We start from the raw sequence: 72,089 nt of genomic DNA on the forward strand, positions 1-72,089 counted from the left end.
TATACACTCCCGGACATAAAGTGCTACACCCCCACCAAGTTGATCCTCCCTACATTGCGATATAATTATACCCTGATATAGCACTGTTCCATTGGTTATCCTCCTTCCACCAGGTCTCTGTGATGCCAATTATGTCAATCTCATCTTTTGCTGCTATACACTCTAACTCTCCCATCTTACTTCTTAGACTTCTGGCATTGGCATACAGACATTTCAAAGTGTGTTTTTTGTTTGTATTAACAACCTGCTTTTCAGTTGTTAGGGATAATTTGGAAATCAATAGCTTCAGTGATTTTTTACATATAGGTACATGGACTATGTTTGCTTTTAATGGAACCTCTCTGTTGGGATGCCCTAACTCTCCTGTTTCATTAGTATCCTTCAAGGATACATTTCTCTGAACCATGCACTGCTGAGTGACTGTCGGCTTTCCCCCTTGTTCTAGTTTAAAAGCTGCTCTATCTTCTTTTTGAAAGTTAGTGCCAGCAGCTTGGTTCCACTCTGGTTTCTGGTTCAATAAGGTGTTATCTGGTGTTTCGAACAGACTCCATTCCATTCTGGCTGCTTTTCTCTGGACCACTTTCATTCTGTCTCTATCCTTTTTTAAGATGTGGACTCCAGAACTGAACACAGTACTGCAGGAACAGTGCAGGGGCATTATCACCTTTGTTTTGTGCTGATTATGCCAATCTGAATGCAGCCCAGCATCCCTCTGACCTTAGCCTCTGCCTTGTAACATTGCTTCACAGCCTTCAGATCATCAGACATTACCAACTTGAGGTCTCACCCCCACCCCCTAATCATGTACAATTCCTTTGGATTTCCATACCCCCGAATGCATGGCTCTGCACTTCTTGTCATTAAATCCTAACTGCCAAGCCTTTGACCACTCCTTGAGCTTTCTCAGGTTACTTCTCATTCTCTCTACTCTTTCAGCTGTGTCCACTCTATTGCAGATGTTAGTGTCATCTGCAAAATATATACATTTTACCTTCTAATTCTTTTGCAATATCACTCACAAAGATATTGGATAGAACTGCTCCCAAAAAGTGATCCTTGAGGGTCTCCTTTTATCACTCTTTTTTCTTCAGAGTAACTTCCATTTACTACTACTCGCTAATATAAGGCAGTCGGCCAAATTGAAATCCATTCCACCTCCTTGGGCCCGCTCGCAGGTTTCTCATTTTATTCATGAGCCTTCTGTGTGAGACCATATCAAAAGCCTTGATGAAATCCAAATTAACCAAATTAAGTGTTCTTTCCTGCTCCAGTTCTTTAGCCATCCAATCAAAAAAATCAATCAGATTTGTTTGACAGGACTTTCCTCTGTTAAAACTATGTTATCTCAGATCCTGCAATCCATTGGATGGTAGATAGTTCATTATCATTTCCTTTAGAAGTCTCTCCATTAATTTTCCTACCACTGAAATAAGGTAAACTGGTCTATGGTTTCCAGCCTCCTCCCTACCCATGTAGTGCAAGGCAGCAATATTATGGTACTATCACTGGATCTAAAACAAATTGACTACCCAGACCTCCTGCTTCCTGATACTGCTGTAGGGACCAAAGATAACCACTTTCAGGGCCACCTCAACTTTTGATATGACCACTAAGGCTGAAGAAATCAGTCCAAACCACCCCACCTCCTGATGCAGAGGAAGTGGGCATGAGAAGAAACTAGTGAGAGGACTAAGGGAGAGAAAATAGAAGGGGAAGAGGAGAATGAGGAGGAGCGTGAATAAGTGGGGTAAAGAGGCAATGAGAGAGTGGGTGGGGAGGAAAGTGGAGAGAAGGGGCATGGGTGGGAGTAAGAGGGGTGAGTGAAGAAGAGAAGATTGAGGGGGCAGTGGGACAGGAGAGAGGAAAGTGAGGGGAAGAGAAGGAGAGAGGGGAGATTGGATGAGAAGAGATGAAAATGAGAGAGTGGGTAGTATAAAGTATCTGTTATCACAGCAATTACATTTCCTTGACATTCAAATGATAATACCACAAAATCTACTTGAGATATTTTGATAACAAGTTGTCTTACCCTTCTCTTTCCAATCCAAGAAATGTCATTTTTCCCTGCTAGGTGAAGTTTTACTAAATTCACTCTAGTTGCTTAAATGGTTGAAGCAGTTAAATCAGGTTTTCAGTCTGGCCACTTTTACTTTAGTTTCTACAAGTTGTTTCTGGCAAGATGTTAGCTAAAACCTTTGGAATTAAATCAAAGTTTCCCCATCTAGTCTCATAAATAAGATTTGGTTTGATAGATGGTAATCATTGCTCAATGTGGATTTTTCAGAGATTTTATTGTGATCTAAAAGCCCAAAACATTTAGAAGTCATTTGCATTTTCTACTATGCTATAGGAAAGAGAAAAATGCTTATAAAGCATCTATACTTTGACTAGCAGGTGATACAAGACCTGTGCCATACTAGAACAGCAGATTTTACTTTCAATAAAGTAGAAAAGGATGGAGTAGTAATAAAACTCCACATTTTTTTCCAAGGCTGATGAAGAACAAGTTGCTGGAATACTTGAATGGCTATCTCTTTATTGCACTCTCTTTACACACCCTCTTGTCCCTCAGCTGTCCCATTGAATAACCAGGCTGTGCCCAGGGCCGCCATCAGGAATTTTGAGGCCCCATACAGCAAGCAGACAGCGACGGCCCGCGCGTTTTGCCGGCGCATACTGTCTGACGCGGCGGTGACGTCACAGCCGCGTCAGACAGTGAACGCTGGCAGGACAGAGCGCGCGGACGAGTCTCTGTCTGCGGTGCTCTGTAAATCAATGCTATGTGTGTCTAAAAGACACGCATAGCATTGATTCTCTCCCTTCTCTGGGGCCCGCACCCAGGGCCGGCTCCAGGTTTCAGTAGGCCCCTGGGCGACAGACTGTCGGAGAGAGCCTCAGTGGGCCTCTTTGCCATGAATAATACATCCCCCAAGCGCACCTGCCGCCTGGCGGCTGCGGGCCCCCATATGTGGCAGTAGATCCTGGGGCCCCATACTGCAGGCCCAAGAATACTGCCCTGATGGCGGCCCTGGCTGTGCCTTCCATATATGTCCATCTGTTTTGTTTTATCAGTTCACTAATTGTATTTCCTTTAGAGAATCTGCTTATAATTTGTATTCCATTTACATCATTTCTAATACAGCTTAGCTTTTCACTTTTACACTACCATAATTCACTGTTTATTATACTACTATAAGATACAGTGTGGCAAATATTATATGAAAGATTCTTCTTAAATTTTAGCCTGAAACAAATAAATCATTTTACAAAATGTCAAAGAGGATTTACATACTGTAAGGCAGTGGTCCCCAACCTTTTTTGCACCAGGGACCGGCTTCAAGCAAGACCATTTTTCCATGGCCAGGCACGGCGGGGTGGGGGTGGGGCGGGGGCGGTGCTTTGGTCATATGGGGGCGGGGTTATGGAGGGGATTGGATTTTAGTGCACACTTATCATTTAATTATGACATTTATAATGTGAATGTGACTTAACTCACCATAGGTTCTCACATGCATGACACACTGACCCATGATCATCACGGGGCTAGATGTAAAAGTACAGATTGCATCCACAAGAACCCCCCTGACCCACAATAATGGATGTAAAGCAGAATTATGACATTCCCCATACAACTCACCCTACAAAAAAGATATTCTGGTTCTGGTGACATCTCAGTAACAGCAACTCAAACTCCTTCTACTTCCAGGCTCAATAGCCCTACTTATGAAAAGACAGTTTAGTTTACCACCAATGCATGTCCTCTTGAGAAAACACAACAAATAAGACCGATACAAATGCTTACATGCTAGTAAAATATCTCATCTAGGTAACAGACACAGAACCGACCTAACATACTCCCAGGATCTGTAGTAATGCACATAAACTAATCCGCACACAGTTACACCTGTATTATGGAATACACTCAAACAGGAGCAACCCTATCTATGAAAAGGCAACACTACAAATATTAAATCAGGCCCTAAAAACCAATACACCTCTTATTAGGAAAACAGAACTAGCAAGCAGCTATAGATCCCCACACAGAAATAATTGTAAAACTATACTAATAAGCAGAATAAATGTTTCAAAACAGCTATGAACAGAATAACATCCAACAATTAAAAACTCATAAAAACTATTAAACATTCTCCAAACACGAATAAAATATTTCAAAAAAGCAGACATCACACAATTAAAATGGCAGTCAAGAAAAATAAACTTAAAAAGCCACCTTTACTTACCCCTTCCAGCAGCTCTCCTACTCCCCTTCCCTGCAGGCCGTGGCACACACCAGAAGCAGCAGTAGAAGCTAAGCTCTATACTTGTAGTCCTCTTCCTTAGTGCCCAAGTCTCTCACACACACACACACCATACCAGTCATGCTCCCATGACCAGTTTATGTCTCTCACACACCAATCATCTCCCAGACAGTCTTTGGCACACAGACACCAGTCACCTTCCTGAACAGTTTCTCTCATGCCATACACAAACACAGGCTTCCCACTCCCATGTTCTACTTACATGTATGGGCTTCTCACTCTCATAATCACTTTCTCTGTCTCTCTCACACACACACTCACCAGTCTCTCACTCCCATGCTTGTTCTCTCCACATGCACAGGCTTCTCATTCCCATAATCACTTTCTTTCTCTCTCTCACACACAGACACACACACACACACCAGTCACCTGATCTCGCTCATGCATTCACACACACACACACACACACACACACACACACAAGCTTCCCACTCCCATGTTCTCTTTCAGATATACAGGCTTCTCCCTCCCATGCTGTGTCTCACACACACCCAGGTTTCTCACTCCCATGCTCACTCTCTTCACATGCACAGGCTTCTCATTCCCATAATCACTTTCTCTCTGTTACACACACACCAGTCTCTTTCATTTCCATGCTCACTCTCCACGTGCACAGGCTTCTCATTCCCTGAATCACATTCTCTCACATTCACACACTCCAGTCTTTTTCTCTCACACACACCGTCACCTTACCAACCAGTCTCTCTCACTCTCATGCATGTACACTCACCCAGGTTTCTCACTCCCATGCTTTCTTTCACCCCCCCCCCCCCCCCAACACCAGGCTTCTTACGCCCATGCTTTCTCACATACCCAGACTTCTCATTTCAATGCTTTTTCTCTCTCTCTCACACACACACATACACATCAGTCACCTCCCTGACTAATGTCTCACACTCTCACATACACATCAGTCATCTCCCTGAGCAATCACTCACACACATACACACACACACACCAGCTCTCTGACCAGTCAATCACACACAGGCTGGCTGGCTGCTTATCTCTCTTTCTCTCACTCACTTCCTCTCCCCCCCACCCCCCGAGCACATATGGGAGCTGCAACAGCCCCTGTAGGCCAAGAAAGAAGAATCCCATCGGTCGCGGGAGGCTCATGCTGCTGACTCCTTTCTCGATTACTGGCTGCTTCAATTGCTCGGGGGCCGATGCTGCAGCTGCCGCTGCTACTTTATCACGCGGCACGGCTATTTCTCCTTCCCGCGCACCGCGTATCACTTCCTGTTCCAGATCACGGGGGGGGGGGGCAGGTGCGGGAAGAAGAAAAGGCCAGCCGCGGGTGCCACAGCTGCTTCTAGCACCGCTGCCGTTCCCACTGGGCTTGAACGTGCTGATAGCTCAGCGGCAACAGCAGCGGGAGAGACCGGGAGCGCGCAACACACCTGCCTGTGCTTGGCGGCGCCACGGACCGGCAAAAAACCCCCACGGCCCAGTCCCGGTCCGCGGACCGGTGGTTGGGGACCCCTGCTTTAAGGGATAGAAGCTTTTACCACTGTATGCAACCATATATGAATACAGACCCCATAAGGGAGACGCTGACTTCATAAGATAGATGCTGAAATGTTTGTTTCAATAGAAAAACAAGATGAGGAACTTATGACCAGAATGACAATATGTGTCCAGGTTATCTGATCTGACTGTTTAACTTAAGACTATAGCTTCTTTCCACATACAGCTAAGGCTGTCTGGAACAGGGACAGGTTACAGAAGAGAAAACAACCCAAATCTTCCCAGAGATTTAAAAAAAATAATAAACAGCCTATCCAAATGGCTGTTTATCAGGAAGGTAACTCACAGAAAAGCACTGACACTGCAAGACAGAACCTATATCATATCCAACCTGGAGGCCCTATACAGCAGGAGCACTTACCCCCCCCCCCCCCCATAGGAAAGTGGGGCCAGCAGTTGAAATGGAGAAACAATCATGTCTATCCCACTGCTTGACTATACAAAGCTCTTTAAATATTCATGCTTTACTTGTTAAAGCAGCTGGGGAGAGGGCTTAGGGGGAGCACAAAAGAAGAGCCATTGACACCTGAGGATGATATCTAAGCCAGCACTCCCTGCCCCTCTTCCCTGCAATGAAGCAGTTGTGCTCTGGTGTCCTGCACAGAAGCCCTGCTGTTACCTGGCTCTTCATCCCAAACCTGTCTATTTCTTCTCCAGGGCTCAGGCTAGTCTTATCCCAGCAAGCGACTAGGGCCAAGAATGCCTGCTCCCTTCAGCAAAGACCGCCTCCTCAGAGACTGTTTCAGAGTAAAATGAAAGGTAATCTCCTAAAGTTATAGGGTTAGTTAGCCAGTAACTTTATTAAAATACCCTTAAGCATGTCAAAGTCTCTGATATGTTACATTTACTAATAATGCAGAGCTTTACGCAGTATAAACCGATGCTGAACAGGAAGGACTGAAGAGTTATGTACTGTCTATTTTATTCTAACTGCTAAACCTGAAAAGTCTGATTCTGTGGAAAACCAAGTGGTCTTTTATGAGCTATTTAGATTACATAGGTATAGGAGATGATAGAGGTAATTATCTGCAGCACCGCCCATCCCAATAGCTGTGGGGGAGAAGGAAGGGGGTGCATTGTTTCAGATAAGTTATATTTCTTACCATAAAGTTAAAAATAAATAAATAAATTAACAAAACACTTTAGTGCTAGAGAAAACAAAAGTTCTCAGTTGGTTTCTGGTGAGAAAAAGAAATAATAATCTCTCCAGTTTCTACTGTGATCCAATAGCACTAAATTAAAATCACATGTACCCCCAAATAGTGAACAACAAGTCCTAGTGCAAATTTTCTGACCTGTGCAAATGATGTCATTTTGATTCAATAACATATTTATCAAAGTAATTTAAATATTTTAAATAGATGTATGAAATGATACTATGAAAGAGTTGATGTGGGCACGCACCCATCGCGATGTCCAGACGGGGCGGCGCTGGGAGGGTTGTGCACAGGCACGGCCCAGAACAGGGACTCGGCGATACGGGAGTGGGAGCAACATTATTGGGGGGGGGGCAATGCAAACGTGATATGCGTCACACCTCAGATAAAGCACCAGCCATCACTGCCATTCTTCCTTTCCCCCTGGCTACATCGACGCATTTCCCACCCACCCACCTTAAGCCGGGCGAAAAAAAATTGTTTTTTCATTTTGTTTTTCTTTTTTTTTTTTGAGATTTTATATTTTGTTGAATTTAGATGTTGTGGACCCTTGAGCCGGCTCGGACAGGTGATGCGTACTGTGTGAGGACCCACAGTGGAGGTCGAAGCCGGGAGGTGGTACGGGGCAGGAGACCGGTTGAATCTGCACCACTGGAAGCCGAGGCCCCCAAGGAGGAGCCCTTGAGGACCCAGGCCACTTAGACTTACGTGCGGTCTCCTGTGGGTGAGTCTTGAAGAGGAATCCAGGGATCCTGATGAGTACCGAAGCTGAAGCCAGGAGGCCAACTGGAACGTCACCACAGGAAGCCCGAGGTCCCCCTAGGAGGAGCCCGTGAGGAACCAAGCCGCTTGGACTTCGAGGCCTCCTGGACGTAGCAGAACAGGACACCGAGAGCAAGTTGAAGTCACGGACCAGGAACAGAAGCTGAAGTCAGAAGCCAGGGACGAAGCTGAAGTCAGAAGCCAGTGACGGAGCCAAAGTCAGAAGCCAGTGGACAAGCTGAAGTTAGGAACCAGGAACAGCAACTAGCAACCTCTGGAACAGAGAGAACCTCGTTGCAAGGCGAGGAACAGGACTGGCTGCAGGGCTTAAATCCCTGCCGGCATCTGACATCCTTCGGGGGTGGAGCAGCAGGTTCCCGCGCTGGTCCCTTTAAAAGCTGTGCCACAGCGCGCACACGCGCCTAGAGGGGCGGAGCCAGAGGATGACAGCGGCGTCTCCCTTGCGGAGGGAGCGCCACAAAGAGAAGCCAGCCAGGCCTGAGCAGGCCTGACGGATGCCGCTGCTGCCGTGAGCCAACCCGCGGTAAGTGGGGGGCTGGCCCGCAGGGGTCCACGGGTTGGAGGCGCAACAATTTAGCACATGCCTCATCGAATCACAGATACGCACATGCATTTGTTGGCAGCAGATAGGATTATGTTAGCTAGTTTCGCGTTTGATGAGGCAATTATGTTTACCATAACCAACTGTGTTGTACAAACATTTTAATAATAATATTTGTCACAGCTCTTAGGCAGGTGCACAAGCCGTAGGGGGCCAAATTGGTAGGCCTTGGATGTTCCCCCTTCTAGGAAGATCACGGTGAGCGGCATCTGGGACTCTTTTGTGTCAAAACACAAGACAGCTCGTGCTTCTTATGCTAGTTTACAGTTATAATTATTACTGTTATAATAAAGCTGTGTCTTCTTCAATCATCTTAAAGTCCTTGCTTCAAGTTTGTGTAAGGGTTCTGACTCAGGGGTCGGGGTGGGCTTTCGTGCCAGCAATTAGCGGATCTCTATGTTATTTTACATACAGCCCCCCAGATAGTTGTTATGCCCATAAAAATGGGGGTTGTGTGTGCAAATTCAGTTGAAAATTACCCCTTTATGTACACTGCAATCACCATCCTGCTACATCTACCTCCTGACTGTGATTCAAAAACTTAATTTGCCAAAATTCTGGAACCTCGTGTGTGCTGTGCAAGTGCTTTCAGTTTTCAGAAATATACTTATATCTAAGCAGAAGTAATCATTCTTGTATATTATCTAGAGACTCAAAGCTCCCTAATAGGAATGTGAAATCGTTTGAAAGAAACGGGTAATCCAAACCAAAGCTGTCCTTTTTTATTTTGGTTTGGATTGCCCAAAATGAATGCAGGGTCTCAAAAAAAAAAGAAAAAACAAAAACCTGAAAGTTTTTGGCTGTCTTTGTTTCAGAAAACAGTTCACATGATTGGCAAATAGCACATTTTTGCAAAAAAAAAAAAAAAAAGGCACCTACTGCTAGGGACCTACCCAGCCAGTGCCTTCCTAGGTCCCTCTGACCTCCGTCCTATTCCCTGAGAATTCTGCCAGTCTTAAGCTTAAGAAAAGTGCAGGGAAGATCCCAACTCATTCCTACCCTATCATGATCCTTATAAAAATTGGTTGCACACAGTCTTGACACCAGAGCTGTGTGATATCAAAATGTCATCTGTTTCAGGGCGAGTTGGCAACATTTTCTGGTATGGCCATACAAAAGAATGGCCCTATTCAGTCTTGAGATTGGTCCCATTTTGATGTCTCGTGGTTATGATCTCACAGCTGACCAGTGCCACTTTTTAAAGAATTGTAGTGGACAGGAGAGAACGGAGATTGTCCCTGCCCCTTTCATGAGCCTGAAACCCACATAAGGGGTAAAGGCCAAGGATGTTCCCAGCCCTAAGCCCCAGCAGAAATCTCAGAGAGTGGAAGGGGACTCAAAAGGGCCTTAGGGAGATTTTGGCTGGGCTTGGCTCAACCCAGCCAGGTAGAACCAGGTCTACAGATTTCTGGGGGTGTGAAGGGGTTGGAGGGACCTGGACAGGCTAAGGCTTGGCTCAGCGCATGCCCCAATGTCTTGGAGGAAATGGGAGTCATCAATAGCTCCAGGAAGCAATGGCGAGGACCAAGAGAGGCTCCAGTTCATTCAATTTTTTTCTTTTTTATATTTATTTTGGCAAACAAATCAAACTGAAATAAACATTAAAACAAATCAAAAAGAATGGAAAAGAAGCCTCAACAAGAAACTAAATAAAATGAAAAGTGTTGGCTGCATATCTCTACTTCCTAAGAATCAAGGGAATATACTTTGAAAGACCCCCAATCATTTCACCTTCTTTGCTCCTCTCCTTTTCATCCTCAGCTCCTACTTTTCTCCACTCTTACTGTTTCTTTACTTTTTCTACCTTCTATCTCAATGCATTGTCAATATATTTGTGACAAACTACCAACACTGTTATCTTCATATTCACATTCTCCCTCCACATATCTTCCATCTCTTTTCTCCTCTTGTCTAACTGTCCATTCCCAAGTCTTTCTAATGTCATATCTCCCATCTACTGAGTTCAAATATATTGTCAAGGCAGGAAGAGGTGGTTTTAGTAGAGCTACAAAGAAAATGCAGATGTCCTTTGACTCGGGGGCACAGTTCAGAGCTGATGTGCTATTAAGACAACCCACTAGGACTCTTGCAGTCTTTCTGAAGCGGGGTAGGAGGGATGATGAGATTCAGGGCCCTTAGGCTTTGGGTTTCTTCATTACCTCACCACACAAATCACTCAGTCACAATGGTCGGTGTTGTTCCAAAATAAAGTTTTCTATGCAACTTGGTAAATGTGGATAATGTGGCAGACAGCACACTTGCATCTACTATAATCCATACAGAGCTAAAAAATTCGACCATAGACAATAGTCACAATAATTGGTTCTGCAATACTATGTTTTTCCTCGTCTTCCAAATTTATAGCAAGGCACTCTTTAGAGATGCTCTCAACCCTGAGACATTCCCTGTATTGCTAACTGAATAATATTAACAGATTTTCTTCTCCAGATAGGAACTGGAAAATTATCCTGTAAGAAGATGAACTCTCCACTACTTCTCTAAAATATAGTACACATACTCTCAGTAACATCCTGGTGAAGAAACTCCTGTGACAAATTCCCAAGCTGACATCCTTCCTTTGCTCTAAACTGAAATTCTACTTCTTGGAGTATCCATGGAAATCTCCCTTGCAGACAATGAGTTTTGGCACTATTCTTGTCTATCAAGAGAGCACTATTTCTTTCTCCTGGGCACTAAGTTTTATCTTCCTCCTTTAAAGGCTGAAGGCTCTCAACCCTGAGCCTCAGCCTCCTTCCCTGAAGGAGAATTAAAAAGCAAAGAAGGAAGAGCAAGCGACTCACTGAGTGCCTTTGTTATACAGACTTCTCTCTCCAGATCCAGATACCTCCCACTGGGGAGTCTCACCAAAGCCATACACAACCTCACTCTGATATCACTATTAAGAGCCTGTAAAGACTTGCAGATAATTAGTAAGAGACACTTTTTGGGACAACTTTATAGAAGCATTAGGAGGACAGACAAGTTCTTCTTCCTCATGTCTGAGCATCTTGCCAACAGCATTCCCACAACCATGGCTGACTATAAGCACATTCACCAAAATGTTTACAAACATGAGTAATGGCAATAAACTGAGAATTCACAGTAGCAGACATATGAATAGGAACATGAGGTAAAATCATGGATGATGGCATAAGTAGAGTCTCAAGCACATGCATATGTTGACTTGAACAACTGTCCCTTAAAAATGTGTGCAGGTGTTATTAGGGATGTGCATTCGTTTTGAACGAATGCGCAATCTGCAACGTATAGGTCCCTATTCGTTGCATTCGTGGGGCTCTGAAACATATGGCGAACCTCCACGAATGCAACGTATCATTAATGAATAAAACCCCCACCCTCCTGACCCCCCCCCAAGACTTGCCAAAAGTCCCTGGTAGTCCAGCGGGGGCCCTGGAACGATCTCCTGTACTTGGGCCGTTGGCTGCCAGTATTCAAAATGGTGCCAATATCCTTTGCACTTAATATGTCACAGGAGCTACCGATGCCATTGGTTTGCCCCGTCACATGGTAGGAGCACAAGATGGCACCAGCCGTCCACCAGGGACTTTTGGCAAGGCTTGGGGGGGGGGGGGTCAGGAGGACGGGGGGTTGTAGTTAATTAAATTTAAAGGGTTGGGATGGGGTTTTTTTTAAACTTTAATGGGAAATGAATACCATATGTAACTAATGGATGAATCGGGGTCCCCTGAAAACGGATGCAACAGATATGGATACCAAATTGGATGAATCCGTCCCTGCTGCACATCCCTAGGTGTTATTGATGTCTGATGATAAGAATAGGTATAAACATGAGACACATTATTAGACTTGCATGAATGGCAGTCAACATATAGGGGCGGATTTTAAGAGCCCTGCTCGCCTAAATCCGCCCAAGTCCGGGCGGATTTAGGCGAGCAGGGCCCTGCGCGCCGGTGAGCCTATTTTACATAGGCTCACCGGCGCGCGCAGACCCCGGGACTCGCGTAAGTCCCGGGGTTCTCCGAGGGGGGCGTGTCAGGGGCGTGTCGGGGGCAGGCCCGAACCACGCGGCGTTTAGGGGGCGTGCCGGGAGCGTTTCGGGGGCGGACCTGGAGGCGTGGTTATGACCCGGGGCGGCCCGGGGGCGTGGCCGCGCCCTCCGGACCCGTCCCCAGGTCGCGTCCCGGTGCGCAGGAGGCCCGCTGACGCGCGGGGATTTACGCCAGAGGGAGGCGTAAATCCCCCGACAAAGGTAAGGGGGGGGCTTAGACAGGGCCGGGTGGGTGGGTTAGGTAGGGGAAGGGAGGGGAAGGTGAGGGGAGGGCAAAAGGAAGTTCCCTCCGAGGCCGCTCCGATTTCGGAGCGGCCTTGGAGGGAATGGGGGTAGGCTGCGCGGCTCGGCGCGCGCCGGCTATACAGAATTGATAGCCTTGCGCGCGCCGATCCAGGATTTTAGTGGATACGCGCGGCTCCGCGCGTATCTACTAAAATCCAGCGTACTTTTGCTTGCGCCTGATGCGCCAGCAAAAGTAGGCCTACTCGCATAGTTTGAAAATCTACCCCAGTCTGTCCAAACAATCTCACTTGTAAACATACGTTACATAAACAAAGACTCTCATTTAGACTATTCCAACTCCACAGTACTTATATCATCAACACAAAGAGCATACCAGCCTCACATGCCTTGTCCTTTTGACTATCTAAATCCATGATGCCACTCAAACTCTCAATGTTAGGTGAATTTTAAAAGCTCAGCACATGCCAAAACTAGGAGATAACATGCACACAAGTCGGGCTGGTGCACGCCGAGTGGATTTTAAAAGCCACCCGAGAACGTGTGTTTCTCCTGCTGCATGCACAAGTAAAAAGTTTGCAAAAAGGGGCAGGGTGGGGGCATGTTGGGCCAGGGCCATGTGTATGTAAATACGTAAACGCACAGGTGTGCATCAGGGTCCCCTGTGGCATAACTTTATTATTGTTATGGATGGTGTGTAAGTCTTAAAACAAAAAAATCTAGCTAGTCAATGGAGTTTTAAGGGTCAGGGCTAACAGGGGGGAAAAAAAGACTATTAACCTACGAGGGGTTGGAAATCCTATCCCTTAACTGGGCGAACTGGGAATAAACTGGGAGAACTACCTAGGGTACCGGTACGCGAGTCCCTTGTAACATTTCCCAACTTTTGTGGTAGACGTGGAAATTTCACGCACATGTGCATGCCCATTTAAAATTGTGCGCACATATTTATGCGCATCCAGGCTATTTTATAATATTTTATTTATTTATGTATTTGTTTGTTTATTTATTTATTCTTTCATTCATTCTTATAGACCACTCACGCAGAGAAACCCTGATCGGTGCAGTGTATAATGTATCAAAATCTGACAGTAAAATAAATCTTTCATCAAACACATTACTTGATTTTTACAGACAAGAAAAAACATCAATAAAATTGTTTAAAATAATAAAGCTTATTCCATCCTAATCTATAAATGGGAAAAAGCCAAGATGTCACCCTTTTCCAGAAGAGCAGATAATTTAACTCCATCCACAGCTCTTTTAGTGCTGTGTTCCATAGTCCTGGTCCTATAAGAGAGAAAAGCCGCTTCCTAATCGCCCTTCTTGATACCTCCTTCACTGTCGGGATGCTAAACAACATCTCTGAAGTGGAGCAAAGGCATCTCCTAGGCATAGACATTTTTATCACGTTCTGTAAATACTTTGTTCCTTGACCTTTAGACAATTTAAACATTAAATTCATAATCTTAAATTGCATTCTTTCCTGAACTGGGAGCCAGAGCAGCTGCTTCAGTAAGGGAGCAGCAGCACTAACCTTTCGAGGGCATCCGTAAATCAACCTCGCTGCCATGTTTTTGCATAACCTGCAACCTGTAAATACTCATCTATGCACGTATGCTATAAAATGACCTCATCCCAGGGCGTGGGCCAACGAGCGCATGCACACGTGAGCCCATGGGCCTGTTTAAAAAGTTAACATCCCTGTTTCCAGACTGTGGACAGGTAACAGACTGCTCAGTTTCTGCAACTGAAGAGGAAATAGTGTCTTTGGCTTGCTTCTTTTAAACTAAAGGCACAACAACACAGAAGGAATGCATTTTTTTAATTATTCAGTTCTCCCTGCACCAATCACCAGCTCATCCTTTCTTATGATTTTTTTACTTCCTTGATAATTGTATCCTTCTATATTAATTATGCCATACATGTGCAAGTTATAAATTGGCTACTTTGGACAAATAATCCCAATAATACTTGCAGGAGAGGGGAAACAAAATTCAAGGAGAACAAATTGAGGGTTCCAGTATATTTCCCACAGACACTTGCTGGAACAAAACTGAACAGGTACAACTACTGCTGCTATACTCATATTCAGCTGGGTAATAAAGATTTCCAAATGTGGCAGAATACAGTACAAGTTTCCAATAAAAAAGGAGGGCTCAAAAGTCCTGAAATGGCTTATGACCTATTGCACCAGTTTTTCACAAATGGCCATGACTACATATCTTCTATGTGTTCTAATTTAGGCTATGAAAAAGGAGGGTTTATAGTCAGTTTTCTTCAAAATAATGTATTAAATTGTAATTTAAGAGCGCTGTGCACAAGATATAAAGTCTAGACATATTCTGGTCTCCTGTTTTGTGAAACACGGCTCCGTGTCAGGGGACCAGAATTTGACTGAACTTTATATCTGTAATCAGATGCAAAGTTTGAGAAAGTGATCTGAGGGGGGAGTAGAAGGCAGACTCTTTTATGTCTGTCTTTCTGCAATGGCAATTATACCAGCATTTGTTCAACTGTGATCTGAATGTTGAGATTGTACAGAATGAGATATTGAGGGAACTAGGGAACTGTAAGTATGAAATGAAACCTATGAAAGACTGGGTCGGTTCTAGGAATTAAAACATTTTTATTATGGAAACTGAGCAAGAAAGTTGCTTTGCCATCAATTTTTCTGCACCAGAACCTGTAGCTACTGTGTTATGGAACACTAGCAGAAGACCCAAGGACTTGAAGGTATACATTCCTTGAGAAAAGGGCTCCTGAGTGTAATAGTAGTTGAAGATCCCTGAGTTCACTTCCTTTGGCTCTAACCTAAGTACATGGGCTTTAGTCATTATATTAGAAAATGTTCCTTGTTTTTGAGTGAATTACACATGTTAGAGTTCAAGAACTTCATGCCCAAATTCAATACTGGCATCAACAGTCAGGTATGATTAGCAGTTACTTTATCTTTGTACATTTTTCAGATGTAAATGTAGCCATACAGGGATGCATCTCTTAAGGATACTCACAGTGGGAGAAACTTTACTGAGGCAGAAAATGAATTTCACATCCAAAATCAAGGGCCTACTTCATCAGTCTATTGAATATTTGAATAAATTCCACATGGGACTGAAGCCAATTTGAATTTTTCCAAAAAGGTGCACATTTTGCAACTAAGTTTTCAATTGCTCACAATATTTGAATTGTCAGGAGGAAGAATGTTCTTTGTTGTTTCCAGTAATAGCTTTTTTAAGTTTTACAGTCAAGCTATTGGAAGAAAAACAAAGATAGTTTGTCTTTTATGGTATCTGCTAAGAATCTTGCTGGCAAAAACTCTGAAGACAATTTTACTGATGGACTGGTGGGTGCTTTTAATCAGCATTAAGTAAGAGAAAAGCTAATTGTGTGAAACTTAAAACAGTACTTTATAGTGGTATTGGTTTGAAGTCAATTACATGAGGTGAATTAGGGAAGTTGGGCTTTGATTTTTTTTTGTTGGAATATCATATATTTTCCTAGCTGCACTAAGGGCACATAATTTTGCACAGAGAGATAAGATGGGCAATCATGTGCAAACCTATCAGAATTTGGTCCCTTAATGCATCTGCAGAAATCCTACAAAAAATGTAGAAGACGTGGAACTATTTTTGTTAGTCTCTATATAATGCCATAAGATATATCACTCAACCCTGCAGGACATTTTCAACCAATCCCTAGCAGATTTTACTTCAACTGCAGCATTTGAAAGGAAAGAATACACAAGAGAGTGAACTTTTGGAATAAATTGCAACAGACCTGTAGAAGTAAATCAGGCCTCAATATACCTGGTTCCTTTTAGGTTCAAATTCAGTCATGCTTGCCTAAAGATGAAGCAATGTCACCTAGGTCATACTGAGTAACAGAATCATTTTATTGTTAGGAGTTTTGTATTTTTTATGTTGAACATTATACCAATGTACTTGGGATGGACCCTACAGTTATGTCACTAATAAGACCTGGCTGAGCCTTTAATTCAGCTAGAGAGAGTGCAAGCTAGTTTTGAAAGGGAGGTTACCATTAAAATGCAGCCTCACCCTTAATGTGTTTTGGTTTGTCCTATATGTTTCATTGCCTATTATGGAGGATTGGTAGCTTTAGGTCATCATGTGGTCAATTCTTTTACCTTGAGTCGATCATCTAGCAACAAGATGACCTGGCCAGTCAATGACCTGGAAGACCAGAAGACCAGTTAATAAAAGAAATGTTTGGGTCTTTAATTTCAGCCACTATTTACCTTATTTGCCATTCTAGTTGGATAGCTTTATTCTCATGTTTCTAATATATTTCCTGTAATTCATAACAGAAGAAAAATTGTATTTATTTGTCTGTCGGTTTGAATGAAAACATGACAAAACCTACCTCTTTAAAAATTGGAAAAAGTATCCTGGGATTCATTTCAACTGATTTTCATGTAAAGCTAACCTTTTTCTTTGTAGGTTGGGGCCACCTGCCCATCCAGTCCTTATGGATCTGTATTTCAAGAAGCTGCGACAAAGAGGTGTGATACCTGCAAATTAATATTGTTTTCTCTCCCCGGGAATTGGAGGAACCGCTTCCAGGTTCCTATCATTGGAGCTGATAGAGTCATCTGTTCTTCATTTTGGGGGACTGATAGAGGATTCACATTCCAATTGAAGATGGAAGGCAAGGTTACTGTGGAAGTCTATGTTACAGGATGTTGAGAGCAGCCACTACATTCAGGGTGGTGGCAGCACCTTCTGGAGGCCATCAGTGGCAGTGTTGGCCAATCAACACTTGAATTTTATTTTCCATCCACATTCTGGTGGAATGGTTTGGGAATGTTTTGTATTAGCTTTAACTTTGAAGGATGAAGCCTGCAGGTCTTGCCTACACCAGATGAAGAGACTGAGTCTGGGGCCTTAACCAAGCACTAATGGCTGAAATTGTTCTCCAGCAATTAGTTCTATTTATGTCACTGTTATTTCTTGAAATACGTGTTTTGCCATGCAATATTATATGTGAGTCTATTGTAAAATCTGTGCATGAGTTTCTCATGCTCAGGTTTTGAAAAGGTGGGAGGGGAGTGTAACGGACCCTATGATTACGTCACTATTAAGTCTTGGCTGAGCATTTAGTTCAATTAGAGAGAGTGCAGGTTATTTGTGAGGGGGAAGTTACCATTTAAATGCAGCTTTTCCCTTTGAGGGGAATAGAATGGACGTCCCCCTGAGAGTCTATATAGCATCTCCCTACAGAGAGTTCAAGGGACAGTCCCTTAGGTTTGCTGATAGTTAGGAAGTAGAGAGGAGTTTTGCTTAAGTTGTTTTTCAGGCCCAGTCAGAGGAGTCAGGCAAACCCTGCCAGGTGGTCCTGATCAGGGTCAGGAGGGGTTTCCTTATCCAGTCCACTCACTGACTGGTTAGGATTTTCCCTCTGTGTCTATTTTTTTGGGTTTCCAGATTAAGTAGTATGAGCTTTGTGAGAGCCTGTATACCACTTGGGCTCAGGGAATGAGGAGCCTTGTGTTTGGAGCTGTGCAGGTTAGAGAAGACCTTCTCTCTAAACCCTCCATGAGAAAAGGAGGTGTCAGTGATTTGCTGCAAGGAAGAACTCCATTGTTAAATTCAGTTGGGTATAAAAGACTTTCAGGCCGATGCAATACTGTGAGCTGAGGCCAGCGCACGGCTCAACATGAGATTGGATGTGAGTTTTCGATATGCGTCCTTAACCCCCAATGCAAAATGGGGATTAGTTCATCCAAAACGTGTGTCCAATTGAGCGTGTAGCTAATAGCACTCATCTCATGTAAAGTACATATACATGAGGCTATTAGCTAATCCCCGCAATGCAAAAGCTTTCCCACGTGGCCAATGCGCACTTACAATGCGGCAAATTTTAGGCAAGCCCGGGGCTGGTGTAAAGGTCTGCCATCCTCAAGGGCTCATTGTAAAAGAACAATGAGTGGCAATACTAGTAAGAGGGATATTTTTTCATGATTCCGAAAGCGGAATCATGAATAATAAAAGTTTGGAAAAAAACATTCTAGGCGTCCAATATACATCCACATTATACATGGTGCAGGTTATCTATAATGTGGATGTATATTGTACAGGTAGCGGGAGAAAATGAACGCTCGAATTGAGGGTCCATTTCCTAACCCGCACTGATAGCCACCTTTCCTGGGCGCCCAATGCTGAGGAAGCGCTAGGGATGCACAGTTTCCCCTAGCAGCTTCTTTTTACCATGGCAGCCAATTTAAATATTAAATAGGGTGCCCGGGAGAGGTGGATCAGCGCACATTTGGAGAGTGGGCGCTCAATCATGAGTGCCCTTTTTAAGCATGCCGATATTGCATCAACCTGTTTGATTTCGTGGTCCATTAGGAAGATTTGTCTGCCCGTCCTTTCTGTTTGAATCAAAGACAGCTGCCTGCTTCAAGGGAATCCCTTTCACCAGGGATCCAGAAAGAAGAAATAAAGAGACTGTGTAAGAACTAAAGATATCCTGAAGATCCACTAACAGTGAGTAAGGGAAATCAAACATCGCTGTGGAAACCCATCCAGTGTTTTCACTACCCGGGGGGGCGGGGGGAGAGAAGATTCTGTGTGCCATATAATCTTTACCATTTTTATCAGTTTAGAAGGGGTTTTTCGAACATATCTAAAGAGACCTTCTCCACCTGGGAGCTCCACTTTTATCCTGGCAAGTGAATATTTCCCTAGCTCTGATATATGAGTCCTGCACAGATAGAGGGAAAGAGACTGCAGCCACAGAAAACAAGAGGAATTCTGTAGTGCTGCAGTGACTTCTTTCACTCTACCCACTCAGAAGATAAGACCCCCTCTCCAAAAGGAACATAAAGGAAAAGGAAATGTGTAAAAAAGACCCCCCCCCTGTCATATTTGGCCCTGGAAGTAAATCTTACTCTTCCCCCCCCACCCCATAAAAGATCCGGCCCTGGAAGTAAGAGAGACTGTGAGAGAGCTTGCCGGTGAGAGTTTCCAGCCCCGGAGAGAAGCAAATTATTTTATGGCTCCACTCCTGCAGGATAGGCACACAGGAGTGGGGGGTTACGCACTTCCCTGAAAGTATCCACTCTTATTAGCACTGTTCTCAGAGCGCTGCATTTAATGATCATACACTGAAAAATGTATTCTTTCAATTAAACCTCATTACATTTAAAGAAGGTTTGCTTGGACTGTGTTTACAATTTTCAGGGAGTTGCAAACATCACCAGCATGAATGAAACAGATTTGGTTTTGCATAGAGAATGACCAGAGATTTCTGTAGGAATACAGATCATTTGTGGGGTAAAGAAGAAATATGTTGTAGTAACTGCGACTAAATAATGTCCTTAGGCTTAATTTTCACTTTTCAAAAAAAATGATATCCTCTCTCTCAAAGCAACAGTAGATAGGGCAATTTTCAGAATGGATGCAAGGGTTGTGGGCCCTTTTGGAGTACATTGCACCTGCAGGTCTGCAAGATAATGTTCAAAGTGGACCCCCCCCCCCCCCCTCTACCACCCACTCCATGCAATTGCCCTTTGGGAATTGAGCTGATGGTGCACAGTGGGTACTTAGTATTTAGTAGAGATGTGAATCGGAACTGATATTGGATCCGATTCTGGTTCCGATTCACATCTCTAGTATTTAGTACTCAGGCACTTTGAGACAGGTGTGAATATGCATGGGGAAGGCATGCATGGGATTTTAAAATGAAAGCCCGATGTGATCTTCCCTCCCCTGACCTAACCCCATCTCCATTTTTTTTTTCCTGCAGGTAAAAATCCCTACCTTCTGAACAGCATGGGTACTTTTACCTCAAGTGATGAGGGAGAGGGGGGGAGGGGGTGCTGGTTGCAATTTACAGTGTCCCTTTTTAGGTGGGTAAAAAAGCTGTTTGCCCATATGCCCTGATTATACATACATATCCCAGAAAATTAATGGTGCCTCCAAAATGTATATGCCCAACAATTTAAATTTAAATTATGTTCATTTTGAACATGGGAAAAAAAAATATGTTTCCCCCTTTGTTTATAGGGAAAGGCTGGTTAATTATGTGTTTTACAAAGAAGGAGTGTTTTTGATATACCTTTCTATATACAACACTTCTTTTGTGTGCGACTGAGATTAATAAAGCAGATGTACATTTAGATGCTTTTGAAGCTATTCTTTTTCTTTGGCTTGGTACATATTGCCACCTTACCTTTCCACTTAGTTTATTTCAGTGGTTAATTTATCTGATTTCCTTTCCTCTTCATCATCTTGACATTAACTTGCTGGTAGTGCATCTTTTATGCCACATCAGGCTTGTTGTTTTAACCTGAAGACAAAGGCTTGTTACACCATCTGAATGAGTTAGATTTCCTCCCAGTGTTTTATTATGGGAGCGCCTGCTGCTTACTAAAGTGCTGTCATTATGTAACCCACACCACATTACTCACCCAGTTCCACTTTGAGCTTTCAGCCAATCTCACAACAGCAGATGCCCTTGTTCCCCCCAAGCTTATTTGCAAATCCTGAACCAAGGGTGTGTGTGTGTGAGGGGGGGTTGTATGATAGTGGCACAGTTGCTATGTCACATCCTTTGCAGACTGGATAAATGTGCCTGAAGAACCTTAGGCACATTCTAGATCTGCAACTAAAATCTTTAACCAATTATTTTCATTCTGTGGGAGACTTACTTCAAATTGCACCTTTTACTAACTATAGAGAATTTAATTCAAATCGCACCATACAGTACTAACCCCAAGTGAGCTCTCCTAAATACTGACACATCGTAAAAATGCTGGTTCTACTCTTGAGAAGCCTGAATTACCATGTGCTAAACTATTCAAATGAACTGGTTACAGATAAACTTAGCTCACGTGTACAACAAAGACAGAATTTAAATATACCATAAGGATAAAGAAAGAAAAGTATGAATGAATACTTTATGTACAATATTTCACAGAATCATTAAAGCATTCTTGTCCCCTCAACACCTAGGCCTGGGTTTTCTCTTCCAGATGATAACATTCCTGTTTACAGACCCACAGAGGGCCCCTAGCAGTAGTTTTAGTATACCAGGAATATAACTTAAAGGCTTCTCATTCTGGCACTCAGAGTTCTGCAAATCACCTTTGTGGGTCTTTAAACAGGAGTGTATTTAGAGGGGATGATCTTCAGTATTTCATCTTTGGGTATGGCGGGGGGGGGGGGGGGGATGAAGAAAAGGGGATCTATACAGACAACAACCAAGGACTGAATTATATAGTCTGGGTAAGCAAATAAGCATGGGTGTAGCTTGCTTATTGCCGCGGTTAATACCCCTAACTAATTAAGCTAGTTCACTTAGATGCAGTTCCAACACTGCTCTTTACATTAATGGCGGGGGTGGAAAGGAAATAGAACCAAAAGGTTACTAAGGGCCAAGAGTAACAGATAAGTATGAGAAAAAAAAAGTGCAAAAGCTTGCTGGGCAGACTGGATGAGCTGTTTTGTCTTCTTCTGCTGTCATTTCTATGTTTCTATGTTTCTATGTACTTATAAGCTGGATTGGCCACTATGACATGTGATCTATCTAATGTTTGGGTACTTGCTAGGTACTTGTAGCCTGGATTGGCCACTGTTGGAAACAGGATGCTGGGCTTAATGAAGCTGCGGTGTGACCCTGTATGGCAACTTCTTATGTTCTTATGGAGGTGATGTCTAGTAGATGGGGATGAGAAATACAGTGACATCCTTAGGAACTGCTTGTGTCACATGCCTCACCCAATCACATCCCCAGACCTAAGATTCAGTTCCTTAGCCGTCATGCACCACCTCCCTTGGTAGATCTCCATTTCCCTTTTCCCACATCTTACATAGCTCCGATTCCATTCCCTCCCCTTACCCCAGCATACTTCTAATTCAATTTTTCTCCACCACACATATTCTTGATTTAATTTCACTCCCTCCCCCAGAATACCACAAATTCCATTCCTTCCCCCTCCCCCAGCATACCTATGATTCCATTTTCTCCTCTCAGACATTGTACCCACAATTTCATTCCTCCTCCCTCTCAGGTGGAACTCTGAATCTGGTCTTTCCCCTGGTTTACCTACAATTCTATTCTCCACTGACTCAGCAGACCTCATTTTCCAGTCTTTACTCACAAACCCCTCCCTGTGTATCTCTGTTATTTGATCCCTTCCCCTCTTCCACTGTGAATGTGATGACTCCAATTGCACTGAGAAACACAGGGCAGTGAGCACTGGAAGTGAATCAACACATCCTGGGTTCACAAGCAACAGAATGGTCAAGCTCCCTCTGGGCTTCTGTGTGGGAGGTAAGACCTGTGAACTCAGGACCAGAAGAAAGAGTGGCCTAGTGGTTAGAGCAAAGAGCTGAGAACAACAACAAAAAAAAAAAGTCAGGGTTTAAATCCCACTTCTCTCGCTGATGTTCCTTGTGACTTTGGACAAGTCACTCCATCTCCCATTGCCACAAGTATCCACTTACAAGTGAATTTTCATACATTCCATGAATAAAAATCAGCACTTGTGAATACATGCTATTTTCAAAACTGTAACTTACATGTATAAATGGGGGTCCATGAGTAACTTTACATATATAAAAAAGGGGCATGCCTGGAGAAATCTAGAGTAGAGCCAATAGTTATGCACATAAGTTTATATTTAAAAACCTGCCAAAATGATGCACATATGACTTTTACTTGTGTATATTTACTTCTGTTCAATATCTGGTGTAAGTGATTGTAAACATCATTAAATTGAAAAAATGCCTAAGTAGAGGATCTGGGTGCATTGGGGGGACTTAAGGCTGAAGAACCAGGAGAGTCTTCACAAGTTGCAGATGGACTGGGTGAACTGGTAGACTAAATGGTAAAACTGGTTATTTCATTGCTGCATGTTTGTTATTAAATACCCTGATTTACATGTGTAAAAGCTGACTTATTGGTGATAAAATAATCAAATTAACACAATAAAAATCTATACTCATATACTTGTAAAATTGGAAGTACAAATATACAAATATATGTGTTGCTCACACTTATGCGGCTAATTTCCAACTTATTCGGCAAAGTAGTGCCTTTCTTGCTACTTAGACGGACAAATTTGAGGTTATTCAGATAACTAATGGCACTTATCTATTTATATTCTGATTTATATGGCTAAGTAGCAGCAGGCCTACATAGCTGGGATAAGACTGAAAAGTACTACTGGTCCGTCTAAGTAGCACTTTTCGAACTTATCCAGTTACGTGCCACTACTTAGCCAGATACAGTGTCATTTATCTTACTAACTCTGAACTTGCAGTTTGTGGTTTAGACATACACAAGCATTTCTACATGCATATGTATTTGTATTTTATTATCTTTCTGCATTGGTTATCAAATACAGTATCAAATTTGCATGCACCCTTACATGTGCATAAATGGGAGGATGCAAGCAGTTTGGAAAGTTATCCTTGATTGTGTAAGGAATAGCGTGAGCGTGAGCCCTTTTTGTTGCAGCTCATGGGTGGACCCACGAGGCCTGTGCCGACTGCTGGAGAGCGTGCTTTGGTAAAGTCCAGTCTAAGACTTTACCTGAACCAACCACCTCCCCTGCCGGTTGGGCTCTTGGGTTCCAGAAACAGGCATGACTTAGAAGATTCAGGAAGCTAGGCAGAGTGCATAGGTAGTCCAAAAGTCAGGGCTGGTAAGAGACCACGTTCAAGGCTAGGGTCAGGTCCAGGCAGCAAGCAAGGGGTATGTCTAAGTCCAAGACTGAGATCAGAACTGGAAAGACTGACCAAGTCAGACAAGACATGGGGGGACATACAGACAAGATCAAGAGACAAGGAATGAAAAGACTCTGAAGACAAGGGTAAGACAGACAACCAAATCAAGGATGAGGCTGGAGGAAAGGCTTGATCAAGACAAGGCTACAAGACTAGCTTGGATGAGGCAAGACTGGAAGACGAACTGAATGAAACAAGCCATTGCTAGAATAGGATGAGCCAATGCTGAGGCAATGTGGGAAAGTTGAGGGGTCATTTTATAGGCCTGCAGCTGCTAGCATTATCAATGGACACCGCAGCCTATTCCCACTATGGACCCTTTAAGAATCAGGTACTCACCTAGGGAGTCCAGGAGGAGCAGCTGAGATGGCAGTATTATGTGCCACGCAAGTGAGGCTTTGATGTTGGTGGCATCCCAGCTGTAATATGCTGCTGTGGCTGATGAGAGTAAGTGAAGCTGCTTGTGGGACCCTCCCATGAGCAGTGAAACGAAACAGTACCCCCTTCTAAGCCTTCTCCTCAAACCTCTTATCTTCAGCTTCTGGGGATATGTAGATGGTACATCTTTCAGCCAATTGGAAGTGGAGATGATGAGCGGTATACACTAGTGGTGAATAACCATTTATGGAGATGGTATAGCGCTAAGAGTTCACGGATCCTTGTGTTGAATCAATCAAAAAAAATAAAGCCTTGAATCAAGCATTTCCACCTTTTAGTCATAAATTCTTAGAGAGAGGTTTCGGTCCCCCGACACGGACCATGTTTCGCCACATGAGCTGTGTCGGAAAGGACAGAGGCCCAGAAAACTGCTGTTAGTGTCAAGGGTGCTTAACACGTAAGTCTATCATTATATGCAGATTTTCCATCAGGGGAAAATGCCAGCCAGAGTTGAGAAAGGGATGCCTTGTGGAGGTTTGTCCAAAAGATGAAAACTTCCAGGTGCAACAAAATAATGTTCACATGGGTTCCCAGTTTCTAAGTTTGAGCAGCTTTCAGACCAAAACTCTTCATAGGGGAGAACTCCGAGATTTATATCACATAGGAGGCAACTGAAACGGTGAAGCGATGGTGTCTCCACATCTTTACCATCTGAGGACTTGGGAGGCTTGACATGAGTTCAGTATTCTTTGGTTTACAGGTGGACATAAAAGAGAATCTGCTGGATGATTCTTTTCTGCAGGCTAGGATCTTTTGGAGAGAGAAGAACTTGGGTTATGTATCCCAGCATCATCGTGTTGAACGACGACAGCCCCTGACTTCTTGGTAGTGGCCTCTTCCTCCTTGGTGATGGGCTTTGAGAATTTTGAACAGCCAATAGATTTGAATCGCAGCAAGGCTCCAGGTTGTGGCACATAGCATAGGTTGGTAAGCAATGAGTACCAGAGTGGCAGATCCAAAGGATCAGGCATGGCAGTCTAGGATGAGGTGCCTGGAGGCATGAACTGGGTGACACAATGCTCCTGGCAGGAAGGACCCCAGTGGTTGTTCTTTTACATAGCCCAGTCAATAGACAGTTGGTGGAGTCTGAGCCAGGGTAATCTGAAAACAACAGAGCTAGTTGCCTTCAGTGTTATGTAGAACTTGAACTTTTCTTGATGTAAACCAGTCTGCATGGTGATAAGCATGGTGCCCATTGTCTCACAATCAGATAGGGGTTCACCATAAATGGAAGACATAGTGCAAGGTGTGGTCAAGGTGGTAGCAGGCCAGCTATATTGGCATAGCAGCAACTCCTGAATAAAACTGCATCCCACTCCAGAGTCAAGTAAGGCATCAGTCTTAACAGAATGTTCCCCAAAGGCAAGCCAATCTCATCAGGTGTGGAGAGGGAACTGGGTGGCTTAAGACCATCTTCCCGACTAAACCTCCATTCAAAAGATTTTCTTGTTTCTTGGGCAACATCTAGCAAATTGTCCCTGTGCTGCACAGTAGAGGCAGAGGTTATGCATTCTTCTTCTCTGTTTCTCTTCATCAGAGAGTTGTGTCCTGCCCAACCACATGAGTTCTTCTGGTACAACAACCCTCAAACGGTTTGAGTCAGGCTTCAGGGCGTGCAGAAGATTAGAAGATAGATGGATGGATCAATGGGATGCCTTCTTCTTTTGAGCTTGTTCATGAAACCTTAAATCAACTCAGATTGCCAAGTCAATAAGTGCTTCCAGAGACAGTGGAAGATCTCAAGCTGCTAGTTCATCTTTTATTCTTCTGGATAATCCTTGTCAGAAGATGTCAATTTGGCTGTCTTCACCCCAACCAAGTTCAGAAGCCAAAGTACAAAATTCCACTGTATACTTGCCCATGGTGCAAGTGCCTTGATGGATACAAAGTAGTTCTGTGGCTGCAGACAAAATGCAACTGGGCTTCTCAAAGATCAGGTGAAACTGATGTATGAAGTTATCCAAACTTCTAAGAAATGGATCACCTCATTCCCACTAGAGAGAAGCCCATGCAAGTGCAGGACCATCCAATAAGGAGAGTATATAAGTTATCTTGTTGATGCCTGAAGAAAAACAAGCATGTAACTTGAAGAGCATTTTACAGTCATTGAGGAACCCTCTGCATCTCTTGGGGGTCACCACTGTACCTAGGAGGTGGTGGAAGCTGCATCATGGATTCTTTGATCTGAATGGGCACCAGTGCAGAGTTCACCAGGGCTGGTACTGGGAACAAATCTGGAAGTTAGGACTTTATGATGTCCCATCACTGGGTCAGAGCCTGAAGTAATCCGGTCATGTTGTGCTGGGCTTATTGAGTACATCCATACAGGAGATCAGTCAAGGAATTCAACTCGGATTTTTGCTCCTGCATTTGGGCAGCCAGTCCAGCATTGGACCATTGTGGGATGCATTCACTGAGTTTATGGCCTCAGAAATCTGTAAGGGACTGTGTAAATATGAGTCCTTCTTGCTATGGCACAGTTGATGCTGCCTCATGGGTGTGCCCACAAATCCTGTGCCAATAGCTGGAGAATATACTTTGTATGGACCAGGCTGGAACCAGGGTGGAACCAAACTGCTGGCACTAACCTTTAAAAAGGAGATAGAGCAGTTTTTAAACTAGAACAAAGGGGAAAGCCGACAGTCGCTCAGCAGCGCATGGTTCGGAGAGAGGTATATTTAAAGGATACTAATGATGCATTAGAATTAGGGCATCCCGACAGTGAGGTTCCAATAATTAGAAAAGTAGTCCAAGTGCCTGTAACTAAAAACTCCCCTGAGCTAAAAAATTCTAACTTATCCCTACCAATTAAAAAGCAGAACGAAAATACAAACAAAAAACAAACTTTGAAATGTTTGTATGCTAATGCCAGAAGTCTAAGAAGTAAGATGGGAGAATTAGAATGTATAGCAGTAAATGATGACATAGATTTAATTGGCATCTCAGAGACATGGTGGAAAGAGGATAACCAATGGGACAGTGCTATACCAGGGTACAAATTATATCTCAATGACAGAGAGGAGCACTCGGGAGGAGGTGTGGCACTTTATGTCCAGGATGGCATAGAGTCCAACAGGATAAACATCCTGCATGAGACTAAATACAAAATTGAATCTTTATGGGTAGAAATCCCTTGTGTGTCGGGGAAGACTATAGTGATAGGGGTATACTACCGTCCACCTGGTCAAGATGGTGAGATGGACAATGAAATGCTAAGAGAAATTAGGGAAGCTAACCAAATTGGTAGTGCAGTAATAATTGGAGACTTCAATTACCCCAATATAGACTGGGAAAATGTATCATCGGGTCACGCTAGAGAGATAACGTTCCTGGATGGAATAAATTATAGCTTTATGGAGCAATTGGTTCAGGAACCAACGAGAGAGGGAGCAATTTTAGATCTAATTCTCAGTGGAGCACAGGACTTGGTGAGAGAGGTAACGGTGGTGGGGCCGCTTGGCAATAGTGATCATAATATGATCAAATTTGATTTAATGACTGGAAAAGGAACAGTGTGCAAATCCAAGGCTCTCGTGCTAAACTTTCAAAAGGGAAACTTTGATAAAATGAGAAAAATTGTTAGAAAAAAACTGAAAGGCGCAGCTACAAAAGTAAAAAATGTCCAAGAGGCGTGGTCATTGTTAAAAAATACCATTCTAGAAGCACAGTCCAGATGTATTCCACACATTAAGAAAGGTGGAAAGAAGGCAAAACAATTACCGGCATGGTTAAAAGGGGAGGTGAAAGAAGTTATTTTAGCCAATAGATCTTCATTCAAAAATTGGAAGAAGGATCCAACAGAAGAAAATAGGATAAAGCATAAACATTGGCAAGTTAAATGTAAGACATTGATAAGACTGGCTAAGAGAGAATTTGAAAAGAAGTTGGCTGTAGAGGCAAAAACTCACAGTAAAAACTTTTTAAAATATATCCGAAGCAGAAAGCCTGTGAGGGAGTCAGTTGGACTGTTAGATGATCGAGGGGTTAAAGGGGCACTTAGAGAGGATAAGGCCATCGCAGAGAGATTAAATGATTTCTTTGCTTCGGTGTTTACTGAAGAGGATGTTGGGGAGGTACCCGTAATGGAGAAGGTTTTCATGGGTAATGATTCAGATGGACTGAATCAAATCACGGTGAACCTAGAAGATGTGGTAGGCCTGATTGACAAACTGAAGAGTAGTAAATCACCTGGACCGGATGGTATACACCCCAGAGTTCTGAAGGAACTAAAAAATGAAATTTCAGACCTATTAGTAAAAATTTGTAACTTATCATTAAAATCATCCATTGTACCTGAAGACTGGAGGATAGCAAATGTAACCCCAATATTTAAAAAGGGCTCCAGGGGCGATCCGGGAAACTACAGACCGGTTAACCTGACTTCAGTGCCAGGAAAAATAGTGGAAAGTGTTCTAAACATCAAAATCACAGAACATATAGAAAGACATGGTTTAATGGAACAAAGTCAGCATGGCTTTACCCAGGGCAAGTCTTGCCTCACAAATCTTCTTCACTTTTTCGAAGGAGTTAATAAACATGTGGATAAAGGTGAACCAGTAGATATAGTATACTTGGATTTTCAGAAGGCGTTTGACAAAGTTCCTCATGAGAAGCTTCTAGGAAAAGTAAAAAGTCATGGGATAGGTGGCAATGTCCTTTCGTGGATTGCAAACTGGCTAAAAGACAGGAATCAGAGAGTAGGTTTAAATGGGCAATTTTCTCAGTGGGAGTGGACAGTGGAGTGCCTCAGGGATCTGTATTGGGACCCTTACTTTTCAATATATTTATAAATGATCTGGAAAGAAATACGACGAGTGAGAAAATCAAATTTGCAGATGACACAAAATTGTTGAGAGTGGTTAAATCACAAGCAGATTGTGATAAATTGTAGGAAGACCTTGTGAGACTGGAAAATTGGGCATCCAAATGGCAGATAAATTTAATGTGGATAAGTGCAAGGTGATGCATATAGGGAAAAATAACCCATGCTATAATTACACAATGTTGGGTTCCATATTAGGTGCTACAACCCAAGAAAGAGATCTAGGTGTCATAGTGGATAACACATTGAAATCGTTGGTACAGTGTGCTGCAGCAGTCAAAAAAGCAAACAGAATGCTGGGAATTATTAGAAAGGGAATGGTGAATAAAACAGAAAATGTCATAATGCCTCTGTATCGCTCCATGGTGAGACCGCACCTTGAATATTGTGTACCATTCTGGTCGCCACATCTCAAAAAAGATATAATTGCGATGGAGAAGGTACAGAGAAGGGTTACCAAAATGGTATGGGGAATGGAACAACTCCCCTATGAGGAAAGACTAAAGAGGTTAGGACTTTTCAGCTTGGAGAAGAGACGACTGAGGGGGGATATGATAGAGGTGTTTAAAATCATGTGAGGTCTAGAATGGGTAGATGTGAATCGGTTATTTACTCTTTCGGATAGTAGAAAGACTAGGGGGCTCTCCATGAAGTTAGCATGGGGCACATTTAAAACTAATCGGAGAAAGTTCTTTTTTACTCAACGAACAATTAAACTCTGGAATTTGTTGCCAGAGGATGTGGTTAGTGCAGTTAGTATAGCTGTGTTTAAAAAAGAATTGGATAAGTTCTTGGAGGAGAAGTCCATTACCTGCTATTAAGTTCACTTAGAGAATAGCCACTGCCATTAGCAATGGTTACATGGAATAGACTTAGTTTTTGGGTACTTGCCAGGTTCTTATGGCCTGGATTGGCCACTGTTGGAAACAGGATGCTGGGCTTGATGGACCCTTGGTCTGACCCAGTATGGCATTTTCTTATGTTCTTATGTTCTTAGGCTAAGGCTTCACGTGAACTAGCTGCCTCCCCCACAAGTTGGGGCCTTGAGTTCCAGCAGGTAGAATATTCATGGAGCTAGGCAGGGTCCAGTGGCAGTCCAAGAATCATGGCTGGTAGCATACAAGGTGCAGTAGAAGTTAAAGACTAGGGTCATATCCAAGCGGCAAGCATGGGGTGTGTCTAAGTTCAAGGATAAGGTAAGAACTGGAAAGACTGGCCAAGACAGACAAGACATGGGGACCATATAGGACAAGTCCAAGAGATATGGCATGGCAAGACTCTGGAGACAAGGGTAAGATGGACAACAAAGAGAAGGAGACAGAGATAGGATGAAGCTGGAGCAAAGGCTTGGATGAGGCGAGGATGGAGGCAAGGTTTGAATGATTCAAGGTTGGAAGACAGGCTTGGAAAAGGCAAGGCTGGAAGATAGGCTGGATGAGCTAAGGCACTGCTAGAACAGGAAGAGCTGATGTTGTGGCAAAGTAGGAAAGCCAAGGGACTCTTTGTAGGCCTGCAGCTGCTATGTCATCAATGTGCACCGTGACCTATTTCCGCCGTGGGCCCCTTAAGAATTGGGGCATCGCCAAGGGAGTCCAGGAGGAGGGGCCAAAATGGTGGAGTTCCGAACCGCACGAGTGAGGCCTTGATGTTGGTGGCATCCCGGCCACAATATGCTGCTTTGGCTTTCAGGAGTAAGTGAAGCTGTTTACAGTACCTTCCCATAAACAGTAAAATGTAACAGATTGCAGGCTCCTTGGGGAAGGGACTTATTTTACCTGAATACTTATCACTATTGTATAGTATTGCAGTACTGCTGCTATAAAAACGGTATTATAATAGGAAGAGCTGACCAGAACCCTTGCTATAACACCAAAATAAATGGGCACCTTACTACTTCAATTATCTAAACACATATCTTTTCAAAATATCTGGTTAAGTAGGAAGTTATCCAGCCACACTTGGCCGCATAATTTTAGACCTGCTCTGAAGGAGATCTAAAGATATCCAGCTAACCTAGCTGGATATACTTGACATTTGTCTAGGTTAACCAGATATCTCAGCTCCTCCCTGGATTGCCCTCAAAATGCCCTTTTTTATACAGCTATATTCTAGCCAGATAACTAGTTACCTGACTAGAATTTAACCGGATAAGAGCTGAATATAACTGGGTGAGCCATTTAGACAGATACCTATTAGGTTTTCAGTCCAAATGGCTTTTGAATATGGACTTCATAATGTCTATATTTAGTCTTGTTTAGCAAAAATAAAACCAAAGCACTTACCTTTTCAAGTTCAAAATCCAAAGTCCAAAATGCTACTGGAACAGCCTCAGCCCACTTATTTTGGTTGGAGTTTTGGTTAGTGGGGATATCACATACTCCTTTTTTTTTTTTTTATTACGTAGTCCCCTTGCTCACAGTCTCATGTTTCTTAGCACAACTGGAGCTCTCATGGTCGGGGCAAGAAGGAAGATTGGATCAAACATTAGAGGGAGGAAAGGGAATGACACTGAAGGTCCACCAGGGAAGTGGGAGATATGAGATTGGTCCATGGAACAGGACTGGGTATGTACACTGCTTCTTTCAAATTTTAGCTGCTGCTCATGCAATAGGGCAGTTGTGAGAATCCTGTGATCCTGCTGTCTGAAATTAACCCTACTATGGAGGCATGTTAACTGGCACTCTTCAACAGAAAGTTCTTCTCCTCTTCATCATTGGCATTGTAAGATTTGCATTTTATCCCTCTGGAGGAGGCAAGCCTCAGCTTTTGGCCAGGTTATAAAGCATGCTGCAGTTTAGAAATGTGTCACACACCTTTGTTGGGTTGTAGAAAATGCATCTTCCTGGTCTGTCCAAGCAGTGCAAATGTGTTTCGAGTAGGCTAAATGTTCTCTCAATGTCTGCCCTAGTCTCCTAGTGGGTTCTGCTAGAGTGGACATCTATTGTAGTCTGTAGGCATGTCAGTGGGATCATAAGCCAGGTTTAGAGTGGATATCCCATATCACCTATAGGGAAGAAGGCAGAGAAAAGCAAAGTGAGAAATTCCAATCTAGTAGGCAATGAGGCTGTCCTCTTGTAGAGGCTGTAGGAGCCCTCCCAGGCCTAAGCAGTAAGACCAGCTAGAAACAGAGAGAGAGAGAGATGAGGGCAGAGGTTTGTTGTTGTGTTATTGTAGTGACAGCAGCATACCTGCTTAGAAGCCATCCCTCAGTGATGAGCAGTTCTTGGAAGCGGTCATGAATTCTTGACTGAGAGAGGATAGTGGCATCATGACAGGATCCCAGAAACCTGGACATAATGTACATGATGGTATTGTAGCCCACCTGCATGTTGAGGGAGTGGAAGCCCTTGCTGTTTCATAAAGTGGTCTTGTTGTCTGCAGGTGCCCTTAAAGGGATGTACAATTGATATGCCCCAAAACAGAGGGGAAACATTCAATTTGTTAGAAATAAGCCATAATTTATAGGGATGTGAATCGTTTTTTGACGGTGCCATTTCTATTAACGCAGCCGTGGCCCGAGAGTGGAAGATCACACCGGGACCCCCCCCCCCCCCACTGGACCCCAGGTAATTTAAAACATTTTGGGGGATTCAGGAGGGTGGGGGATTTATTTTAAAGGGTCGGGGTGGGTTTTAGGGTTGTTTTAGTGTGCCGGTTTTCCCGCCCTCCCTCGATTTACGATTTAAACGATTTAAAAAAAAAAACAAAAAACAAAACCGCGACGATCAGATTCCCTCCCCTCCCAGCCAAAATCGATCGTTAAGACGATCGATCACACGATTCACATCTCTAATAATTTATTGTTGTTACTGTCTGCTCTGAGGGAAATATATAAAATGATATGTTGTCCTGAAAACTTTAGCCAATACATATGGAGGTGGCTGACTTATTCCAGCCATGACCCCTAGAGGTGTCTGGAAGCTGTTGGTGGCCAAAAAGGCCAAGCCATAGTGACATTGAGGTGTACTGGCAAGGCATGGCCTCTTGAGTGGAAGGACGTAGGTTTTTCTCTGCTCGAATAAGTATAGCATGGTTTCCTTATTGAACTTGATCCTGTACAAGACTAGCTCCTCAGACAGATCCAGAATCAGCGCCCTGATTATGTATACTCTAAGGGGTACCTACTTTTCCTTCCCCTCCTCCATTCTCTCTCATCGTCATAGTGGCAAATCCATAGCTTTGTAATACTCATCTCGAACATCTTGTCACCATCAATCACACATAGCTCCTGTCCATTCCAGTGACACTCACATCCCCCAATAAGCCCCATTTCACCACAGTAACACTCACATCCCTTAGTAAGCCCAAGTCCACCCCAGTGACCACTTAACTTCACACCCTCTGTAAGCCTCAGTCTAACCCAGTGACACTGACATAGGCACACCCAGAAATGCAGTGCCTTCCAGTGAAAGGTTCCTCCAAAGAATGTAAGCAAACCTTGGATGAGTCAGAAGGACAGACCCACAAACAAAATGTTACAAGAGATACTGAATGGGCAAGGATAATAATTTCTCTATTAAGCTCGCCACACTCTCTGCCTCAACTCCTAGGAAGCTGCCCTTTCCACTTACCAGAAGAAGCCAGTAAACCAAACGCCAGGTCACAAAAGACAAAGAAATATTGAAATTTGACCTATCAAATAGCAGGTATAAAAGCATTCACATGTTTTTAATGACATTTACACATACAAGTATGTGGAAAATAAACTTAAGAGAATGTTCAAACCAGCAGCATGAAAAATAAACTTCAATTCTAACTGCTAAAAATGCAGATGCTGATAAAAAATGTACTGCTCTGTCATAGGAAGCCCGAAGGAAGCTCAGTATATGCTTTTCCAGTCATCATGGGCTTCCCCTGGCAGTAGTGGTATCAACCATTGGCAGCTGTATGAATTAAGTGGTCAGCAAAAGAAAGAGCTAGAGTGTGCAAACTATTGTAATTTTATTTCAATGGGAAAATGTTTTTATTGCTGAGGTGAAACCATAATATATGGGTCGCAAAAATGGAGGGTCCACAGTTAAAAATACCTTTAAGGCAACGTTAATTCCTTTATAAGTTTGTTTAAAGAAGTACAATAGAGACTTATCTCATTTGGATGGGGTAAGATAGTTATTAAGAAACAATATAAAGATATTCTTCTCCTGCTTACCAATATTTGCCTTAAGAGGAGCCAGCATGTCTGCTTAATGGCAGAATGCCTGCTTCCTCCAATACATTTTTAATGAGGTGTGCATCCCTATTGCATATTTAGAAGACAAAGCTGAGCATTGCTGCAGTGCTGGAAATGTGCTAACTCTTGACAATGTAAGGACAATATTTATTTTAGTCTCATAAATGTAAATAATCATTTAAAGTAGCATAAAACAAACATATGCACACTTAAGTTCAGTAGGAAAATGATCCCATCCAAAGTATCCACCAATTACAATTACACAAGCTAATTTGTGCACAGGAATTATTATTTATTTTTTTTGGGGGGGGGGGATTGACATAGATACCTTTAAAAATCCACATTTGATCAGGGTGAACTTGCAGGCATACAGGACTGACACACATAATTGTCCACATATTTTGTGGACAATTTTATAACATGTCAATTCTGTAGGTAAACAATGTTTTACCGATAGAAAGGGCTTTCACAATTATCCTCTGTCTGGTTATTTTAGACAAAATGCAAAAACCTTGCTTTGCTTTATAATTCACGTTCCTCTTTTAGCATTACAGAATTCAAGAAACCATCTAACACTAAGATCCGTTGAAGTTTGTTTAAAAATGCATGTAAGCAAGAGAGGTGGTTTCCCCAATAAGGAGACAAACTCTATGGGTAATTTTCAGCAGTTCACTTTGCACCAGTTTTCATAGAAGAGCTGAATATCTAAATTTACTTTGAAACTTGCTTCAGTCATAAAAGTCCCAATGGACATTTGTCCTTGCTTCTTGACCGGGTAGATTTCATCTAGAAAGTATCACACATAAACTTGAAAATTACAATCTACACAAATTATTTTCCTATCTTGCTTGAAACATGCCCTATGGAATGCCTCCCCTAAATGATTGGTTGTTATGCAAGACTGTGCATGCTTTTATCCATAGTAAGGAGAGCCATTTCCAGACAGCCACATTTATATGTGGTAGCTGCTATATACTACTTGCATAAATGTTTTAAAAAATTGCCTTCTGAACGGACATATTATCTGCATCTTGTTCAGCACAGAACAAATACTGTATTACTCTGCTGGACAAGAAGGAAAGCCCTCGCCTAATCTCATGATTCACGTGCTTCTGGAAATGTCACACAATGCCAAGAATTGGCGTGACACTAAGATCAGTGGACATTTGGTTAAAAGCCCTGTGCGGGCAAGAAATGTGTTTTCCCCATTGCAGGTCATCTATTATCTCTGTGCATTTCAGCAGGCAATAAGGCTTTTTAACACATTTGAGCAATACTGGATATAAATGGCAGTAATCTCTCCCACATTTCCAGTTCTATTTTGCTGCTTGCAGGGCTTGTTAAGAGAAGGCACTACATTATCTGAAGCTTGCTGCCTGTGCTGCTTTTATCACCAATAATTGTTGAAATAAGGCCTTGATGCAACATTAGACTTTTCCTCCCCTGCAGTCATAGATAACGTGCCTTCCCTTTAACTGAAGTAAATTGGATGCTCATTTAGAACTGCAAAAGAAATAAACATGGCTGCTTATTGAAAAACATACATCATCTGGTTTACATATTGATAACAATGTTTGTACTTTATATTTGTTTTATAAAAGCAAGAGGGATGCAATTAAAGAGAAAAATGTCTTACTTTAAAATGTATTTTAATTTACCATACTTGCATAGCATCTTTGTCCAAAGTAATTTATAAGCTTAATACATAATTATTATTACCCAATTACAATTGGTGCCAAAAATGTTTGCATTATTTCTGACCCTAATATTTTAATTAATTGAGTAAAGCTCATGAGCAATGTATAATAGAAGACAGATACAAAGCTGCACATTGGCATGATATGATGAAACAAAAGCAATCTACAATCTCTTTTTAAAGCAGGGTTTCTTATGTTTGGGATACGTAACCAATGCTGAACCACTGGATCACCAGAAAATAAATCTGTGAATCAGAAGTATGGATTGGGTTGTGTTGTTTTCAGGTCTTGTAGCTATTTACCAAGGAAAATGATTTCTTGTCAACGATACACTATCTCCAGTATCTAGACGTAGCAGCACCTCTGTGCGTGTTTAGTCCGATCTTAGGAGAGGGAAGGTGGTGGAGGGAAAGGCCCTGACCTCTAGGACTCTCCTGGGGGATGGCCTACTGCCATGACTCTTCCTCATGGTGGGGGATCATGGGCCCAAAATCCCGATGGCAGTCCGGGAGGTGGGAGCAAGGGGCAGGGGTTAGGTATGACAATTCCAGATATGGGGTTGGGAAAGCGTAGTGCCGTCTGCCAACACAGTCCACCAGCACAAACATTTTCTGCTGACTTTGTTTTTTGCATCCAGCTCAATTCACTGAATTTTTAGCTATGCATGCTGCTCAACTCCCTGGCAGGCATTCCCTGAGAAATACTTGTATAATCACTTTTTTTGGAGGATAGTTGCCCCTTAAGGCACACAATTAATGTATATCTTTGGGGCTGCTCTGGCTAACCCTTCCATCCAATGCTGACTCTCAATCCATGGGGGGAGGATTCTTTTTATGGAGGGAAGCTCTCACTTATGGCCCAGATGAGGAGAAAAGAACTTCATGCGTGTCAGACCTGTAGGTGCTTCTCATGGGGTGAGAGGCTGAAATGATTCAGAAAGGACCAGGTCTGGGTGTTAAAGTTTACTGATGAATACTCATAAAATAAATTCCATCATCCAGAAGTGTGAATTTGCATCTGACTGATGGTACAGGTATTGTTCGTGGTAGGTAGTTGTCCTATTACCAGACCTCTGGGTAGAGCCTATGGTGATCTTAAATGTACAAACTCTCCCAGCAGCTGTGCAGTAATCCTAGTGGAGGAGTCCCCAACTTTACTGCAAACATCCTCCCTTTAGACATCTTCTTCTCAGACACAAAGCCCATCCCGGTCCTTTGCTTGTAGAGATTCGGTGGAAGTATCCTGCTCTTATTCTTTCCTCCTTAATGATTCTTTCATCCTTATTCTCTGATCTTTCTGGGGAAATTCTCTTGAGGAAAAGTCTATGGGATCAGGCAAGTTCTCTGCTCTGCAATCCCAGTGGTGAAGGGGGATCCAAAAACCTCCCCAGTTTTATTAAATCAAAAAATTCTTCAAAAGTTAAACTGGATCTCTCTTCTGCCCTCACTGTCTCTCGCAGCAGGATCCATCACTGGTGCTTTCCCACCTAGGTTTTAGAGCAGGCTCACAGGTCTTTGGTCCCTAAGTGAGATCCCTTTTGCCCCTAAAGAGTACCAGGCTTAAAAGTCTCTCTATAAATTATAAGAAGGACCCTCAGGCAGGGAGGGCACTGGGAGTTTGTTGTTCTAAAACAAACTCCTTTGGGTGAAGCTGGGAGGCCCCACCACAGTGTGGAAAAAATACTTCTTTAATCATTGACTGCTTCCTCAACCATAACCCCATGGTGTACTACTAACATGGCTGGGCTAAGTAGTATTCACATATCCAATCCAGACTCTCCAGGTGGGAGAAACTGAGGGGTATGGATGGCCCCTTACAAAGTGTGTTCCAATGACAGGGACAGTGACAATCTGAGAAGCTCTGCCACACTTGTTTCCCCAGATGGGCCATGAATTACTTTTTTTCCCTTTATATATATTTTTTGAATTGGCTAACAGTAGCATTTTCTTACTTAGTTTCCTGGTTTGATCTTCTTTATACTTTTTAAATTTAGAATCTTGTCTTTTTTTACCTCGATTTTGAAGATCTCTTGCTAATTGGCTGGCAGATATTTTATTTGTGAATTAGGATCTGATCTATGCACACAGAGGTTGCAGACTGGCTGATGTGAGACATAACCCCTAGAGGGGTTTGGAAGTTGCTGGTGACAAAAAATGCCAGGTAATAATGACCTTGACATGTACTGGCAATGCAAGGCTCTTTCAAATGGTAGTTTGTAGGTCCCCCTCTACCTGCAGGCATAGATACAGTATGGTTTCTTTGTTGAACCTGAGCATGACTTGCTCCTCTGATAAATCCAGAAACTGTGCCTAGTCTTTTATACTCTCTCAGCCGTTGTGACCCAAATATCCATAGGACTATTAAAGTCATATTGAAAAGAGGCTCTTCACCCTCTGACTCCCACCCCACAAGAACATACACTCTCATCTCCAGTTAATGCCCTTTATGTCCCAGTTCCTCCCCCCCCCCCCGCAAATCTGTTCAGAAACCCCCAGTATGGTATGTCCCAGTTATTACCCAGTAGGTCCCATTCTGTCCACTACAAAGCATGTTCCTGTGTCCTCTCCCACAAAAAAACTAACTTGCTAAATGCCAAGTCCAAAATCAAAATTGAAGTTTGCACCCTTGTGCGTAAATGAGCAGTAGAAAATAAACATGCAAAATTGTGATGATGTTCGTACATATGTTGCTTTCAAAATACCACCTCATAGGGACGGTAACTTTAATACTGGCGTGCAGGCGCACATGTGCACACCTTTGATGCTCATGGCCAGAGACACGGCCATTTTATAACATATGTGTGTACATCTGTGCATGTATATGTGCACACAATTTTAAATGGACACACACAAAAGTGCACAGATTCTGCTCTGCCGTGTAAGTGGAGGAAGTTTATAAAGGACACACACTGATGCCATAGCTAGGTTTCTCAATTCATTCCCAGTTTGCCAAGTTTAGGGATAGGACTTGCAACCCCCCCCCAATTTAATAGCCTTCCTTGCACCCTATTAGTCCCAACCCTTAAAACCCTGCAGACTAGACTAGATGCTTTTTGTTTTATTATTTACATGCCATCCAAAGCAGTAGTACACAGGGATGTGCAGAGCAAAATTTTATGTTCATATTTCTTATGTCCGAAAGGGGGTCCCACTTGCGGCCAATATGGACATAAAAAAAATCCAATGAGTTGGGTATATGTACATATGTGCAAAAAAAAAATTTAAACCCCCTCACCCTCCTTAATCCCCCCCCCAGACTTACCACAACTCCCTGGTGATCGAGCGAGGAGTGAGGACGTCATTTCTGCAATCCTTGGCGAGAAGCATGTGACATCGGCGGCACGTCGAGTGACGCGGCGTCACGTGATTCCCGGCGAGTTCGCGCCAGACGGCCCGTTCGGCCCAAAAAGAACTTTTGGCCAGCTTGGGGGGGCCTCCTGACCCCCCCAAGCTGGCCAAAAGTTCTTTTTGGGCCGAACGAGCCGTCCGGCGCGAACTCGCCGGGAATCACGTGGCGCCGCGTCACTCAGACGCGACGTCACGTGATTCCCGGCAAGTTCGCGCCGGACGGCTCGTTCGGCCCAAAAAGAACTTTTGGCCAGCTTGGGGGGGCCTCCTGACCCCCTCAAGCTGGCCAAAAGTTCTTTTTGGGCCGAACGAGCCGTCCGGCGCGAACTTGCCGGGAATCACGTGACGTCGGCGTCACGTGATTCCCGGCTCGTTCGCGCCGGACGGCTCGTTCGGCCCAAAAAGAACTTTTGGCCAGCTTGGGGGGGCCTCCTGACCCCCCCAAGCTGGCCAAAAGTTCTTTTTGGGCCGAACGAGCCGTCCGGCGCGAACGAGCCGGGAATCACGTGACGCCGGCGTCACTCGACGTGCCGCCGACGTCACATGCTTCTCGCCAAGGATTGCAGAAATGGCGTCCTCACTCCTCGCTCCATCACCAGGGAGTTGTGGTAAGTCGGGGGGGGGGGATTAAGGAGGGTGAGGGGGTTTATATTTTATTTTGGCTCAACAATCGCGATTTCCCACATATCGAACATATCTATGTTCGATATGTGGGAAATCCGATCGTTTATGTCGAATCAATTTTTTAAGTTAAAAAAAAAATATGAGTTGCGTTTTACTAATGCGGTCAATCCGAATGCACACCCCTAGTAGTACAGTTACATGGCAGGGGACCCTGGCATGCGCTTGTGGGCAATAGTATTTATGAGCACATCCCTTGACTTTCACCACCATGCACATGATCCACCCAGTCCATTCCCACTTCTCACCCCATTTTGCAAACTACTTCCTTGTGCATAGAGTGGGATATATGTGCATTCACTCTCGGCACGTGCTTGCCCAACGTGTGTGCGTATCTCCCAGTTTTGGTTTGCGTATGTTTTTTTTTAAATTTGCCTGTAAGCATGTACATGCTAACTGTTCTAATATGCCCCTGTCAGGGTACTGATATTCATGCATGAGAATATACACACGTTTGTGACCTCTTTTTAAAATATGGATTGTGCGCGCTTGCATTACATATATGCATACAGTATGTAGCCTTTTTTTTATACAAATAAGCCTTTCAAAATTCAATTTTAAGAATTTTCCCATAGACAAAGAATGGGAGAAAACAGGCCTCTAAATTTGTACTCAAGGCAATGGAGGTCACAAGGAGCATGAACAGGATTTGAACTGTGGCTTCCATGGTTCACAGCTTGCTATTCCATCCACTATACTGTTATTCCATTGCACATTCAAAACGTTATTAGAATGAAAATAAAAAATAATTGGATAAGAAATGAAAAAGGAATTCACTGGACCAATAGACAGGATGACAGATTAGCATGGATTAATATATATGTACATTAGCTATCTATACAACTCAGTAGGAATGTATGGCATGCATACTGTTAAAAATATTTTATTTTTATTTTCTATCTTAGCTGGTTGAGCTTTCATTGAACAAATTTTTTATTTTAACAATTTATCTACTTCAGGGATAGACAACTCTGGTCCTCAAGAGCCACAAACAGGCACGGTTTTCAGGATATCCACAATGAATATACATGAGACAGATTTGCATGAACTGCCTCCGTTGTATGCATATTTATTGTGGAAATCCTGGAAACCTGGACTGTTGGTGGCTTTTGAGGACCAGAGTTGGCCACCCTTAAACCAGTCTATTTCTTGACTCCTTTTTTGGATCACCAACTGAATTGGAACTGACCTCTGTGTTTGATCAGTGGAAATACCCTGCAATTTCTGACACTGTTTTCTCTTCCCTCCTTCTTAATTTAGCTGAGCCATTGCTGTAATGACCTTTGGCTGGGGGATTATATAATGTGATTTGGCCATAACACGTATATAATAAGCCCTGAATCCAGCCTGCAGATGTCTTAGAAAAGCGATATCTGAGTTCTCCTTTTCATTTCCTCGCCTTCTGGTCTGTGAACTCTGCCTCTATCCTGGACAGCCCAAAGAATAGAGCCATCTCCCAGGAAACCAATTTAAGTCATCTGTCAGCAAGCTACTGCGCCAGCTCTACAAATATTGTTTTATTTTATGTTTTAAGTGGAGGAAGAGTACTGCTATGGGATAGGTGGCGATGTCCTTTCATGGATTACAAACTGGCTAAAAGACAGGAAACAGAGAGTAGGATTAAATGGACAATTTTCTCAGTAGAAGGGAGTGGGCAGTGGTGTGCCTCAGGGATCTGTATTGGGACCCTTACTTTTCAATATATTTATAAATGATCTGGAAAGAAATACGACAAGTGAGGTAATCAAATTTGCAGATGATACAGAATTGTTCAGAGTAGTTAAATCACAAGCAGAATGTGATAAATTGCAGGAAGACCTTGTGAGGCTGGAAAATTGGGAATCAAAATGGCAGATGAAATTTAAAGTGGACAAGTGCAAGCTGATGCATATAGGGAAAAATAACCCATGCTATAGTTACACAATGTTAGGTTCCATATTAGGTGCTACTACCCAAGAAAGAGATCTAGGCGTCATAGTGGATAACACATTGATATTGTCGGTTCAGTGTGCTGCGGCAGTCAAAAAAGCAAACAGAATGTTGGGAATTATTAGAAAGGGAATGGTGAATAAAAAGGAAAATGTCAAAATGCCTCTGTATCGCTCCATGGTGAGACCCCACCTTGAATACTGTGTACAATTCTGGTCGCCGCATCTCAAAAACGATATAATTGCGATGGAAAAGGTACAGAGAAGGGCTACCAAAATGATAAGGGGAATGGAACAGCTCCCCTATGAGGAAAGACTAAAGAGGTTAGGACTTTTCAGCTTGGAGAAGAGACGTCTGAGGGGGGATATGATAGAGGTGTTAGAATCATGAGAGGTCTAGAACGGGTAGATGCAAATCAGTTTTTTATTCTTTCAGATAATAGAAAGACTAGGGGGCACTCCATGAAGTTAGCATGTGGCACATTTAAAACTAATCGGAGAAAGTTCTTTTTCAGTCAACGCACAATTAAACTCTGGAATTTGTTGCCAGAAGATATGGTTAGTGCAGTTATTATAGCTGTGTTTACCTGCTATTACTAGCAACGGTAACATGGAATAGACTTAGTTTTTGGGTACTTGCCAGGTTCTTATGGCCTGGATTGGCCACTGTTGGAAACAGGATGCTGGGCTTGATGGACCCTTGGTGTGACCCAGTATGGCATGTTCTTATGTTCTTATGTTCTTCATGTAAATGTGGTAAAGTAAAGGTATGTCCCCTCATTGTAGATGCTAGTGTTAGTGTTCAGACAAAAGCTGATATTGCAACTCATATCAGTGGATGACAGGGAAGGAGTCATTCCCGCAATAACAAATCTACAAAACAAGTCTTCATGCATGTAGCCTGCATTAATCCCCATGCCTTTCTGAACCAGCATCTTGCAAAAACAATGACAACAAATAAATAGCTCAAGATCATTCTAATGAGCTATGACTTATTCAAATTGTCTTAAAAAAAGGAAAAGGATTTCACTGGAAAGACAGAGATTGTCAAGGATTAATTACATTTTATCCTATAAAGGGGTTTGTCAAGTAGGCCATACATGTTTTCAAATTCCTACTCTTGATTTAACTACTTTTTCCATGAAACAGAAATTTAGACAAATTAAACTGTAGCCTATATCATTTAAGGTTTTTCTCTTTTCCCTTTTGTTTAGTGGAAGATGTTTCTAGTTCATTTATTTACTTTATTTTGTACTCCTTGGGAATTATGCACCGAAAAATTTAAAATTTTGCATACAAACATTTAAAATTCTGCATACTTTATATTAGTCAAAGTAACAAAATATGCATCACAATCTTTGATTAATTAATGTAAAATGTAATTACTCAAAGATGCAGAGTTTTAAATATTTTGAGCAGAATTCCCCTAGAAGTCCCTTCTACCCTCTCTCATTACTCTCCTGGCCAGACCCCTTTTACTCTGCCCTTTCAGGCTCCAACTCCTCTATTCCCCACTAACTTTCTCATCCCCCTCCAGGGTCAACCCCCTTCCACTCTATCTCTAGCTCCACCTCCCAACCCTCCATTCCCAGAGTTTGAGCCCTTCCTCATACAGCCACTTACACATACCCTGTCTAACAAAGATTCTATCTGTCATTCTCTCAAACACACATACCCTCACACAGGCTCCTTCTCTCCACATCCACACACATCCTCACACATTCTGTCTCTCGCTCGCACATTCCCAAGCATACAGAACATAAGAACATAAGAACATGCCATACTGGGTCAGACCAAGGTTCCATCAAGCCCAGCATCCTGTTTCCAACAGTGGCCAACCCAGGTCATAAGAACCTGTCAAGTACCCAAAAACCAAGTCCATTCCATGCTACTGTTGATAGTAATAGCAGTGGCTATTTTCTAAGTCAACTTAATTAATAGCAGGTAATGGACTTCTCCTCCAAGAACTTATCCAATCCTTTTTTAAACACAGCTACACTAACTGCACTAACCAAATCCTCTGGCAACAAATTCCAGAGTTAATTGTGCGTTGAGTGAAAAATAACTTTCTCCAATTAGTTTTAAATGTAACACATGTTAACTTCATGGAGTGCCCCCTAGTCTTTCTACTATCCGAAAGAGTAAATAACTGATTCACATTAACCCATTCTAGACCTCTCATGATTTTAAACACCTCTATCATATCCCCCCTCAGCCATCTCTTCTCCAAGCTGAAAAGTCCTAACCTCTTTAGTCTTTCCTCACAGGGGAGCTGTTTCATTCCCTTTATCATTTTGGTCGCCCTTCTCTGTACCTTCTCCATCACAACTATATCTTTTTTACGATGCGGTGACCAGAATTGTACACAGTATTCAAGGTGTGGATTCACCTTGGTGCGATACAGAGGCATTATGACATTTTCCATTTTAATCACCATTCACTTTCTAATAATTCCCAACATTCTGTTTGCTTTTTTGACTGCCGCAGCACACTAAACCGATGATTTCAATGTGTTATCCACTATGACGCCTAGATCTCTTTCTTGGGTGGTAGTTCCTAATAGGGATGTGAATCGTTTTTCAACAATTAAAATTATCGCCTGATAATTTTAAAATCGTCAAAGAACACGATACAATAGGAATTCTAACGATTTATCATTAAAAAATCGTTAATCGGGTTCGTGCGCACTAACCATTGTTAGTGCGCACTAACAGAAAATGATACAAATTGACACATTTCAGGTCAGTTAAGGTCAGTTTAGGAATGAATATGTATTCCTATTGGCTGGCTGCCCTCTTATTTATTGATGTTACCAAGGTTCCCACTGAGTTTATGGTTGGGGGGATGGGAAATGGAAACGGTTGGTAGCTTGACAAAAAAAGTAATGTGATCAGTCAATGTGACTAGAACTTGTGCCCTATCCCTGATACCAGGGGTGTTGTGATCTTCCTGCATGCAGTGCCCTATCCCTAATACCAGGAGTGTTGTGATCTTCCTGCACACCGTGCCCTATCCCTGATACCGGGAGTGTTGTGATCTTCCTGCACACAGTGCCTTATCCCTGATACCGGGAGTTTTGTGATCTTCCTGCATGCAGTGCCGTATCCCTGATACTGGGAGTGTTGTGATCTTCCTGCACGCAGTGCCCTATTCCTGATACCAGGGGTGTTGTGATCTTCCTGCATGCAGTGCCCTATCCCTAATACCAGGAGTGTTGTGTGATCTTCCTGCACACAGTGCCCTATCCCTGATACAGGGAGTGTTGTGATCTTCCTGCACTCAGTGCCATATCCCTGATACTGGGAGTGTTGTGATCTTCCTGCATGCAGTGCCCTATCCCTGATACCAGGGGTGTTGTGATCTTCCTGCACGCAGTGCCCTATCCCTAATACCAGGGGTGTTGTGATCTTCCTGCACAGAGTGCCATATCCCTGATACTGGGAGTGTTGTGATCTTCCTGCACGCAGTGCCCTAACCCTGATACCGGGGGTGTTGTGATCTTCCTGCACACAGTGCCCTAACCCTGATACCAGGGGTGTTGTGATCTTCCTGCATGCAGTGCCCTATCCCTAATACCAGGGGTTTTGTGATCTTCCTGCACTCAGTGCCATATCCCTGATACCGGGAGTGTTGTGATCTTCCTGCATGCAGTGCCCTATCCCTAATACCAGAGGTGTTGTGATCTTCCTGCACACAGTGCCATATCCCTGATACTGGGAGTGTTGTGATCTTCCTGCAGACAGTACCCTAACCCTGATACCGGGAGTGTTGTGATCTTCCTGAACGCAGTGCCCTAACCCTGATACCGGGGGTGTTGTGATCTTCCTGCACACAGTGCCATATCCCTGATACTGGGAGTGTTGTGATCTTCCTGCACACAGTGCCCTAACCCTGATACCGGGAGTGTTGTGATCTTCCTGCACGCAGTGCCCTAACCCTGATACCGGGGGTGTTGTGATCTTCCTGCATGCAGTGCCCTAACCCTGATACCAGGGGTGTTGTGATCTTCCTGCACACAGTGCCATATCCCTGATACCAGGAGTGTTGTGATCTTCCTGCACGCAGTGCCCTAACTCTGATACCAGGGGTGTTGTTATCTTCATGCACACAGTGCCCTAACCTTGATACCAGGGGTGTTGTGATCTTCCTGCACGCAGTGCCCTATCCCTAATACCAGGGGTGTTGTGATCTTCCTGCACACAGTGCCATATCCCTGATACTGGGAGTGTTGTGATCTTCCTGCACACAGTGCCCTAACCCTGATACCGGGAGTGTTGTGATCTTCCTGCACACAGTGCCCTATCCCTGATACCGGGGGTGTTATGATCTTCCTGCACTGAGCAGGACTCTACCTCAGAACAGGGGTCCACTCTCCGATTCATAACATACTGTCCCCCTTCCAGTCATTAATTCAAATTTGATCATATTATGATCACTATTGCCAGGCGGCCCCTCCACATTTACCTCTCTCACCAAATCCTGTGCTCCACTGAGAATTAGATCTAAAATTGCTCCCTCTCTTGACGGTTCCTGAACCAATTGCTCCATTAAGCTGTCATTTATTCCATCCAGGAACTTTGTCTCTAGCATGTCCTGATGATACATTTACCCAGTTAATATTGGGGTAATTGTAATCTCCCATTATTACCGCAATACAAATTTAGCTTCCCTAATTTCTCTTAGCATTTCACTGTGCTATCTCTCTTATACTTATACACGCACCCTTACACAGGCTCTTCTTTCTCTCACCTTCATAGCCTTTTTCTTGCTCATATAGACTTCCTCTCTATCTCTTGCTCTCTCTCTCTTACACACACACACACACACACACACACACACACATGGGCTCCCTCTCTCTCACCAGACACCCTTACCCAGACTCTCTCTCTCTTGCATATAGACACATCCTCACCTAAACTCCCTCACATACACCCCTGCACATAGGCTTCCTCTATCTCTCTCTATCTCACACATACACACAGTGTTACGCCCGTCGGTCGCAGACGGCTGCGACCGCTGTTGCTCACCTCTTTCTTCACATCCCCGACTCCATTGGGAACACTTGCAGCATCATCCAGCCATCGCCGGCCTGCCTACTGCTCCCAGGACTCCCAGGGTGGCACGGCCACCGCTGATCGCCATCTTGCCTTTGGAATCACTTAGGTGCGTGCACGCTCACATGGGCCAGTCTTAAGCACGTCATGGCGTGAACCTCGGGGCGTCCCCTCTGGATGATGTCGATCCTCCTGCACATTTAAGCCAGCTGGCCCTGCCTACCTATGACTTGGCAATGAGTTCCTCTTCCTAATTCTCCTTCGCTCACTGAAAGACCCTTCAATCCAGTTTCTACTTTCATGGCGTGAGACGTTCAGGGTACCCACTCCTCGGGGGCCTCTCCTTCGTCTCTGGCTATCTGCTCCTCGGAGGGCCTAATGACTTGGACTTCTGCCTGCTCCATTCCATGGGGCTTCTCTGGAACCACCGCTATTCCTGCCGTGAGTACTCCACTCTGCGGACCATTACCTTCTCTACTGAGGACCTCTCTGGTGTGTCCCACTTTGCGGACCATTACCATATCTACTGAGAACCTCTCCAGTGTACCCTGCTCTGTGGACCATTACCATATCTACTGAGGACCTCTCCGGTGTACCCCGCTCTGTGGACTATTACTATCTCTACTGAAGATCCCCTCTGGTGTACCCCACTCTGCGGACCATTACCATATCTTCTGAGGACCTCTCTGTACCCCGCTCTGCAGACCATTACCATCTCTACAGAGTACTTCATCAGTATACCCCACTTTGCGGACCATTACCATCTCTACAGAGGACTTCATCGGCGTACTCCACTCTGTGGACCATTACCATCTATACTGAGGTATCCTTGGGTATTCCCCATTCCACTGACCAGTGGTACCTCAGTGTCTGTGAGACTTTCTCTGGCACCTCCCACTCCGTGGGTAGTGCTGATCTATCTCTTTAATAAAGACTCTAGACTTGAACTGTGTCTGACTTCAGCTGAGACCTTGCCTCCCAACGGTGAGGCTCACGGGGCTCCTCCCTGTGGCCGGTACCATCTCTCATCTTGGCCCAGGGCCCACACACCCACTAATCTTATCACACAGCGTCATACAGTTTCCTTCTCACTCATAAACTAATCTTCTAACAGGCACCCTCTATCTCTTTCAAATGCATACACACACCCCTTCACACAGGTTCTCTCTCTCACACACAAACATGCACCCTCACTTCCACATACCCACACAACCATACTCATATGCACACTTACTGTTTCTCTTACATAGGCTCATTCTCTTATTCTGCTGCAGTCATGCAGTTATCCTGGGCCTCTTGCTTCTGTCTCCCTCTAGGTCTAAACTTTGGCTGCAAGTGGGGTGGGCTCTGTTCATGGCCAACTAGGCCTTTGCCATCCTCAGTGTTAGTGGGATGAGCTCCACTCATAGCCAGCCAAGCCTTTTCCAATCTTCAGTCATGAGCAGGATGGGTTCTGCTCATGGCCTACTGGGCCTCTCACCAAATTCTGTGCAAATGTTAAAATTTTGTACCGAAGGGGAATTCTGCATAAACTCTGTGCTGCACAGTTGTGCAGAATTTCCCCAGGAGTACATTTTGGAGAGAGGAAAAGAAGAAGCAATAGTTGTTTGCTCATTGAATATTGGAAGGAAATAAAGTAAAAATATCATGGATATTCAACAAATAATAGAGCCAATGTACTACATACATTAAAATTGGCCATGCAAATGTGGTGTTTTATGAGTATATTAACAGTTGATGCTAATGATATGCAAATGAGATATGCATTACTGGAGATGGTAAACTACACGTATAAAGGTATGCCTGTTACTTTGAATGGAAATATAAAATCTTATGTACACTTCCCAATTTTATTGGAATGGAAGCTTGGGCTGGACCAGATAACATGAGCCCTTGGCTGCTGGATGGCTTGGCATCCTTCTCCTCTACCTCCCCTACTATTGGCCTCAATGGGGACTGCAGTCAAACAAAGGAGGTGGGGGGGGGGGGGCTACTGGCAGGAAGAAGAGAAGGCAATTAGGAGGTTCTTGTGTGCCTTCAACCTATAGAGCTAGAACTTTCTTATTAATTGGCTTAGGAGGACACAGGGGCCATGGGATAGGTTCATAGAAGAGGGGGGTTCTCAGGAGGAGCATAAAAGGGGTGAAAGTGGATCCTACTGCTTTGGAAGCCACCGGGGCCATGGGAGAGGGTAGGTTCCTATGGGGGATGTTTATTTAGGTAGGTATATCCTGCAGATGTAACAGGGGTGAGAGGGGATACTGCTGTTCCAAGGATTTATGTATATAGCTATTTATTTGTTTATTTATTCATAAGATATTTAGAAAAGATTGAGATTACTAAGGTGATCCTAGAGTGGTTTAGATTTTTTTAAATGGATGGGTGCAGTGGTTACATATTGGCAACATGATATCTAATATGTATCTTATAAAAACTGGATTACCTAAAGGATTAGCCCTGTCATTCATCACTATTTAACATCTATTTACTATTTAGCACCTCTTTGCAAATTGCTGACAGGGCTAGGTCTAATTTTTTTGTGTTTGCGGGCAATATGCAGATTTTGATCCCTGTTGAACATTCTCTAGCTATGTACAGATTTTCAAACTGTGCTTCAATCACTCATTTTTTTAGGGATTGATTACCATTCCATCCTTTTGTATGGTCTTCCCGATAACATACTGAGATCACTGCAAATCCTTCAGAATTTGGCCACACATGTGCTGATTGGTCAAAGTGTGCATGAACTTATAATTCCTATATTGTCATCACTCCATTGGTTAATGGTCAGTGGTGGAGAATCAAGTTTAAACCATTGTAATTGATCAATAAACTTTTTTATAATTTAGATAGACCATGGTTAAGACCCACATTGTATATGTATAGTCCATCTTGCGCACTTTGATCAGCCAGCAAGGGTTTTCTTGAAGTTCCAACCATTTGCCAGGCTCATTGGGGCAAGATGAGAGAACACGTTTTCTATGTGGCTGGTCCCATTCTCTGGAACTCAATGCTCGAGAGTTTATGGACCATGACAAATCAGGATATATTCAAGAAAGCTCGTAAAACATGGTTATTTCAGCAAGCTTTTACAAGAAGCAGATAAATCATAAATTCATCCTACCCATTGATTATTACTGCTAGCAATGATACAGATCCTAGTTTATGTTCATCCTACCCAGATGTTAAAATTGTTAGTAATAACACAGATGCTAATCGATATTTTAGTAGAACATATTGGACACACTCCCTTGCTGTTGTTGAGAAACTTCTTAATTGTGTCTGTAAAGATTATTGATGTGAATTGTTTTATTTGGAAGTTGGTTGTTTTTTATGTAATTTTATATATGTTTTAAATATTGTAAACCACCTCAATCGTTTACAGGGTACAGTATAGAAATGATTTAAAAATAAAAGAAATACATTTATATTTTGTTTTTTTCAGGCACTTCAAACAGGCTTATCTTCAGTATATTCACTTATGTTCAGATGTATTGCTTTGTTCTTTGTGCAGTGGTGGTTTTTCCTACACAGCTGGGATAGTGGAGTACCCAAACTTGGGGTACATGCAGAAAGGCTTGTCAAAGATGGTGTACTATATGGTGCGAGCTAGGTATAGCCCTTCCAGACGTGGGCTCCTTTATGACTGTGGTGGGTGCCTGCTGCCTAATTTTGCCTACAGGTCAGATACCCTAGGGGTAGGTTAACTTGCTGGAATGTGGCAGAAAAGCTATTGGAGCTGGTTTTGAGGGACTGTAGATCAGAACTAGGGTAATATTTGGCTTGGTTACAGTGTTGTAAAAAATCTGCAGCCTTTCACCTCCAATAGATGGTTTGCATTTTATAATTAATGGATATATGTATGTGTGGGAATAGGTGTGGCATGAGAAAGATTGTTCAGGATGCCCATATATTATACTTTAGTATTATCATTTATTTATTATTTCAAAACAAAATCCAAGGAACTGTCCCCTTATCTGAAATGCATGCAAGCGCAAGGGAAATTTCTAGAGAAAGAAAAAAGAAAAACAAGTAACAATTCAATATATACTATTCTTCCAAAGACCTCAATAAGAGGGGCATGATGGATAATATACCAAACATATAAAAAGGCAAACTAAATATTAACAGAAAGTAAAAAGAAAATGACTTAAATATCAAATCCCCTGTCAAACACAGCAGAAGACAATTAGGAACCAGAAGTGGTCTCTGGAACAGCATTGGATTCTGATGGTACTTTATCTTCCAGGAACATTTCCAAATGCAACGGGTCATAAAACACATAGCTGTTCTCAACATATCTTACCAGACATTTAAAAGTAAATTTAACAAGAAATTGTACACTTAAGGAAAGAGCATGCAGGCACATCTACATTATACTTTGCACATTTTAAAGCAGTTACCTTATTTCTGCTTTAATAGATAATGTACTATGTTGAATAATTTTGCATCTTTTTTCTTTTTAGAATAGATTTTTATGTTAACACTCAAGCAATCTAGTGTATGCACATTAACAGTTCTGTTAATATTTAACTATTTTCTATAGATAATACGTGCTAAATAGGGATGTGCTAAAACAAATTGTATAATGTCAACAACATTGTCTTATTTCATTTCATTGGAACCACAAAATGAAAGAAATAATACCAAAACTTCATTTTTGTTTAGTTTCACGTTAGTTTGTACTAACTTAGATTTAGTGTGCACTATGTCCAGTTATTTCACACTAACAGAACTAAGTGCACACTAAACAAAAAATTAGGAAAAAACTTAAAAGAAAGCCCAAAGAACCATTCTAAAAATGAAATCAAGCAAAAAATGATATGAAACAAAAACGACACAAAAAAACCCAAAAAACATTGCATACTGCTAGTGCTTAATGTGTTACCATTAATAGTTGTTAGTATATTGGCCCTGTTATTTGTATGTTTTAAAACAATTCATTTGACATTTTATAAATGATCTCTTATCTTTTTATAAACAAAAAAATATCCTCTACTTTAGTTTTGGCCAAATTTCAGAGCTTAATCAAGTATTATTCATCTTAAATTTCTTATAATATCTAAATTAGAAAGGAACAGATTAATATTATATTCAAAATATGCTATTTTTTCCAATGTACTCAATAAGTGGGGCATGATGGATAATATACTAAACATATAAAAAGACAAACTAAAATTAACAAAAAAGAAAATGACTTAAATATCAAATCCCCTATCAAACACAGCAGAAGACAATTAGGAACCAGAAGTGGTCTCTGGAACAGCATTGGATTCTGATGGTACTTTATCTTCCAGGAACATTTCCAAATGTAACGGGTCATAAAACACATAGCTGTTTCCAACATATCTTACCAGACATTTGTAAGCAAATTTAAAAATAAATTGTACACTTAAGGGAAGAGCATGCAGATGTATCTCCATTACATTTAGCACATTTTAACACACTTTTTTTGTTCTTTAATGGGTAATGAGCTATATTGCATAATTTTGCATAATTTTTCTTTTTAGCATATATTTTTGAGTTAACACTAATGCAATCTATTTCATGCACATTAATAGCTCTGTTAACATGTGTTTAACCATTTCCTATAGATAACAGCTGAAAGAAGAAAAGCCAAAATGTGTTAGTGTGCACCATCGATCTTAGTGAATTCTAACCACAACATTAGAGAAAAGCAAACAAAAAACCCTCAACAAACCATCTTAAACAAAAAAAAAAAATCCTTTACTTTAGTTCTAACCAAATTTCAGAGCTGCTATCATTTTTATTCAATTTAAATTTCTTGTAACATCTAAATTAGCAAGGAAGAGATGAAAATTGTATTCAATTTTCTAAAAGAAAATTCATTTCCATTGCTGCCTTTTCACTTTCAAATTTATACCTCTCAGTTAATTAAAAAGCATGGTTAGAGTATGCAATTTCAATTACACAGTTTTCCCTTGTATAAGCATGTATGTGATCCTCATAAGCATGCAGAGTACACACCTGGAAATTAGACAACTCTCCTAAAGCTATCAAATCAAGTTTCTCTGGCTCACTGCATCAATGTATCCATCCTGCACACTTGATAAGAGTTATACTGTAGTTCAATAACCAGGGAGGCAAGACATGCACTTGGCTCTCATGTTCCTCACTCCTCAATAAAACAAGACACACTTTGTCGCATTACAACAGGCCATAGTTTATTCTTCCTAACCCAAGCCCTTACAACACATAACTGATCATAATCTTATATCAATTATAACAAGCCCCTCCCCCCCCTTTTACCTCCCTCCTTGACGCCACTACCGCCGCGTTCCAGTGGTAAAGCATACCCTCCCTCCCTTTTCTTGCCTACCCCGCCTCGCCCCAGCGAGGGTAAACCCTGGCCTTGAGCTTTAGCCCCCAGCTCGCTGGCCATCTAGTGTAGCAGCCCCCCCCCCCCCCCCCAACTACATGAGTTGCACCCCCCCAATGCATTTTAACAGTGCATTATTCTAAAATATAACTTGCGCTCGTGTTTCCGCCACAAACAAGGATGACCTAAGTCATCCTTGTTCCTCCACTGTGGCCCTTTAGCTTCATACAATCACCTTCTCTAACCCTTCCTGCAAGGCATTGTTAAACAGATCCATTCCTACCTCCGATAGATGAACCCCATCGTCCCTGAAAAGATCATCATCTACATCCCATGCCCATTCATGCCGAACCCAAAACCCACCTTGAGACATCACCCACCTTCTGATTTGTTGATTTTCTTTACCCCTTTTTTCTACAATGTCTCCTCTTTGCATTTCAGGGGGATATGATAGAGGTGTCTCAGGGGGATATGACAGAGGTGTTTAAAATCATGAGAGGTCTAGAACAAGTAGATGTGAATCGGTTATTTACTCTTTCAGATAATAGAAAGACTAGGGGGAACTCCATGAAGTTAGCATGTGGCACATTTAAAACTAATCGGAGAAAGTTCTTTTCACTCAACGCACAATTAAACTCTGGAATTTGTTGCCAGAGGATGTGGTTAGTGCAGTTAGTGTAGCTGTGTTTAAAAAAGGATTGAATAAGTTCTTGGAGAAGAAGTCCATTACCTGCTATTAATTAAGCTGACTTAGAAAATAGCCACTGCCATTACTAACAACAGAAACATGGAATAGACTTAGTTTTTGGGTTCTTGCCAGGTTCTTATGGCCTGGATTGGCCACTGTTGGAAACAGGATACTAGGTTTGATGGACCCTTGGTCTGACCCAGTATGACATGTTCTTATGAACAATGATGTCCAACCATTCCACCCTAACACTTGGCCACAGAATCATAATCCTCACCAAATCCTTCCTCATGCAAGCTATCAATTCTCTGCATGACCTTTTCCCTACATCTTTGCCCCCCAAATGTATTACAATCACTATAGGTATTCCCCACATGCCCACACACTCTTGCAGGAAGGGTAGCAACTTATCCCATCCCATTCTCCATTTGCTAAACCAAGAAATCCTCCAATTCCATCGCTCCTGGTCTAGATGCTCTCCATAAGGTCTTCTCATTACCTGCCGTTGCGCCCAGTGGATAAAGGAGTGGCCCACAACCCAGGCATGCCCCTGCACTCGAAGAACCCCCCATTAATTCTGCAAAAGAATAGAATCCAGTTAAAAACCATTGCACCCATCCCCCCCCCCCCCCCCCTTTTTCAAGGATTTTATTTCCTCACATAAGGACGTGAAGGCATTAGACTTCCATCTCCCGATGACTTTGATCCCCGCTTCTGATATTCCGCATTCTGCTGCAGAAGTTGCTGCCCCAATATGAAAGGAATGTGAACTATAACTTCCTGCCTCCCACCCTAGCCTGCTCACCGCCATTTTTAAAACTCCTATAAATTGAAAACTGGTTAGCAGCACACCATCCTCATGCATTAGGAAGGATCCCGGCACTTTGGGGCCCAACTTCACGTATTCCTGTGTCGCCCACACCACGCATACTATTGCATTTCCTCCAGAAAATTAACTATAGGTATTATGTCAGCCAAAGTGGCACTTCTGGAACTCAGCTCCTTCGTGGCATCCTTGAAGGACTGCAGGATTTTTACCAACTGACTCATGACTAACCAATCATGATGCCCTAGGGGACTCTGCACACCTATGTCCATTTCCACAGAAAGGTCATGAAGGGGTGTCTGCTGCTCCACTAACCTCTGCAGCATTATATAGGTGGAATTCCACCGGGTGCCAATGTCTTGAATGAGACACTTGTGAGGCATCTCCAAATCAGTCTGTTTTTCTCAGAGAACCTGCCCCGCCTTCACACTTCTGTGGAAGTGCGCTGTTATGTTCCTGCACTTGTGTATAATGTATACAGGTATTCATTCTCTTGGTGCTTGGACTCCAACCCCAGAGCTGACTTCACTACCAGGTGCAGAGTGTGTGCAAAACATTGGATGTTCTGAAAGCGTCCATCAGATATTACCTTTACCATGTTTGTATCATTGTCTGTGACAAAGAACCTACCTGAAGATTCAAGTCTTGCTGGTGTAGCTGCCAGCCCACCAGCATCTGTCTGATGTATGCTAGAATATTGGCTGATGTATGAGCATTCTCTGTCAGGTGGGTGTGCAGTAAATCCCACCTCCACCCTGATGTTTGTTCACTAATAGAGCTGCTGCCTGCCCCTGCCTCAGCCAGGTCCCACCAGTGTGTTTCAGGGAGAGGTAAGAGTGTGCAGCATTCATGGCAGTCCAGATATCGTAGGTGAAATGCACACTCCCCTCTGCCTTAGCTAGCAGCACTTGGATGCGACTGCGACACTGGTTGTACAGGCTGGGGATGACCTTTCTGCTAAATGTGGTTCTGAAGGGGAATTTGGAATTTGGAACTAAGACCTTCAGCAAATGCTTGAAACCCACATTCTCCACTACCTGCAAGGGCTGGTCATCAAGGGCAATCATTTCCCCAATGCTTCTGGCTACAACCTTTGAGGCTGCCTGCCTTCTACCCTGGGATAGCATTACCGAACACCACCCCATTTCCTCCATGGTGGGTTGTCGCTTCTGCCACATGGCAGGGGGTTGCTGGCATGCCACCTGACTGCTAGAAGGGGCTGAGGGCGTGGGATATCTCTGCTCCTTTTCAACCACTTTACACTGCCTGGAAAAAGTGGTCCCCTGACTGGTACTGCCACCATCCCCAGATGTCAGTACTGTTGGGTGTTGCTTCTGCCAAAATTAGTTAGATGTCCCATTTCCTTGCCTCTGCTAATATCCCTGGCACAGTAATTATACTGAGCAAAACACGGTGATCTGGAGCCACTTTAAAGTGGCTTCAGATCACATATTTCTTTCGTGATCCCTTCTCTATAGCCTTCGTGGTGGATGCTGGCACTGGAGTTGAAGTAGTGGGTGCACCCTGAGAAGCAATGCCAGAGGCATCAGTCACACTCTTTGCCTGCGCTAACTGCTCTTCCTCCTCATTATCATCAGTTTCATCTCTCCTCCCTAGCACTAAAGTGGAGGCTAAGACAGAACTAACTAATCCTCCTAAACCTTCTTCAGCTATTAATTCTTCCATTTCTGATTATGAGAATCCCACACAAGATGATTCTTCATCGGAATCAGAAGCAAACAGTGTCTGCACTACATTGTCAGCGCTAACTAGAGTCTGCTGTCGCACTGCTGTTTTGGAGTCTCGCCCTTTTGTCTTGCATGACTCAGCCTCCCATTCCCTTACCTCCAAAACAACAGGGTCAGAAACAGGTGGTGGCAGTGCATCATCTTTAAATTTCATTTTTTTCCGGATGGAACTGCCTGTCCCTCCAGAGAGTTTGGATTCTAACTGCTCCCTTTTTAACTTTAATGGGGGACTGGCACTGCCTTTTGAAGTGCCTCTTCTGCCAGTTCCAATCACTCGACTATATCTAGCTTTCCCTGACATTATGGATTTAATGTTACTGCCTACTAGAGATTTCAATTAAAAGAATTATTTCTTTATTAGTGGCTGAACAGAACACCCCTGAACCAATATATGTGAGTGTGGAAAACCAGACACACACACAGAGAAAAGACTGCAAGCCTGAGCATGCCCAATTCCTACAGTGATGCTGCATGTTTGAATACTTTGAATACCCACACCACCCAAACCCTGCCTGCAACCTACCCCAGGGGGGGTAAGATCAGCAGCAAAATGCCACTGCTGGCAGCTTTTCTCAGTTGGAGAGACAGAGAGTCAGTCTGAGTTCAATTAAAAAAAAGTGCAGTCAAAGAAGCCTGGCTGGCACAACAGCAAAAACGAAAAAATATCTTTTTCAATGGAAAATTCTATCAAAGTAGCAAGCAATAGCAATTGAATACAGATTTGAGACACTTGGAGAGAGCTCAAAAGCAACAAGCTTCACAGAGAACAGCCAAGAAGAAAGTGCATGTGACCTGCATGCTTAAGGTAGATATAGTACAGCAGGAACAGCATCTCAGAGCACTGAGAGCAGCGATTGGCTGAATTATAAACATGCTTTGCTCTGATACATTGGCATTCTGGTCTGCTTGCCAACCTGTCTGACCCACTCTATGACAGGGCTGTGTGGTCACTTATGACTCACAGGAAAGGGCTGGTTGTTGCTATGGATACTCCCACATGGTCTTCTCCTATTTCAGACGGCCGCTAAGAAAGCAGTACTGTGAACCAAAAGAATGAAACTAATATAATATGTTTCACTCGTGTGGGATCGCCATGCGTTTCGCGAACCCACAAATCAAATGAACAGGGTCTTATTCGTTGCGGATTGCACATTCATTGAAAACGAATGCACATCTCTACTAGTGTCTGACTCTGAATTATACGAGCATGACTTCTTTCTCTTTTTGCCCCTATGCGCAGTCTGCCGTTCCCCTATAGGCTCCAACTCACCTGCTCCTGCTCCCATGAAACTGATTTCCACCACTTCGGATGCTCTGTCGACGGCCATCAAGCCTCAATGTTCCCATCCTTCCATGGATTGAGCATGCTCCCTCTCTCTCCAAACCTCCTGCTGTGACATACTAGGGTATCTGGTCCTGCTGCATCTGTGGAGACACACAAATAGCCTGAAAAACCGCCTCTATGCCTGTAGTCCATTCACCCACATGCTTATCAACCTCTGCCACTTATGGCAGATACCCTTCCCTGAACTTACCCCCCTTCCCCCCCCCTTCCCCCCCTTTACCCTCTCCATCCTGCTAACCACAGCCAAGAGCTCGAGCTCTAGCAACGCTCCCGTACCACTCTCCTTGCCATGTAGGCCAGCCACCAAAACCTCCTCCTATGTTGGATTCCCAACCCACCTCTGGGCATGGGGGATTTTCTCTGGGCTGCCTACCTGAGCAACCTCCATAATCCCCTGCCGGTTGGAAATAAAAAACACTGTACTCCTTCTGTGACACTCCAATGTGCACAGTACTGTGGCCTTCTGCGCCACCCCTTGCGCTGACCCTAGCTCCTCTGCTCTTTGCCCGACCTGCCCTCTGCTTGCACTGTTGAGAAGTGCTTTGGCTTCCTTCACAAACCTGCATGTCTGCTCCGGGGGACGGTAACCCTACCGGCATCCCACCCTTGACCTGCCCTTCCCATGAATCTAATCACTGGCCCCTGCAGCTTTTCCGGGGTGACAGGGATTTTGCCTTTAGTCATCCCACGATTGGAGCTGCAGCCTGCAAAATCATTATCCTCACTTGGAGGAGGCAGGCGGACACCAAGCTGTGTGGGATGGGAATGGGGGGGGGGGGGGCAGGGCAGGGGATGTGAAATCATCACCCGATGTATCCAAGGAAAGGTCGAGGGGAAAAGTGACTGCAGGGCATGCTGGGGGAAGAAGGGATAACTGGGGAGGAGTAGTGCCCACCTCAGGGTCACTCTCCCTAGAACTCGTCAGGTGGGAAATAGGGCAGGCTAAACTTGCCTTGTCCGCAGGAGATGTGCCAGCTGTAGGAATCAGAGCCCGGCCTGATGAACCTGGACGACGACCTCCGACGGGGGGACCTGGAGGTCTGGGCCCGACATGGCACTGCTCTCTTTGCCTCTCCTCAGCAAGCTCATCTAATCAGTAGCCTGCGCTGCACCTCCTATAAATTCCTTTCCTGTGTTTTTTTTTTAACTTCCTCACTATAACTAAATCTGCTGACAGACCACCAAAACCGACCTAATATTATTATTTTTTTTTTTAAACATGATCGTGCGAACAGCCAGCCAGAAAACACAACCTTATACTGCAGCCAGCTGGTTCAGTGTGGCAGGGAACCTGCCATGTCACCGGCAGGCTACAACACTAGCCAATAGCGGTGCAGCAATTTGAATCGCTGCACATGCTGGCCTTTTTGCGCCCCCCCTCATCGCCCCGCGCTCCTCCACCCCCCCACCGTCCCAATCACCATCGTGTGCTTTTCCCGTGGTTATCATTCGGCGGCGCAGGCCCTTTCATGACAATGACAGCAAGGTTAGTTGGTAGGCCAGATTTTAAAAGTCTCTCATGTGAGAAGCTAAGATCTGGAGAAAGGAACAGGAAAGAGTACATACAGTCTCTCATGATCTACAGGATCTAATTGAAAAGGGCATTTTTCAAAAAGTATTTATCTGGGTAATATGCCCTGACTAACAACTGCACTTTTCAAATGTCCCTAAAACTACACCCAGCTTCCATACAATGCATACATTAACCCAGGCAGCCATGACCATTTATCACCAACGAGTGGGAGGAACGAAGGCAGCACACACTCATGCATTCCAAAGTACCAAAGAGACCAGATGTCGGGCAAAATTGTCCACAGCTTTATTTATAATAATAACAGTATACAAACATAACCGTGTACCCGAGCCATAGCAAAGACAGCTGCCAAAGTGTCCTTTCTGCAATCAGCATGCCACATCCAGCCTGGGGCCCACTGCAACCAAGCAAGGCCCTGCCTTCCAGGAGGTAATTATCCTCAGGGTGTTCCGGTCACCCGTCTTGCCCAAGCATGGTGACTGCCCAATCAAAGGATGGGGGCATCAGGTCTGACACCGCTCTGGGGTCAGCAGGCTTCACTGCTTAGTCTGTGCAATGTATTCCACCATCCAGAGGGAAAGGCTCAGTCCTCTGACTGGTTGGATGCTTCCAGGAAGTCCAAGGCTTCATTTTATCCCCTCAGGTATGCTAGCCAATTAAATGGTACGATTGACTAGTGCAGCAAGTAGAGTGCATCCTGGCTCCAATGCTCCAGAGGTGTTCAGGAACTGGCATTCCCTTCTCTTCAACATCCAGAGCAAGCCTCTGGAAGTCTTCCCACTTAGAACAAGAAAGACAACCAGCAATCTCGTTGCAAAGACCAGGGGTGTGCCTCACCTGCGCCAACACATTTATCTGCAAACACTTCAAGACCATTAGCCTCAGAAGTTCCAAAACAGGAGTGCATCTTGCAGATTGCCGATTGATTATATGAAAGACCCTGAGGTTGTCACACCAGAATATTACCTTTCTGCTTGCCAGATGCTCATGCCAAATATGGAGTGCCACCACTATCGGGAACAGCTCCAGGAAAGCGATGTTTGACGTGAGCCTTAAATCTATCCAATTATCTGGCCATGTCTCAGTGCACCAGCTGCCCTGAGAGTATAGACCAAAGCCAATGCCCCCCCCCCCCCTCCCGAGGTGTCAGAGAACAGTTCTAGATCAAAGCTGGATACTTTTGGGGTAGCTACACAACTGAGCCATTGAAATCAGCCAAAAGGTTTCCACACACCTGAGTTCCTTGCACATAGTGCATGCAACCTGCAAATGGTGGCGTTTCTTCCTGACTGTCATGGAAGCAGTAATCAATTGGTGCAGAAATGTCCACCACATCGGAATTACCCGATAAGAAAAATCCAGACTCCAGTTAAGGATTGCACAGAGGTTAGGGTTACCTTGTGAGCCAGGTTCATGCCCTGATCAGTTCAAGCAGCTTCTGAATTTTATTGGCCAGGAGTTTGGACAACATTTGAATGGTATCAAGCTCAATGCCAAGGAACATAAATACCTTAGTTGGTGGTTCCAACTTGTCCGCTACCAGCAGAATGCCAAAGTCTCTGGCCATTGTTTGATTGCTGTCAAAGAGATCGCAGCACACAACTGAGGTATGAGGTCCCACAAATATAAAATCATCCAACTAGTGAATGATAATTGTCAAACTGGTGTGCCGGGACAACTTCCAATGCAAGAAGGTGCTGAAGGCCTCAAAATGCACACACAAAACTGAGCACCCCATCAGCATGTACCTATCAAAGTAATAAGCACCCTCAAAGAAGAACCTCAGCAGAGGGAAGTCATCCAGATGGACCGGTAAGAGCCAGAAGGCAGACTCTATGTCTACCTAAGCCATGAAAGCCCCCTACCCACAATCCCTGAGGAGTTTGAGCGTGGTGTTGAAGGAGGCATATTGGACTGTACAGGCCTCCTGGATTTCACTGCCTGACTGGTCAGGCAGTGAAATCATTCACTGCCTGACCAGTCAGGTAAGAAAGGTCATGTATCAGCCTAAACTTACCTGGCTCTTTCTTGGGCACCACTGCCAATGGTAATAAAATCATCCTGTGAAAAGGAGGCAGGAGGAAGTTGCCTGCCATCCTACTGAGACTAATCTCCAATAACAGCTTCTCCCTTACAACCTCAGCAAACCTGGTTGCAGAAGACACATTAATGTGGCTCGATGGGTTCAGAGGTTCAGGGTCAGCTCAACTATTGATGTCAACCGTGCAAAAGACCAAACCCAGTTATTAAGAGTTCTTGGGACCCACTTGGGACCAACAAGAGCTTTGTGCTGCCCGCATCACTTGCATGACTCATCCCCCCTGCTGCGCCCTTCCAACAAACTAAATATCTCGACATGTTGGTGATGGCGTGTGTGGCATTGGAGTAAATGCGGGACACCCTGCCTGAGCTGCTTTGTAGTGTTGAGGGAAGGTAAATCTGCACTAGTGGTAGTGTTCCACGATCCCTCCAACATTTATGACCCACATGAACTGGAGGAAGATACTGAAGAGGAACTCCTACTACCCACGGAGTCGGAGTGGCGGAAGTGCCTCTTACTTTTCCTTTTGTGCCTCTGCCCCACAGAGAATTGGTCAATGACTCGCTCCTCTACCCCTGGTGGTTGAATACCGGTCTCCCCAACACCAACCACAGGAATAGCAATGGTAGACTCAGCTTCAGCAGACACGGGACCACTGACTGTAAAACAGGGGCTGAAGCAAGATTCACATTGATGGCATTCTGGAGATCCGGCGTGTCAGACGGACTGACACTCTCTCAAGATGCTGAGGCAGAGGCAGTAGTCGGGATACAGCATCCCCCTGGGGATGAGGGAACTGTCCCCAAAAGCTCTCAAGGTGCAGGTGAGCTGCTCCTTTGGTCTTCTGGTCACATGTCATACCCAGAACCCCATTGCCACCTGGCAAGGGGTGCCCCAGATTAACATTGAAGTTGGGCTCCCTGATAAAAAGTAGGGGGGCCTGGGTATGGCCACGCAGGCCAGGAAGGAGTTGCAGTCTCTGTAACCCTCCAAGATGATATCTGCACTGATGGTGCACTGTACTGGAAAACAAGCTAGTTGTACAACTGGGCTCTCCCAGTTGGATACCACCCTGTTCCTGAGGCTGTGAAACCGCCTGGATGGCTGGTAGTGTGGTGTCCATGAGGTCCCTACTCTACAGGCTGGAGGGCTGATGGGGAGGACTGAGCAATGCAACTGCCTCCAGCAGGATGCCTACCCCCAGGCAGCCCTGATCCCGTCCCCATCGCTATGCTGCCATTCACCACATTGCTTAAATCATCTGGTGGGTCCCTAGGAGGGAATTGGAACCTTTGTCTGGCTCTCCCCCTCAGGTTCCTTGTGGTATCTTGTCCCTGTGCCCTCCCAGGGGTTTTTGGATGGCAGCACACCCAGGGATTCTTCCTTAGGTGGGACTGTGCTGTCGGGATCCCCCATGGAGCTCGGTAGTGAGCAGGGACTCTTTGCTTGTGTCTGTGCAGCATGACTGCAAAATAAAAGGTACATTTTAAAACCCACACGCGGGAGTCCATGTGCACATGGTCCCTGGTGCATGCACATGGACACGCCGATGCATGCATGCTATAAAATCTGTTACCCATGTGCACATATGTGTCCGATTTTATATCGGCGTGTGCATGTGCACGCGAATGCTGACTTGCACGCATAAGGGGGGTTTTCAGTTGATGCACTACTGCTTAATGGCGCTGTCCTGGTCTGCCGATGTCCCACTCACACCCGACCCAGACCCTGCCCCCAGTCCACCCTCTTTTTTTCAACCATTCTTCGGCATTTACTTGGAGATATGAGCATGGCCACGGACATTCGAAAATGTGTGTGTGCACACAGCCCCGCCACGCATGTATCTCCTGGGATAGCCGCGAGTAGCCCTTTTTAAATTAGTCCTTGAGGGCTTAAATGTTCCGCGTCCTCCTTTTTTTTTTTTTTATTAGCCAATTAATGTCAGATCAGGGCAGTGGGAGAGAAGATGACCTACCAGATTTATGTGGTGAGGCAGCAGCGTGGGGAGCAGGAGATGGAAATGACAGAGTTAGGTCATGTTGCCCAGGTAACCTCCTGTGCTGCCGCCCCTGTCCCCCTGGGATGGTCCCCATACTTCAAATGACCCAATGGGCCACCACAGGTGTTCCAGCCTTCCCCCAGGGCCTCTGGCTGCCCTCAAAGCCCGACCCTGTCAATTTCCCTGCCCTTCTTCACCCACCCTCAGTAGCATTGTGGTGCTCAGCGACACATTTGCATGCCGTTGGGGTGACATTGGTGCGTGTCGAAGCCATCATCGTGCGGCACCAGTGACACCATCCCTGCGAAGATGTCGCTGACATGCGGCAGGTAAATGCTTCCCCTTTTGGCTCCAGGTGCTGTGCCGGTTTATCGGCGGCATCAGTTTATTGACCCAGCACTGCGCCTCTAGTTGTGTGGGAAAAAGGGGTATTTTTATGTGTGCATTTTTAGTTGCACGAGCTATTTAAAAATTGTGCCACAACAAATATTTCAGCTATCTTTCCTACAGTACCTGAATGTAATCTGCTTTGAAATGGCTGAAAAGCAGAATATAAAAGTAAAATAAATTAGCTACAAATTAGCTATATCCTCTACTCAGGCAACACAGAATGTAAACATGAGCAGATGTGCACAGCACTATTCATCGACTGACACTCTATATTAGATTAAAAACACAGGGCTCAATTTGCCCTCATTGTTATGGACCACTCTTTGGTGAACAGAAGCTGAACATTTGAGGCTGTTTGACTGTGGCTGTGCTCTGAATCATCTTTATTGTTTTTGCATTTAAACCTGTTTGGAGGATTGGACAATCTGTTCTGAAACTGTTCCTTTCCAGAGGATTCGGTGTGCTTCAAAGTGGATTTACTGCATGCCATTCACAAAATAGTGTGCTATTTGCAAAAAGCATACTTTTAAAGCAAAAGCTAAAATGAATACGAAAGACAACAAAAATAAAAGGAAATAAAACCAAAAAGTGAAATTTTTATTTGCATGCACACTTCTAATTTTTATTTCTTTGGGAGACTTGCTCCCATCAATTGTGGTTTGCCTTAAACAGTACACCACAGAATGTGGCATAGTTATAATAATTCAAGGTGGCTGAACCTGTCATTCATACAAGGAGCATCTGCATGTCAGGACAGATTCTAAGGCCTTTGTGTGCGAGAGCAGATATTCTTTGTTGCCCTATTGCTATAGAATGAACTTTTTTTTTTTTTTATTAGACGTTAACTAAGTAACCGATAAAGTAAAATAAAGCCATTTCCACATGAAAAATGTTTTACCTGGGCAAATGTCCTCTTTGATTAGCACCCCATATGCAGCTTAAGGTATCTCTGTAAGTCAATAACGTAGGCACCTTTACTTGTATATCATTGAAGGCATTGCTGGTGTGGAGTTTAGCTGGGGAAGGCTCTTGACACAGATAGTTTTAATAATTAAACCAACCTACATAAGTTTGCCTTGGAAAAAGTACCTACATAAAAAGCAGGCACAGATTTTTATTTGTATAATCAAAGCAAAATTACCTTCTGTAGTTTTATTTTGTGGGTAGTATGATTATTTCCTCCTAAATTGAAAAGATAAACTGAATACAATACTACTCTTGAAAATCAACCCAGCCTGTCTGGATTAAAGAGACTGTAAAAAGAAGAGCCAAAACATAAAAATAAAAACCTGATACAGGAGTGGTTACAAACTGATACTCTTTCCAGATTTTGCAGAAAGAGTATCAGAAAAAATACAAGAGGCCACACAAAGTTTAGATAGCTAAGATAGGGAAAAATTTATTTTTACATATTTATATTAAGTAGCAATCAGTAAATTCTATTAGTGCATCTGTAATCTACAGTTTCATATTCAAATGGTTCATTCAATCACTCCCATGTCGGAGTTGCTGATGACTTAATTGTTTGTTTTTGTTCTACGCATGCTCAGATTCTGGAGACTCTCTGATGAGAGCACGCAGATGGCTTGGCACTCTGTTCAGTATGCAGCCCTCATAGATCCAGCTCAAGTTCCTGAGAGGATTATGACATCAGAATTTAGTGGATTTTTTTTCCTTAAATGGGTCCTGCATCATCCCATTTCTGAAGCAAGTACGTATGGCAAAATTAATAATAACATTGGACCTAGGTTTGATTTATACAAGGAAAGCATTCAATCATCTTTTCTCCAAGCTGCAGATCCTTTCTTTATAAGGGAGCCATTCCATCCTCTTTTATCATTTTTATTGCCCTTCTTTGCATTTTCTTGTTCTCTGTTATCTTACTTGAGATAGGGCCACTAGCACTGCACACAATACAAAAAGTGTGGTTTCACCATTGATATGTACAGCAACATTATGAGATTCATAGTTTTAGTCTGTATTCCTTTCTAAATAATTCCTAAGAACATAAGAACATGACATACTGGGTCAGACCAAGAGTCCATCAAGCCCAGCATCCTGTTTCCAACAGTGGCCAATCCAGGCCATAAGAACCTGGCAAGTACCCAAAAAACTAAGTGCATTCCATGCTACTGTTGCTAGTAATAGCAGTGGCTATTTTCTAAGTCAGCTTAATAGCAGGTAATGGACTTCTCCTCCAAGAATTTATCCAATCCTTTTTTAAACACAGCTATACTAACTGCACTAACCACATCCTCTGGCAACCAATTCCAGAGTTTAATTGTGCATTGAGTGAAAAAGAACTTTCTCCGATTAGTTTTAAATGTGCCACACGCTAACTTCATGGAGTGCCTCCTAGTCTTTCTATTATCCGAAAGAGTAAATAACCAATTCACATCTACCCGTTCTAGACCTCTCATAATTTTAAACACCTCTATCATTTCCCCCCCTCAGCCTTCTCTTCTCCACGCTGAAAAGTCCTAACCTCTTTAGTCTTTTCTCATAGGGGAGCTGTTCCATTCCCCTTATCATTTTGGTAGCCCTTCTCTGTACCTTCTCCATCGCAATTATATCTTTTTTGAGATTTGGTGACCAGAATTGTACACAGTATTCAAGGTGCGGTCTCACCATGGAGCGATACAGAGGCATTATGACATTTTCTGTTTTATTCACCATTCCCTTTCTAATAATTCCCAACATTCTGTTTGCTTTTTTGACTGCCGCGGCACACTGAACCGATGATTTCAATGTGTTATTCTTGGGTTGTAGCACCTAATATAGAACCCAACATTGTGTAATTATAGCATGGGCTATTGTGAAGAACCGCAGAAGGACCTTGTGAGACTCAGAGACTGGATCTCTAAATGGTACATTTCTAAATGGTAGCTGCAGTTTAATGTGGACCAGTGCAAAGTAATGCATGTAGGGAAATTAATCCCAACTACAAGTACACAGTATGATGCTGAGTTTCATTTTAGGAATCACCACCCAGGAAAAGTGTGACCGATGCATTGTGACCAGTACCTTGAAACATTCTGCTCAGTGTGTGGAGTCCCAGTGGTTAAAAAGGCAAATGGAATGTTAGGAATTATTTGGAAAGGAATAGAGAATAACTCTATTAAAGGGTACCATCAAGCTTGGGTTAGAGAACATGGCACACAATTTCATCTTTTTGAGACTTTCCTCACTCCAAATGATGTCAAATCTTTACCAAGGCGCACTGTGCTGTTTGTAGTCTCACTCTACATGCAAAACTGGCCCCTAAACCCTATACCACCACTAAAACCTCACCTCGACTTATTAGGTGGCCCTCCTATAGATATTTAAATAGGTGCACACAGTGAGACTCTCCCCAGAGATTCTCTCTCTCTCTATCTCTCTCCCCCTCCTCCAAAATGTATCGCAAAGTGTATTTCCAGCATTAAAACCATGTGATATGGACCCCAATCCTGCCCACCCCAAAAAATTGCAGTTGCAGTACAGCATTTTTCACATGCCAATAACACACTTTCATGCATGACCCCCCCCCCCCCCATAGTGGGCTTCGAAAGAGGATCGGACAAGTTCTTGATGGAAAAGTCCATAAACAGTTATTATCCAGGTAGACTTAGTGTTTATCCCTGGGAATGTGATACATGAAATAGATCAACTATTGTGGATCAGATGGGCACTTGTAACTCAGAATGACCACCATTGGAGCAAGAATGCAGGGCTAGATAGACCTTGGTCTGACCCAGTATGGCACTTTTTTTGGTTTCGAATCATTACAATTTTTGGTGCATAAGATTAGATATGCATAATTTATAAAATGCGCATATATCATATGTATGGGTTATAAAATACTTGCGTAGATCATAAGAACATAAGAACATGCCATACTGGGTCAGACCAAGGGTCCATCAAGCCCAGCATCCTGTCTCCAACAGTGACCATTCCAGGCCATAAGAACCTGGCCTGGACTAAAATGGTCTATCCCATGTTAGTGCTGGAATGGTCTATCCCATGTTACTGCTGCTAGTTATAGCAGTGGCTATTTTCTAAATCAACTTAGTTAATAGCAGGTAATGGACTTCTCCAAGAACTTATCCAAACCTTTTTTAAACCCAGCTACACTAACTGCACTAACCACATCCCCTGGCAACAAATTCCAGAGTTTAATTGTGTGTTGAGTGAAAAAGAATTTTCTCTGATTAGTTTTAAATGTGCCACATGCTAACTTCATGGAGTGCCCCTTAGTCCTTCTATTATCCGAAAGAGTAAATAACCGATTCACATTTACCCGTTCTAGACCTCTCATGATTTTAAATACCTCTATCATATCCCCGCTCAGCCATCTCTTCTCTAAGCTGAAATGTCCTAACCTTTTTAGTCTTTCCTCATAGGGGAGCTGTTCCATCCGCTTTATCATTTTGGTTGCCCTTCTCTGTACCTTCTTCATTGCAACGATATCTTTTTTGAGATGTGGCAACCAGAATTGTACACAGTATTCAAGGTTCAGTCTCACCATGGAGTGATACAGAGGCATTATGACATTTTCCGTTTTATTCCCCATTCCCTTTCAAATAATTCCCAACATTCTGTTTGCTTTTTTGACTGCACTATGACACCTAGATCTCTTTCTTGGGTGGTAGCTCCTAATATTGAAGCTAACATTGTGTAACTATAGCATGGGTTATTTTTCATGCATCACCGTGCACTTATCCACATTAAATTTCATCTGCCATTTGGATTCCCAACTTTCCAGTCTCACAATGTCTTTCTGAAATTTATCACAATCTGCTTGTGATTTAACTACTCTGAACAATTTTGTATCATCTGCAAATTTGATTACATCACTCGTATTTCTTTCCAGATCATTTATACATATATTGAAAAGTACGGGCCCCAATGCAGATCCCTGAGGCACTACACTGCCCACTCCCTTTCACTGAGAAAATTGTCCATTTACTCCTATTCTCTGTTTCCTATCTTTTAGCCAGTTTGTAATCCACGAATGGACATTGCCTCTTTCAATCATTTGTTTGAAAGTTGTCCTAATAGTTTTCTTTGAGAATTGCCTAATACATCCATGGCTAGAAGAATACCAATGGACTTTGCATCTATACGGTCTACTGAAAATTGTACCCATAATGCAGAGATCAGTTTAAGACCAGAGGTGGGTTAATTATTTTTTCTTTGCTGCTGAACAATAAGTACTGTTTCCTTTTTTTTCATGAAACTGAACTAAACTTATTTTCTTTTGTATCTCCATATTGTTTCATATGTGTATTTTATATTGTTAATTCATTACAAATCACGTTGAGCTCCTTGGAAATGCGATCCACAGATAAAATAAAATATAAACTTGTACAAAATAAATCTAAAGAATACATTTGAACCAGAACCAGAACCATTATCCACTTTTCTGCCTGCTCTAGATGACTACTTCATAATATATATCTGTATTAATATATTTCTTTATATATTGCTGCAATTTTCAAATGCTCACTTATGTACACACACTGCAGTGCATTACAAATGTAAATCCCAATTTTAAGCACGTAAATACTTATATATTAGTAATCAGAATTATCTAAAATCCCCTCTCCCTTTTCCCTAAAAAAGAAAAAAAAAGCTAGGTGGTATGAACTATCACTGGGAGTATTACAAAATTAATATTTTGCTGTGCCCTGTGAGAATATCAGAATTCAGAGCTCTTGCTGCAGTGCACTTGGAAAAGTAGCCTCGTTTATTCTACCCACAACTGATATGTTGTTCAGAAAAAGCCTGAGGCAAGTAAAAAGAAAGGCACAGAACAATTCTCTATATGCTGCTTCAGCATGTATACTACCAGTAGCAGACTCGAGGTCATTATTCAACTCTACAACTAGCTAAAGAATCCCATGGCAGCTTAACTGCCATCTTTTAACATCTTCCTCAGGCATGTCATAAAGGTAATTCTGATTCTGAAAATCTTCTCTTTTTCGTCTTTCTATATGACTCTTCTATAGTGCTACTGCGGTCTTTCTAAATACAAGGCAGCTATGCTGCTCAATGTAAAAGACAATGTGTAAAGCAGATGAAGACTTTTCAAGCCAAATAAATGCAGGACTCTAATTTGCAGATGGTGAAAAATTGTTTCAACATGTTATTCTCCCCCTGCTTCATATCCATAAACCCCTTTAGCCATGTAGATTTGGGGATGCCACCTCTTATCCCCGGTTATGAGCAAGGAGGATTGGACCTGTTCTTTGGGATCCTACCAGGTACTTCTGATTTGGTTTGGCCATTGTTGGAGACAGGATGCTGGGCTTGATGGACCTTTGGTCTGACTCAGTGTGGCAATTCTTTTGACCATAATGTGTTTATGTCACATTTTAAACTAACATTTCCCATATTTTTGCTCTGCATACATTAAATGCTGGTCACTCCTTTATGTACATATTGTAATGAGTGGTTGGCCCTCGCCCGGGCCTACTCACCCCAGGAATCCAGCTGCCAGCTCTGGTTCACATTCGCTCGTGGTGGTGGGCAGCTGCCTCCATCCCCGAGCACCTGCAGCTGCCTCTGCCTCCTCTGACTCCTCTGCGGTTCTTCCCTGCATTCGGCAGGTCTCCCCGTGTGGGCCGCGGAGTGACGCCGCCATCCTGCTTCCTCCGGGCCCTGGCTTAGGCGCACGCGTGACTCGCACACTCTTAAAGGGGCCGTGATGGGAAAATAGCCTGCAGCCCCGGATGATGGCACCACTGGGCCTCTATATAATAGTCAGGGCTCAGCCACTTGCTCCCTGCCTTTGCAACAGGTCTCCATGATTGTTCGTGTGCTCATTGCTCGTTCCTGGTTCCTGTTCCTGTCATCGTTCCTATCTCCTGTTCCTGTTGCTGTTCCTGGTTCCTGGTTCCTGTTCCTACTTGCTCCTTTGCCTCCTCCTTGTACCCTTGGATTGATTCTCTGGTATTGACCCCCTGTTTCGTCTGAACTATGCTTGGACTGATTCTCTGGTATTGATACCTGTTTCATCTGGATTACTCTTGGACTGAGTCTCTGGTATTTGACCCCTGCTCTGTCTGGGCTAGGCTTGATCTGATCTCCTGGCTTTGACCTTAGCTCTGCTTCCAGTACCTTGCCTCCCTGCAGCCTGCCCTGACTCCAACTTGCTTTGAACTCTCCTTCAGTATCATATGGACCTGGCCTCTCAGGCTTCGGCCTATCTTTACCTGGGTGTCTCCTGCTTTACTCTGTTCATGTTGGCATCTGAGTCTCTGGAACCCTGCCTCATCTGGATCATCCTCGGCCCTCCAATACCTCTGCTGGTTCCTGGCATACCCTTGTCTACACTAACTAAGAGTCATCACAGGGAGGTCCTAAGTCCAGCTGGCCCCAGTATCCAAGGGCTCAACCTGAGGGGAATGTGGCTGGTATTGGCGAAGCTCCAGTCGGCCTCCGACTCCTAGCCTGCTCCGCCTCCCGACGGTGGGGACCCGTAGGGCTTGCCCTGCAGGTAGCATCAACCCCACCTCGGGCCAAGGGTCCACAATCAGTGCAACAGATTGTCAAGGCCATGGATTCAGTTGAACCTTCTGCCCTCTAGGCCATTTCTGGCCTGGCCTTGAAGATATTAAGAACAGAAGCAGTTCCTTGAGGCAATG

Source organism: Rhinatrema bivittatum, chromosome 1 (genome assembly GCF_901001135.1).
Source record: "Rhinatrema bivittatum chromosome 1, aRhiBiv1.1, whole genome shotgun sequence".
NCBI lineage: Eukaryota > Metazoa > Chordata > Amphibia > Gymnophiona > Rhinatrematidae > Rhinatrema > Rhinatrema bivittatum.